A 68,148-nucleotide genomic window follows, 5' to 3' on the forward strand; every position below is an offset into this window, starting at 1 on the left:
TCTCTTGTGCCCACACCAAATCCTTTAATGGCCGACTACTACTACACCAACAACCCATTTCTCGAGCCGAAGAAATTTATATCTTTTAATGTTGTGATTTCTTGGATATTAATAAGAGTTACAATCTTACATTTACTGTGACAAATTAATGGAACTATTTTTTAGGAAAAGTACGCAACCTATTCTTTAGGGGTCGTTTGGTATATCTCAGGATATCCAGAATTCTAATGAGATTAGCTATCCCACCTTCTTTGTAGAATAACTAATCTCACCATTTTAAGGTAAAATTTATCCCGAGATTAGCTAATACTTATATTAAACATCGAATTAATACAATTCTAAATTTTATTTCAGGATTATTATCCATATCTCATGCTCCCTCCGGTCTACAATAAGTGACCATTTTACCTTTTTTATTTTGGTACAAAATAAGTGTCTATTTACATAATCAAGAAGGAATTAATATTATTTTTTCAAAATTTGCCCTTATTTACATATTCCAATGTGTCAAGTTAATAATTAATTAAGGTTAATTTAGTGGATACATCTTTATTTTTTTCTCTAGGAGTTTGTATTCCTTTATGGGTGTGCCAAAGATAAAATGGACACTTATTGTGGACAGGATTATACAACAACTATAACACACGACACACGACACACACACTCTCTCTATATATATATATTATTAATTGAAAATAATGAAAAAATACCCTTTAAAAGTTCATATAAAAATGTGTAATATTTTAGTTCTAAAATGTTTTGACAGTGTGTCAACTAAATTTTTTAATATTATTCTTTCATATTTTTAGGAAATGGAAGATTTTTATGTTTGGGCTGTTATCATTCACCATTTTTGTTTCTTTTTATCTGGGTGTCACGTTGACAATAGTGGATTGCTCTAGTGGTAAGCACCCTCCACTTCCAATCAAGAGGTTGTGAGTTCGAGTCACCCAAGAGCAAGGTGGAGAGTTCTTGGAGGGAGCCGAGGGTCTATCAGAAATAGCCTCTCTACCCCATAGTAGGGGTAAAGTCTGCGTACAAACTACCCTCCCCAGATCCCACTAGTAAAATTATACTGGGTTGTTGTTGTTGTTTATCTGCATGTCACTCTGTGTGTGTGTTTAAATACTTTGTGGTATAAAATTTGATGGGTATGTGGAAGAGGAAGGTGAGATATATAGAAGCCTTTGTATATTACAATTGCTTAGCTTAATTTCAACCAAAAACTTAAATATTCTTAGCTTAAAACTAAAAAAATTTCATAGTTTAAAGAAAATGAGAGATTCTTGGTCTTTGAGCTGCTACCATTGACCATATCTCGTTTTGGAAATGTTGTTTTTTTGGTGAAATAGGCAGCCCCTTGTTGTTCTGGATCCTATCAAATGAATTATTGGGACTTATTATCAAGTCCTTGTTTAGAGTTTCAATGAACTTGAACAAGTGATTTTTCTTTCTTTTTCTATATATATATATATATATATATATATATATATATATATATATATATATATATATTAGTCTTTTTAACATATTGAGTGAAAGGTACTAGGTTAGCAATATACCAACATTTTATTTTACTCAAATGCCCTTACTTTTGTTTTTCGACACATTAAAATTAAGGACTATTTTGTCATTTCATAAAAAATACACAGACCCATACATAATGTAGGTTCTGAAAGGAATAGATAATATAACTTTTCTCAGCATGTGTATCACGTGAATATTACTCGTCAATAAGACATTAACTACTCCATTATTCAAATCCTACCTACCATGCACATAGTAACTCTAATAATTTATCTGTATATATAATTGGTTCAAATCTTTCATTGTATGACACAAACCATTCATTGAAAAATGGTAACCATGAAAATGCTCCTTACTTTACTGGTGGCTGCAATTTTATTTTGTAGCCACCAACAAGTGGCCACGGCGAGAGAAGTGGCCGTGGCCGTTGACGGGAATGAGTTACAGCTCTGGCCATGGAAAATTCCATGTTATTTGCCGTGGCCGTTTCCGTTTCCACGTCCATATCCATGCCCTCCTCCACGGCCACGGCCACGGCCATGTCCTCCTCCACCTCCACCACCATGCCCACCCCCACCCGCCCCGAGTTCGAGCTGCTCTGCTAGTGACCAAGCAAAGGTGAAGAAGTGCATGTTCAATACAACTTCAATTGATGAATGCTGCCCAACATTCAAGAGCATACTTGGAACTAGTTGCCCTTGCTATAAATATGCAGAGAATTTGGACAATCAAGTCTTGATCACTCTTGAAGCTTATTGTGATGTTGATAGCCCTTGCAAGGGTTTGCAAGTAAGTTTATTTGTAGTTTAAAATTTTGACACACTCACTAAGAAGGTTATTTAACAGTATCAATATTGAAGTGTATTTGATTAAATTACCCTTATGTCTCCCATAAAACGAGTAATTAATGATCGTATATGTCTTCTTAAGACTTCTTAGCACATTAAGAGTGTAATTCGGATCTTTTTAGTTTTCTGTAAAACATTCATAAATTGGAAGCTTTTGCATTTGAAACAGATCATTGTTTCTTTTCTTTTTCAAATTATTTTTCTATATACAGTGCCTAATGCTGCATTATGTTAATTTATTTCAGGTGATTAAGCTCTCCAAGGAGGAGGAGTAAAAATAAAGAGACTTGATGTTTAATTCCAGATCTTATATTAGATGATTTGCTGTTAATCTTTCTGTTGAAAAGTCTTTAAACTATGGTTTAGTCTACCATGTTTTTAAGACATTGTAATTTCTAGGGGTAAACTTGTAGTGTTGTGTTTCGAGCAATAACTTGGCATATCTGTCAAATTCTTAGTACTAATAACTGTTATTGTACTCATTTTGTAGCCCGATATTCTCTACTTTTCTGTATTATCTTCTTTTCTTTTTTAAATTTCTCTTTCTTATTTCAAGATAAAATTAACGACAATTTGTTAGAATAAGAAAGTAAGGTTACCACGGTGACGGAATGAAAAAGGTTACCACGGTGACGGAATGAAAAAAACATAATGAAATCTGCAATGATTATCGTATAACCTCTTTTTACTTTCTAAATTATAAATATTTTTTATCTTGATATATATTTGTTCGCCAAATCTTATTTAGTTTCATCCAAACTTGATTTTGTTTGAATCTTCAAGGAAAAAAAGAGGAAAAATGTGATGGAATAATTAAATAATTAGTTGTGATTTCTCCAACCTTAACCGTTCGAGCTTTGAAAATAAAGTAATGTCGAATAGAAAGTGTTTCTCCCTTATTTAAATTACTTAGCGAATTCAAATTAACAATGATTTGCGAATACAATATTCATAAAGGAAAGAAAAGGAAGAAGATTTAACCTAAATAGCAAACCCACCTAATTTCTTAAACTTAAAATAGACATATATTATCTATGTTCCAGTGAATCTATTTCCTTTTTTGGTCCGTTTCAAAAAGAATGACCCTTTCTAAATTTGGAAACAATTTTACAACTTACAATTCTACCATTCTACCTAGGGGTGTTCAAAACCGAACCGAAACCGAAAACCGAAAACCGAACCGAAGCTTAATGGCTTATTGGTATCGGGTTAACGGTTTAACGGACGGGGAACGGATTAAATTTTTTTTATTAACGGCTTATCGGTTTGGGGGCGGATTATTCAATTTTCTTAACGGATAATCCGTTAACCCGTTAAGAATATATATATATATATTAAATATCAAAAACCCTTCCACTTCTTCCAGCTATTAGCTTAGCTTATTCTCCCACCCTACAACAAGATTGGTTAAGCTGCTGTCTATGGTTCACCTCTGCTTTTGTTTTCTTAAACTAATGCATGTGGTCTATGTTTAATAGAAGAACAACAATGCTGTGCCACAACTTTTATCCCACAATATTGACGATAGTACTGTCTTGAATTATGTTCTGGGGAAAGAGCATATCTGCGTTTTCTGTAAATTGTTTACTGCTTATAATCCATCCCTATTTCTATACATAACTGTCTTTTGCTCGGTGTTGTTTGTATGGTTAATGATATAGCGTGAAATGCTTGGTTGAGAGTTTAAGTTAGAAATTTGAAGTTGTTGTTTGAACTTTGAAGCTGCAGAAATTCAAGCACTGTTAGGCGTTAGCTGCAGGCCAAACATTTATGTGTAGTCTGCTCATTTATGGATTAATTATTTTGAAATATGTATTCTGGACTCATGTAATGTAGTCTGCTTTGGGGTTTAATGGTAGGCATTAACAAACATGTATGTCTGGACTCATATGTAGTCTGCTTTGGGATGTAATGTAGCCTACAATGTGTTCTGCTTTTTTCGCTCTACAACACACGACACACTACATCATTTTTATGTAGGCGTTAACAGACATGTATGTCTGGACTCAATGTGTAATTTCCTATTCTGAATTTGTATGCTAGGCAGTCAACACACAATTAATGCACACAATATAGATTGAATTAGGCCGATAAGCCGCCTGATAATCGCCCGATAAGAGCTAAACAGATACCAATCCGCCCGATATCTTATCGGGTAGCTAGCGGATTAATACATTTAAAAGCCGATAACCGTTAAACCAAACCGTTAAGAGTAATTAACCGCCCAATTCGCCCGATAAGCTGCCCTAATTCTACCCTTAATGAGAAGCTTTTATAACCACACAAATACTCTGGGCCCTTTTTTGAATTGTTTAGGACCACAAATTCCAAAAGTCTTTATTTTTTTTTTATTAAACTTTGTGCCTAGTCAAACAGGTTCACATAAATTGGAACGGAGGGAGTATAATATATGTATAATTATGTATAATCTATGTATACTAATTAGAAAAAATAAATATTAAATCTGACCGGTTATTTGTGTAATAATCCCGGAAAAGTTTGCACTAAATAATAATGCCCGAAACGACGTCGTCAAGTCAATGACTGCAGCGACTGGAATATAAAAGATTATCATGAGTTGATTGGCTGAAGTGATTAATTCACAGTTGTATGATTGGTCATATAATGTCACCTTTTTTTTTTCTTGCTAATTATATAATGTCACATAGATATGAGCGATTCACAAATTTTGAAATTATTGTTGAATGATTGTAAATTTTTATATCGGATACATAAATATCGGATTTACTTTTACATGCAATAGATCTGTTTTTTACGCATAAAAAGATAAAAAAAAATCATTTTCTGAAATTAAGAATTGTAAAAGAATATGATGTACATATAATATGATATTTTCTTCTGTTATATTGGCATAATAACTTGACCTCTTGTTTTAAATAATATTGGTACTATAAATTGTGTTTTACAACATGTCTATATGTTGTATATCCGTTTATGACTAATTAGTAGGCAGAATAGCCTCGTAGACATATTGTACTTGTTCGCGTTTGTCATCTTTATTCTTGTACTCAATAAAGTTTCATCCAGGCACTTATAATTGTTTAAAGTTAGTTTATGAACCTCTCTAACGTTGCATGTCTCTCAATCGCATGATACCAGAAACCAGGTAGTTAAAAATATACTACAACAACAACAACAATTCAGTATAATTTCACTAATGGGATTTGTTGAGGGTAGTGTGTACGCAGATATTACCCCTACCCTGGGGTAGAGAGGCAGTTTCCGATAGACTCTCGGCTCCCTCCCGACAAGAACTCCCCACCTTGCTCTTGGGGTGACTCGAACTCACAACCTCTTGGTTAGAAGTGAAGGGTGCTCACCACTAGAGCAACATACTCTTGTCTTAGTTAAAAATATACTAGTACATCATTTATCAAAGAGTTTGAACAATTATTTTTTGGATTATCAAATATTTGAACAATAAAAATAGATAACGAATGTCTGACAAATTGGTCAGGTCATGTAGGTCAGAGACCCTGAGTTATTTAATCGTGAAAATTAAACAATTTTATAAGGATTAGACGCTTACACTTGATTTGAATGATTAATAAACTAAAATAAAAAAGGTGAAAGTAATTTTAGTATAAGCATTTAAATTTTATCGAATCTAAATCGATAAAATAATTTAGATTACATTTTAAATTCAAGATATTTTAGTCCAAACAAAATTTATTGGGCTAATATAATTGGATTAATTACATAATTCAATATACACTACTAAAAATCTGCTAAAAACCGACCAACTATTTCCGACCAACGTTGGTCGGTCAAAAAAAGCGACCAAAAACCGTTCAGGTTGGACGGAAACTGGGGAAAAAAAATATTTATATTTTTTTAAAACTAAATACCGACCAACGTTGGTCGGTAAATTGGTCAACGAATTGACCAAGCTGGTCAGACAAGAAAATTTTGGATTACCGACCAACGTTGGTCAATAATCTGGATCCAATTTTTTAAATTTTAATAATTATTTTATTATTTAAAATATTTTATAATATTTAAGAATTTATATTTAAAATTACCGACCAACGTTGGTCGGTTAATGTAGGGAAAGCATTTACCGACCAACTTTGGTCGGTAATTGTTATTTTCTGCAAAATAACCGACCAAAGTTGGTCGGTTATTACGTCAATATTGATCAAACTTTCGAATTACTTTTATATTTACTATCTAAGTAATATAAATGTAATTCGTTAACACTTTTGTAATACAAATAATTAATACACTAACATATACTATATATAACATACTATTTGTAAATTGATTCATCGACTTATAACTTACTTAGATGCATCGATGAATATTAAAAACAAAACGTTTGACCTATATCGACTAATAGTAAAAACAAAACGTCTCGACTTATATCGATTAATCTAGCTATGCCATGTATTATTAGTGATGAATGAATGAAAAATAAAAGAATTAATACTAAACATCTGTGACACACACACACACACACACACACACACACACACACATATATATATATATATATATATATATATATATATATATATATATATATACATCTTTGACATATATATATGGATCACAAATTAAATAAACGAAAGAAGCTATTAGTATTAAGTAAACGAGTTAAATTAATAGGTCAAACATGGTCAAACTTTAACAAGCTATATATATACACACTAACATATACTATAACAAGCTATATATATAGTTAAAGTATTACAGTGAAGTGTGTTTGTGTGTGTATATATATATATAAGAACACGAAGCGCTAGGACCACAGGGTCGGGTTCTTTTAGGGATAGACTTGGGAAGATACTAATTAGTATATATACTTTATCATCAAATATATCTATTTGTAAATTGATTCATCGACTTATAACTTACTTAGATGTATTGATGAATATTAATCGATGATTCATCAAAACGTCTCGACCTATATATCGATTAATCTATGTCATGCATTATTAGTGATGAACGAATGAAAAAAGAAGTTATTAGCATCAATTACAATATAGTGTATGTGTGTGTGTGAGAAATTACTCACATACTTAATTATAACTTAGAAAATTTACTTAGATAGATGCTATTATAATTTATTAAAATTAAATAGTTAATATAATTATTTATAAAGATTATGCTTATAGTTTATAATTATTTATAATAATTGCATAGTTAAATAAAATAAATGCTTGTAGTTTATAATATATTTTTTATAGTTTATAATATTTTAAGGAAAAAAAACACAAAAAAAAAAAGAATTTAAATTTTTTTTTATAAAAAAACCGACTAACGGTCAGCACTTAATGTACCGACCAAAATTACTGACCAACTTTGGTCGGTAATTCTAAAATCAGAGAAGTGAAAAACGGGAAAACCCCCATTTCTCTGAAATTTTTCCCTCTTCACTCTAAACCTTCCCCTCTCTCCTTCTCCCAGCCCTCCCACTCGCCATCCAGTCCTCACCCGCGTCGTCGCCGTCGCCGCTGCCACTGCCGCCCCTCTCCTTCTCCATCTCCTAAAAATTCTAGGTTTGAATTACAACCCATTTATTTATTATTTCTAGGTTTTGTTAATTAGTTATGAATTAGTTTCAATTGATTAGTGTTTCAATTATTTGAACATTGCATTTTATTGAGGATTAGGGTTTAGGTCTTGTTTTAATTAGTTTTATTAACTAATTAGTTTTGTTAATTAGTTAATTAGTTATGAATTAGTTTAGTTTAGGGTATGGGTTGAATTTCTTTAGTTTAGTTAGTTTATGTTTAAACTCGTAGGATATGAATTGAAATTTTAGTTTTTAGGATTTGTTCTTGTGAATTGAACTTTTAGGATATGAATTGAACTTTTAAGATATGAATTGGACCTTTTGGATATGAATTGAACTTTTAGGATATAAATTGGTGTAATTAGGAAAAAATAATTATCTTGAATTAACTAAAAAAGATATAATTAATTTATAATTGTAGAATAAATTAATTTGTTGTTGTGAATCGAACTTTTAGGGTATGGGTTGAATTTCTTTAGTTTAGTTAGTTTATGTTTAAACTCGTAGGATATGAATTGAAATTTTAGTTTTTAGGATTTGTTCTTGTGAATTGAACTTTTAGGATATGAATTGAACTTTTAAGATATGAATTGGACCTTTTGGATATGAATTGAACTTTTAGGATATAAATTGGTGTAATTAGGAAAAAATAATTATCTTGAATTAACTAAAAAGATATAATTAATTTATAATTGTAGAATAAATTAATTTGTTGTTGTGAATCGAACTTTTAGGGTATGGGTTGAATTTCTTTAGTTTAGTTAGTTTATGTTTAAACTCGTAGGATATGAATTGAAAATTTAGTTTTTAGGATTTGTTCTTGTGAATTGAACTTTTAGGATATGAATTGAACTTTTAAGATATGAATTGGACCTTTTGGATATGAATTGAACTTTTAGGATATAAATTGGTGTAATTAGAAAAAAATAATTATCTTTAATTAACTAAAAAAGATATAATTAATTTATAATTATAGAATAAATTAATTTATTGTTGTGAATCGAACTTTTAGGGTATGGGTTGAATTTCTTTAGTTTAGTTAGTTTATGTTTAAACTCGTAGGATATGAATTAAAATTTTAGTTTTTAGGATTTGTTCTTGTGAATTGAACATTTAGGATATGAATTGAACTTTTAAGATATGAATTGGACCTTTTGGATATGAATTGAACTTTTAGGATATAAATTGGTGTAATTAGGGAAAAATAATTATCTTGAATTAACTAAAAAGGATATAATTAATTTATAATTGTAGAATAAATTAATTTGCTTTTGTGAATCGAACTTTTAGGGTATGGGTTGAATTTCTTTAGTTTAGTTAGTTTATGTTTAAACTCGTAGGATATGAATTGAAATTTTAGTTTTTAGGATTTGTTCTTGTGAATTGAACTTTTAGGATATGAATTGAACTTTTAAGATATGAATTGGACCTTTTGGATATGTATTTAACTTTTAGGATATAAATTGGTGTAATTAGGAAAAAATAATTATCTTGAATTAACTAAAAAAGATATAATTAATTTATAATTGTAGAATAAATTATTTTTTGTTGTGAATCGAACTTTTAGGGTATGGGTTGAATTTCTTTAGTTTAGTTAGTTTATGTTTAAACTCGTAGGATATGAATTGAAATTTTAGTTTTTAGGATTTATTCTTGTGAATTGAACTTTTAGGATATGAATTGAACTTTTAAGATATGAATTGGACCTTTTGGATATGAATTGAACTTTTAGGATATAAATTGGTGTAATTAGGAAAAAATAATTATCTTGAATTAACTAAAAAAGATATAATTAATTTATAATTGTAGAATAAATTAATTTGTTGTTGTGAATCGAACTTTTAGGGTATGGGTTGAATTTCTTTAGTTTAGTTAGTTTATGTTTAAACTCGTAGGATATGAATTGAAATTTTAGTTTTTAGGATTTGTTCTTGTGAATTGAACTTTTAGGATATGAATTGAACTTTTAAGATATGAATTGGACCTTTTGGATATGAATTAAACTTTTAGAATATAAATTGGTGTAATTAGGAAAAAATAATTATCTTGAATTAACTAAAAAAGATATAATTAATTTATAATTGTAGAATAAATTAATTTTTTGTTGTGAATCGAACTTTTAGGGTATGGGTTGAATTTCTTTAATTTAGTTAGTTTATATTTAAACTCGTAGGATATGAATTGAAATTTTAGTTTTTAGGATTTGTTCTTGTGAATTGAACTTTTAGGATATGAATTGAACTTTTAAGATATGAATTGGACCTTTTGGATATGAATTGAACTTTTAGGATATAAATTGATGTAATTAGGAAAAAATAATTATCTTGAATTAACTAAAAAAGATATAATTAATTTATAATTGTAGAATAAATTAATTTATTCTTGTTTTATTTGTATAGATGGAACATCGTACTTGGATGTACAATAGAAATTATCCTAATCGGCGGGGATTGCGGGAGGATTTTGTAGAAGGGGTTGATGACTTTATTAGACATGCAATGTCACTTCCACCATACCAAAGTGAAGGAGTAATTAGGTGCCCTTGTGTCAGGTGCGATTGTATGAAGTTTAAAAAATCGGAGGAAGTTAAGCTTCATCTTTATAGGAAGGGGTTTATAGAGAATTACTTTGTGTGGACTAATCATGGAGAGATCGATGGTAGCCGTGGGATATTTCATAACATGGTTGTTGGTGAAAGTAGTAGGTCGGTGGAGAATACAAATCTTGATTCTAGAATTCAGGATATGGTTGCGGATGCTTTTGGGGGTGAGCCCAATAAAAATATTGAACAAACTCCTAATGATGACGCAAAACATTTTTATGAACAGTTAGAGGAAGCTAGTCGTCCACTACGTGAAGGAAGTCCGCACTCTGAGCTGTCTGTTGCAGTTAGATTACTAAGTATCAAATCTAATTGGAATATTTCTCAAGCAGCCATGGACTCTTTCATTGACCTTATGAGTGAACTAGTTGACCCTAATATCAACTTACCTGGTGATTTCTATAAGGCGAAGAGATTGGTTTCTAAGTTAGGACTTTCGTCAATGAGAATTGATTGTTGTGAAGATGGTTGCATGTTATATTATAAAGATGATGCAACTTTAGACAGTTGTAAATTTTGCGAAAAGCCTCGTTTCAAGAGGCTTTCCAGCGGGAATATGGTCGCTGTCAAGGCAATGCATTATTTACCTCTTATACCTAGGTTAAAGAGGTTATATGCGTCGATGAGTTCTGCTCCTCATATGAGATGGCACTTTGAAAATAGAAGACCACATGGTGTTATGTGTCATCCTTCAGATGGAGAAGCTTGGAAGCACTTTGATAGGACATATCCAGATTTTGCTAGTGAACCAAGGAACATTCGGTTAGGTCTGTGTGCCGATGGCTTCACGCCTTTTTCTATATCTGCGACACCATATTCATGTTGGCCTGTCTTTCTTACACCTTATAATCTACCACCTGAGTTGTGTATGACTAGTCCATATATATTCTTAAATTGTATTATCCCCGGTCCACGTAATCCGAAAAGTTTGATTGATGTATATTTGCAACCTTTGATTGATGAGCTAAAACAATTGTGGTATGATGGTGTTGAAACATATGACATATCAACCAAGCAGAATTTTAATATGCGTGCTAATTTAATGTGGATAATCACCAATGCCATCAGAAAGCTTTATGATGGCCCTTATGCGACTTGGACTGATTGCCCATTCTCACTGAAGGAGCAAATTTTCAATCAATTTAAGGTATAAATGTTCTTTTAAACAGTTTAATAATTTATATTTATGATGTTTCCATCTAATATTTAACTTTTGAAATACAGAGCAAGTGTGTATGGGAAGACCGCTATAGCGCGGAAGTGGCTACAAATTTTCATCATAAAGCTCGCAAGAGATTGGCGGATGCTTTCTCGGATGCTAGAAAGAAGAATAAGAGGCCTGGCTGGTTACTTAAGAATTTGTGGAATGATTTGCAAAGGCAATGGCTTACCGTAGAGTTCTTAGAGAGGAGCTAAAAAGGAAAGAAAGCTCGCGCATCCGAGAAGGGAGACTCCTTGCATACTGGAGGTGCGATCAACCTAGGGACAATAAAAAGAAGATTGGTACGTAATTTAAATTATTTTACTTTTCTAAGTATATCTATTCTGTTTATTAACTAAATTAATTTATTTTCAGGAAAAGAAGTATGGGCGTCCAATGAGTCATAATGAGCTATTCAAGGAGACACATATTGTGAAGAAGAAAAAAGAGGGGGATCAAGATAGGTGGGTCGAGGACCGGGCCTCGACTGCATATGTAAGCTTTCAATTTTATTTAAGTATTATAATTTACTTTTATAAAAAACTTGAAATACTAATTTAATTTAAAATAATATAGGGTCGCTACCAAAGTAACGTAGAGGAATTCATCCGTAGTCATCCAGCTGGTGAATCGGGTGAGCCAACCCAACCTTCGGACGAGGATGCTGAAAGAATATGGTTGGAGTCTGTTGGCGGTCCAAAATGGGGAAGGTATACGGGCTTCCTACTAAAAACTTCCATCGCTATAAGTGTGGAATGCGAGGAATAGGGACTTCCTCGCAAGGCGAGCAACTTAATAGGGAGAGCCTCTCCGCTATGCGGGAGACAGTGACAAAGCTCACATCAGAGCTAGAAGCGGCCAAGGAAAGAGAAAGGCTTAGAGATGCTCAATTCCTTGGCATGCAAGCTCAGATCAGAACTCTCCTATCTAGTGGAGCTTTTCCGTTGCCCCGATCTCGTGAGTCATCTCCAGAGGGTCGACCTCCACGTGATCGTTCCTCCCGCCCTGCTCGTGATCGTTCCTCCCGTCCTCCCCGTGATCGTGCTTCCCGTCCTCCACAAGACCATTCTCTATATCGTCTTGTAAATGAAAGTTTATCAGACGGTGATGATGATGTTGTAGAAAATACCCCTTGACTTTTATATACTTTGAACTAGACAAATAGAACCAGTTTTGAACTAGTTGTAATTAGTTTTAACTTGGTTTTAGATTTTTATGTTCAATTGAACTTTAATTTGTTAGTTTTAAAGTATTTATTGAATGTTTTGGTTATTGTTGTTGTGTTGTTGTTGTTGTTGTTGTTGTTGTTGTTGTTGTTGTTGTTGTTGTTGTTGTTGTGTTGTTGTTGTTGTTGTTGTATTTTTGTTGTTGTTGTTGTTGTTGTTGTTGTTGTTGTTGTTGTTGTTGTTGTTGTTGTTGTATTGTTGTTGTTGTTGTTGTGTTGTTGTATTGGTATGCTGGCAGGTGGTGTAGCTGCCAAAACAGGCATTTTATACCAAAATTAAACCCAGAAAAACCGATCAAAGTTGGTCGGTTTTTAATAAAAAAAATAAATTATTCCAAAATACCGACCAAAGTTGGTCGGTTAATGAACATTGAATTCCCAGAATTCAACACTATCGTCCAACTTTGGTCGGTATTTTTCTTGCATTGTTGAGATTACCGACCATAGTTGGTCGGTAATGTTTAATTTTAATTATTTTTAAAAAATATATATTTTCAATTACCGACCAAAGTTGGTCGGTTTTTTTAAATTTTAATAATTAATAAAAAAATATAATTTAGTTAAACCGACCAACTTTGGTCGGTAAAATTAAATTAATAAAATATGTTTCCGACCAAAGTTGGTCGGTAAGTAATTAAACTTGTCAGATGGTCGTTCCGACCAACTTTGGTCGGTAAGCCATTCCGACCATCAAAACACCGTCCACACCGTAATGGTCGCATTTTGGTCGGTAATTTGCCATAATTGACCAACGTTGATCGGTATTTTTGGTCGGTTTTTAGCGAAATTCTAGTAGTAATATATGGGTTAAATAAATAGTTCCAAATTTATTGGGCTAACCCATTTAATTGGGTAACAAATGATGAGCCCATTTCTTTAGGCCCAAGATATCATCTTCCTAGAGGCCCAGTTTGATGCCACACGTGAAATGGCGTGGCATGCCAAGTCAAGCGGAAGAGCCAATAGGATCGTGCCATGTGTCAAAATGACAAGGCATGCCAAGTCAAATTAAAGGGCCAGTGAAACTATGCCACGTGTGCAAGTGACTTGTTTTGGCCAATCAAATGCGGCCTTGTCATACTTCACTTTGATTGGTCGGAAAGAGTTTGTTCTTATCATAACTCTTCCCTCCCACGACTATAAATAGGCTTCATAACTCAGAGAAGACACCAGACGTTATAACAAGAAGCAAGAAAGAGCTCGTGGATCAAATGCTGCAAATTCCTCCACAAGTTTCAAGCTTCAAGCAATCAAGCTCAAACTCAAGAACGAAGAACAAATCAAGATTCAAGGATTACGAGTTCAAATCAAAGTTCGTGCTAGTTGAATTCAAGATCATCATTCGTGACAACAAATATAGGTTCAAGATCAAGCTCAAAGGCCCTTGAATTTATTTACTATTGAAAAGAAGAATCAGAGGATTCATAAAGATTGTACACTCAAATTATTTGAAATCAAATACTACGATTGTTGCAATATTTTTTGTCTCGATTATTTTTCTTGATGCAAATTTATTGTCTATAAATTCTGGCACGCCCAGTGGGACAATCTCTATCACTCATCTCAACTTTTCTATCACCAAAGTTCAAGAACATCGAAATAGCTTCACAGAAAATTAACTCCAAATCAACTTCCAGTGAGGTTGCTAATTCCATGTTCTATGTTGATGTGGAAAGCATCCTCTATGTTACCTTTGAAAGTTTTGGGCCAGTTACAAGGAGCAAAGCAAGCTCTTTAGGACAACAAGTACTCCAAGTGTCATTCACGTCAACCCCTGTTTTCGGATCTTCATCTTCAAAAGGAGCAAGACCCTCTACAAGCACGATCCAAAAAGGGAACGATGTCGCCAAAAGGATCGAAAAGGTTCTTGCCCAACTTAGTTTATCTAAGTCTGAGAAACCTTTCATGCAAGCTTATGATGATAACTTGAGCGCTGGATCTACTTTAGTCTCCATTAATGCGACCTCCAAGCTCTATCCCAATAATGATCTATTTCATTTTTCATCCTCTACGGACATCATGCAAGCAATGGTTATTGAAGTTTCTACCGTAAAAGAACAACTCGCAAATTTAACGAAAGCAGTTGAAGGCTTGTCAAAGCGCGTGCAAGATCAAGATGCTAAACTTTCTAATTTAATAAATAAGTTGGATAGCATAGTAGAAGGAGAATACATACAAACACCTTTAAATCTTCAAAGGTTACAAGAGAAATGGGACACCTCCGAAAAGCAAGCAACGACAACCAAGGAGATTCAAGTTCCCGCTGAAGGTCTGATTCCCATTGAGAAATTAAAAGACTTCATCATGGAGACCATCAAAGATAAGCCCGAGTCGTCCAAATTATCTCTCACATATGCAAAGTCGTACACACAAAGAATTGATAACTTGAAGATGCATGTTGGTTATCAACCTCCTAAGTTGCAACAATTCGACGGCAAAGGAAACAACATATAGCACACTTTGTTGAAACTTTCAACAATACTGGAATGTATGGCGATTATCTTGTCAAACAGTTTATGCGATCTCTCAAAGGTAATGCATTCGATTGGTACACAAATCTCGAATCTGGTTCCATCGATAGTTGGGAGCAGTTGGAGAAAGAGTTTCTCAATCATTTCTATAGCACAAGATGCATCGTAAGCATGATCGAACTTACAAACTCTCATCAACGAAAGGATGAGCCAGATATTGACTTTATCAACCGCTGGAGGAGCTTAAGCCTCAATTGCAAAGATCACCTTAACGAAACTTCTAGCATCGAAATATGCATTCAAGGCATAGGTTGGGGTCTTCGCTATATCTTACAAGGCATAAAGCCCAAAACATTTGAAGAACTATCAACTCGTGCTCATGATATGGAACTAAGTATGGCGATAAGTGGAAACCAAGAGCTACCTATCTTTGAGCCTTACGATGAAGAGGAATGACGAAAAAGTGCAAGTTTTTGTAAAAAAAAGGGGGGGGGGGGGGGGGGGGGGTTCAAAATTCCCAGCGTAGTATAGATCCATATAAATGATTTATATGTGCTCTATATGCTATTATCTCGAGATACTTCAAGTCTAGTCTCGAAGATTTGATGACTTTATACCCGACAAGCCCTGAAGCAGGGGGCATTTGTAAGCATTTAAATTTTATCGAATCTAAATCGATAAAATAATTTGGATTATATTTTAAATTCAAGATATTTTAGTCCAAATAAAATTTAAGAATTTGTAGACAATAAATTTGTGTCAAGAAAAATAATCGAGACTGAAAATATTGCAACAATCGTAGTATTTGATTTCAAATAATTTGAGTGTACAATCTCTATGAATCCTCTGATTCTTCTTTTCAATAGTAAATAAATTCAAGGGCCTTTGAACTTGATCTTGAACCTATATTTGTTGTCACGAACGATGATCTTGAATTCAACTAGAACGAACTTTGATTTGAACTTGTACTCCTTGAATCTTGATTTGTTCTTCATTCTTGAGCTTGAGCTTGATTGTTTGAACTTGATTTGTTCTTCGTTCTTGAGCTTGAACTTGATTTGTTCTTCGTTCTTGAGCTTGAACTTGAACTTGATTGCTTGAAGCTTGAAACTTGTGGAGGAATTTGGAGCGTTTGATCCACGAGCTCTTTCTTGCTTCTTGTTATAACTTTTGGTGTTTTCTCTGAGTTATAAAGACCCATATTTATAGTCGTGGGAGGGAAGAGTTATGACAAGAACAAACTCTTTCCGACCAATCAAAGTGAAGTGTGACAAGGTCGCATTTGATTGGCCAGAACATGTCACTTGCACACGTGGCGCAGTTTAACTGGCCCTTTAATTTGACTTGGCATGCCTTTTGACACATGGCACGATCCTATTGGCTCTTCCGCTTGACTTGGCATGCCACGCCATTTCCCGTGTGGCACCAAACTGGGCCTCTAGAAAGATGATATCTTGGGCCTAAAGAAATAGGCTCATCATTTGTAGCCCAATTAAATGGGTTAGCCCAATGAATTTGGATTTATTTATTTAATCCATATATATTGAATTATGTAATTAATCCAATTATATTAGCCCAATAAATTTTGTTTGGACTAAAATATCTTGAATTTAAAATATAATCCAAATTATTTTATCGATTTAGATTCGATAAAATTTAAATGCTTACGGTTAGTTACCAACTACTTTTACTATGACTAATTTAATGATGTGAGCCCAAGAAATTTATAGAACATCATTTTAATGTTTGTACGTTTAATCTAATGGAAACTGTTTTTTAAGGAAGCATAACCTAATTATAATATTCTTTTAGGTAGAGTTTCCCCAATTAGAAAGAGCAAAATCTTGTATAACATCAAATGAATGAGTACTACAAAAATATCACAAATAGATTTAAAACCTTGAAAATTCAAGAAAATAGGAGGTATGGTCTAGCTTTTTTATCCAGTCAATTTTTATTTTTGAATTATCCAATAATACTTATCACTTGGCCATTTTGAAAAGACTTGATTGTTTAACTTCTTTTGCATGTGATACACGTGATACATCATATACTTAAAATATCAAATCCTACCTACCATAGCAACTCTAATAATTTATCTATATATATAGATGAATCATATATATCATCACCTACTTAATTGTAGCACAAAACTATTCAGTGAAAAAATGACAACCATGAAAACTATGCTCATGTTAATGGTGGCTGTAATTTTATTTTGCAGCCACCAATTGGCCGTGGCCAGAGAAATGGCCGTAGCCAATGACAAGACCGAGTTACAGCTCTGGCCATGGGACATTCCATGTTATTTACCATGGCCATTCCCGTGGCCACGACCATATCCATGTCCTCCTCCACGGCCACGACCATGTCCGCCTCCACCTCCACCACCATGCTCGCCTCCACCACCACCACCAAGCCCGCCCCCGCCCACACCCACACCGAGTTCGAGCTGCTCGGCTAGTGACAAAGCAAAGATTGACACGTGCATGGTCAACACAACTAAAATTGCTCCATGCTGCCCAACATTCAAGAGCATACTTGGTACTAGTTGCCCTTGCTATGAATATGCAGAGGATGTGTACGAACTTGAATTGATGGCTCTTCAATATACTACTTGTCCTATTAATAGCCCTTGCAAGGGTGTGCAAGTAAGTTGGCATAACTTCCTTCGGTCATTTTTATCTGACGTTTAAAAAGAATAGAAAAATCAATTTAAATAGACCCCCCCCCCCCCCCCCAACCCTTTAAACTAAAAGTTACTGACAGATGTAGAATATATGTATAATTCATATAGAATATGTATATAATCGCGTATAATTAGTATATAATCTATATATACTGGGTAGAAAAAGTAAACAGTAAATCCGTCCGGTTATAAAGGGATCTTTACATAAATAGCTGAGCAAATTTACTGTTTACTTTTTCTAGCAAGTATAACTAGATTATACACATATTACACATGAATTATGAATATATTATATATTCGCTGACTATATTTTATTTAAGCGATTGGATTGACGTATATTTAGATTAATTCATGTTTTCTATTATAGTAGCAAGTTTTAAATTCTACATGTATAAAATTTGAAAATTCTTTCGGTTGAAGTGTATCTTATAATATCTCTTTTTGAACTTTTAATTACTTGGACAAAAAGTAGTTCGACACTCACAAAACATAAAACAATAAAAACTACTTTTTCTAATTGGTGAAGTTTTTCTTTCTTTTCTGAATACTGTAGTGCCTAATGCTGCATTATGTTAATAATTTCAGGTGATTAAGCTGTCCAAGGAGGAGGAGTAAAAATAAAGACGCAATGCTTAATTCCAAATCTTGTATTATATTTTCTCTATGTACAATGTTGTGTTTCAGCAATAATTTGGCACATCTGTCAAAATTGTAATTCTATATTATAGTACTCATTTCGTGCTCCAATTTCCTCTACTTTTCAGTATTTTATTCTTCTCTCTTATTATTTCAAGATAAAATGAAAGTTTGTTGAAATAAGAAAGATTGTAATTTTTTTAATCAAGAAGTGTGGTGGACTGATTGTGTGACTCCTTCACCCTTTCGAGCCTTAAAAATAAAGAACTTTACACCATACAAATTTAATTTAATCGAATAAATGAATTTCAAATATAAAATACAAGATATTTTTCTTCATAAATTGAAATTTGTAGTGGTAATAGCAAAGAAAATTATATTCAAAGGGACTTGAAACATGCTACAGAAAGATCATATTAGTGTCTAATAATATGCAAAATACATCAAAGAATTATCAAAGGAAGTAAGGAAAGCAGTAACATTATAAAAGGAAAGCAGTAACATTATTCACCCGGGGTTCGGGGAAAGGCCGCATCCCTAGTAGTGTTATTTCATAACAAAGAAGTAACATTGTGATTTCAGGAAATGAAGTACCATCACTGTAGGTGGCTAATAGCATATTTCGCCAAGTTTCTCCGATCCTAGAAGCACTTTTTCTTCAAAAAAGTATTTTTTCCCAAAGTTGAAGTGTTTGGCCAAGCTTTTGGAAGGAAAAAAAATGCTTTTGAAGAGAAGCAGAAGCAATTTTGGAGAATCAGAAAAAAATAAATTCTATCCAAAAACACTTTTTTGAAAAGTACTTTTGAGAAAAATACACTTAGAAGCAGTTTTTAATTGGCCAAATACTAATTGCTGCTAAGAAGTGTTTTTCAAATTAATTAGCCAAATAGAAACTGCTTCTCACCAAAAATACTTTTGAGAAAAATACTTTTGAGGAAAAGCACTTCTCAAAATAAGCTGATTTTTCCATCTTGGCCAAACAGGCTATAAAAATACTAGCAAACAAGAAATAGAAAGAGTTGAAAAGCAAGTCGACAAAAAGTCATTAATTTTGTTTATTCACATGATTTACAATTAACCACCCAAACTTTCTCCTTTTTTTTAAAGAAGAAATGGATAACGGACAACCTGGTGCACTAAGTTCAGGCTATGCATGGGATCCCGGAAGGACCAGACCACATTGGATCTTATGTACACAGTTTTACCTTACATTTTTTGAGAACAACAACAATAACAAACCTAGTGAATTCTCACCAGCAGGGTCTGGGAGGGTAAGATGTACGTAGCCTTATCCTTACCTGGGAAGGCAGAGAAGTTGTTTCCAATAGACCCCCGACTAGCATTTCTTTAGAAGAAACAGATAAATAAAGGAAAAAGATTTTACAACCAAAATGTTATTATACAAATCAAAGCATCATTTTTTCACAGCAAATTGAGTATTCTTTTGTCCTTAGTTTTCACCTCTAGCTGCAGAAAATTATAGCATAAAGTTCTTTTGCTGTCCATGTAATTTCGACAAGGGTTTCTAGAGGAGCAGCAATATCCTCTGCTATCATCATCAGTAAGACCCTACATTCTAGGGGCAAAACCTTAGAATTAAATAGCCAAATAAAAATAGATAGAAATCAAATAATCAACAAATGTGAGGTTGAAACCATTTTTAGGAATCACATATTCTCTTATCTACTAACAAGTAAAATCTGAGAGCATTATCCCCACACTTGCAGTGCTTATCCTTTTTTTTTTGTTCATGTATACCAACCCCCTTGAGGAAAGTGATGACATAGATGTTCTCTTCTAAGTTCCGACGGGTAAATTGCACATTCAGTCACTGAACCTTATCCACTATAACAGTAAAGTCACAAAATTATTTTTTGTCATATTACAGTAACTAAACTTTACCACTATAAAAGCAATGTCACAAAACTTTGTTTTGTTTGAAATGGAAGTCTCAATACTATTTCAGAAGGTTAGGGGTAAGGTCTGCGTACACACTCTCTTCCGACCCCACCTGCGGGATTTCACTGGGTATGTTGTTGTTGTTGTTACTTATAGCAATAAAATGCCAGAAAAATTACTTGCTATAATAGTAAAATCACCTTGATAGGTAAGTTTTGTCTTTAGAATGGATAAAATTTAGTAACTTTACCGCTATAATGAGTAAAGTTCAGTTACTTTAATGTGATAAAAGATAGTTCTATGACATTAGAGTTAAAGTTTAGTGACATTAGAGTACTTTAGTGGATAAAGTTTAGTGACATTAGAGTTAAACAACAACAACAAACCCAGTGTAATCCCATAAAGTGGGGTCTGGGGAGAGTAGAGTGTACGCAGATCTTACCCCTGCCTTACGAAAGTAGAGAGGCTGTTTCCAATAGACCCCCGGCTCAAGAGAAAAAAAACTAAAAAAGAAGCAGAAACAACAAGTAGTAACCATAGGAAGCAAAGGTGATAGTGACATTAGAGTTAGAGAGCAAAAACTGTCACTTGGAATACTTGGTAAAAACCTCCTGTATATGGTTTCTCAGTAGTCTACAAACTCCAATTTCAGTCTCTTTAACTACTAAACTATCTAGAAACTGAAAAATGTATAACCAAAACAACATTTTGCTGCTATTTAAAGGTCTTAACAGAAGCTAAAGGACTAACCTGAAACTTTGCTGAAATTGAGGAGAGACACTGAAGCTAAAACCTTATGTTCAACCAAATCACCATGTTGTAAGCATTCTATCAGCTGAGTGATAATAGCCAAAAAGGCAGATAGTTCAAACTCCGATACGGTCAGTGAAGCTAGTGCTGAGCTTAACCATGCAACTGTGGTTAGACAAATCCTGACCAATTCTGAGTTTCCAGAACCTAACCACTTTGAAAGAGACTCTACAAATGACTTCTTTCCACTACCAATGAGTAATGCGGATGCATTTACCAACCACTTTTCCCTGGCCTCTTCTTCTTCATCCTCCATCTGACAATTTTGTTCAGTACACTTTACAATCACGGGAAAACAATATTTTTTGCTTCACCATATAAAGTTCACAATGCTCAGAGAATGAGGAGAATGTAAATGAATCACTTTACGGGGCAATTATAAATACCATAAAAGGATGGTACAAAGATAGGGTATAGAAATTTTTGGCTGGTCCTAAGTTCAATTAGTCCGAAGTGGTATTGTTGTAACTACTGGTGTAAGTCCATTTAATTTTGTATTTCGATGAAAATATTTCTTAGATGAATTCAGTCAGAGAAAAAGAAGAAAACTTACCGTCATAACAGTTGCATCAACCAGTGCATTATTCTCTTCCTCATCAGGATATTCCACGTCAAAACCTTCAAGAAATCCAGCTTGCTTTAAGATCCAATCTTCTGTCATAATCTTCCCCGAGAAAGAAAAATGCCCTCCCAAAATAAGGAGTGCTTTGCAACATATTTCTCTGCTCCTTTCATCCGATAAGCTGCTTTCTAAGGCCATAGTTATAGCATCAACAGCACCATCTCTGTATATGTTGGCCATTTCTGTGTCTGCCTATAAGAATCAAATACAAAATTAGTTTCTAGACTCGAAATAACATTGACCTTAAAAATTATGCATGTCTTTTAAACAAGTGACAATAACTACAACGACAATTCCTCAATCACAGACTAGATGGGATTGGCTATTGTGAATATTGATTCATATACAAAGATTCTGCTTTATTCGAACACATTTCTTTTCATTCCAGTGCTGGTTATAATTTATTTTTTAAGGAAAAATTAGAAGTCTTCTAAAACTAGAACTTCTCCAAATCTCAGACTTCTCCCCGTCCGAGCCTAATCAATCTTTAATAACAAGAAGTCATGATCTCAACTACTTGCCTATATACATCATTAAATTCCATTGTGTTATGGTTTTGGCTAAGTCCAAATTTATTTTGAGATATTGTAGGTCTTTCGAAACATAACCTAGCAACCCGATTAGTATTAACATGCAGTTTAGGGGGGAATATCCAATAAAGAAAAACATTCCAAATTGCTGGATGTCTAGAAGAGCAGAGCCTAATCTGCTGACTGAGCTTGACATGCAATCTACGAGCTCAAGCGGAAAAAAAACTGCGGTTCAGCAAAGAAACAAGAATCGGAAATGACATATGTATATAAGAGAATTGAGAAACAAGAGAAGGTGTTTCACTAAGTGCCTTTGATATTCACTTAATAAATTATCCAAGATCAAAACTCCTGCAGTAACAAGCTCAGAGAAACTGAATTGGACATAAGCAGTATCGTAGAAGAGTATGACAACATTCATGAACTTTGTTTAGAGAGATCTTTAAATTTGAACCTACTAGAAGATCAAAGTGCAAGAGCAGCACAGCAACCATGGATCTCTGTTCACATGGACAATCCTGGAGATATGTCAGCAAATCTTGCATTGCTTTGACTATGTTATCTTTGTGAATGCATTTTATGAAGAACTTTGCATCTTTTCTCCTGAAATATGGGAGCGCGGCACAGAGTTAACTAAAGCAATGCATTATCAATTTATCATTACCCACTAAGACTGCATCTTAATCCAGCAAATATAGAGTATTTCAGACATCTTAAATGCAAAACAAGTTTCATTTAAATATATGTTTTGGAACAATCTAATCTCTTCAGAGATTCTTGTAGGAAAATGTTTGAAAAACCAAGTACCTGTTAAGGCAAATGAGTTCAGTCAGGAGTGAAAAGGCATTTCTTCTCAATTCCAACTCTTCATTCTGAAGAAGATTGAGCAGACACATCTTGTCAACATTTCTGGCAACTACATTTCTACATTTATTGTCAACTTCAATGCAAGAGCAAAGAATTCCGGAAACACATATCTTCTCCCTTGCCTTTCCATAATTAAATCTCTGGATCAGAAACTGTAAGCTTCCGAGGGATATAAGCTGCTCTAGAGTTTCTCTTCTTTCATCCTGATGTAAAACAATAAGAAGTTGTTGCAATACGGAAACAACTATTTCATTCTTTAACCAACGGTGTTTCCCTGAATTGCCTGCTTCTTTAGAGAAATAGGTCAGAAGACGCCTCCAATGTTCGGACTTCCAATTGGTGATAACATGCTTCAAAAAGAAGTTAGCACGGGGTACACTTTGGCATTCTAACAATCTTTGCGTTACTGGACATGCTCTATTTCCTTTAGAAAACCAGCTTGTAATAGATGCTCTCTCAAAGGTTTGGCCAGTCTCAAGGGTAGCTGGATCTTCAAAAAGAAGTCCAGTCAAAGGGCAGATAAATTCCTGTGGTATGTTTGCGGAGGATCTTCCAACATAATCTTCATAATCGACTCCTAAATATTTTCAAAGCATCATCATAAGCAATTAATCAATTACGAATGTAAAGGGAACACTCTCAAAGATGATTTTCACCTACCTTGAGCAGGAAGCAGTACCTCAGTTGGCTGCATTTTCAAAGTAAAATGGTGAGATTATAATGAAAAAGTAAAAAGTATAGCTCCTCTTTTAATAATTGAGGAGAGCAAAGAGTTCAGAATGTTACCGTGCAATCAAGAGCCAAAGCAACTTCCGAGAATAGAAGAAGAGGAGGAGCAGCATGGATGATAGAATCCTCAGTCTCCTTTTGCTCAAAAGCTGTTTTCGCTATCCTGTTGAATATGAACTCGGTCAGATTTGCAGGTGCAAATGATTCTGGCATGTTCGACTTCAACGGAGTTGTTTCCTTTAGATCAGAGTTTCCAAATATTTCCATGAAAATTTTTTCTTCTGGAGAATTCATTCCGAAAACCCCCTCTGCATCCCGAGCTCTTGATGCACCATACTACACAAAAGAACGCCACAGAGTGTAACTTGTATTATGTAATATAAAATCTGAAAGGGGAAATAATATTGTTCGGCAAGCATAGATCCTAACTCACTATATCTAGAAATGCACAGAAAATTACTAAGCTGATCTGACAGCTTTCACATTTACTTTCCTAATCATAGACACTATTTAACAAGAACAAAATTGAACTGCATATCTTAATTTGGTAAGACCAACGACAAAAGAAAAGGCATGCATGCTTACATTTATATATCTTATCATCCATTTCAAGTTTATAGAACTGTCATTGAGAATTGGAAAGAGATAAAATCATGAGCTACATCCACACCTAAATGAAGCATTTAAAAATAGCATCAAAGACTGAAGGAACAACTATTTACAAGTGACTGAAACTGCTTCAAAAGTATAGCTTTACAAAGAAGATTTAGAAGAAACCAAGTTTATGTTGGATTACAGGAGCAAAGAAGTCTACATCATTATTTCAAAAACAAACATCCCAAAAATTACAACCATAACCTAAAAATTGTATCGTGTCAAATGGACCATAGAGTAATTTATTCGCTTCAAATCTCACCGGCCAAATGTGGGAAGGAACTTAGCCAGGATTTAACCAACAAAATGTACACATATTTTCACATTTTTGTCTAATCACGATCTATGTTTCTTTTGAAGTTATGTATTCAACACTTACTGAATCAACTATAGCACCGGGCTTAACATCATGATCTATGCACTTAATCACTTCAGCAGAGTATTTCAATGCTACCAGGTTTTCGGCAGCAAAACTAGAAGACCTCCTCACACTAACTTCGTAGCTTTCTTCCCGGTGCTCCTCTGATTCATTTTCTAGTTTATGTGAATGACGGAACACTTCATCATACAACCTTTTGCTGACCACTGGCTGAGGTGAGAAACCACCAACAGTACTACTTAAGTGGGAAGAGTTACTAAAGGAACCTTCATACTGAACAGATACAGAAGGAATTTCAATAGAAGGAAGTAACGGAATCTCAGCCCCTTCAGTTAGCCATTCCTTGTAGTAAAGTGCAAACTGATAAGTACCGTTGTCCAGATTTTCATTGTACATTTTTTCAAGAAACTTCAGCTTCCTTGACTTATTATGTAGACCACCAAGAAAATTAGCTTCTGAATCAAACCAGGCCTTCAAATTTGAAAAATGACGAAGAAATATGTGATCCCACAAATCAGGCAACAAATTAGTCCTTGCCTGAAAAGGTGAATCACAGAACACTTGCAGTAGGTGCTTTGCAGCTATACGATCCTTCTTCTGTATCTTATATGTGACACCGAGATACAGATGAGCACAAGCTGCCAATTTAGAATTGGGAATACCAGAAGTAAATCCATCTCGTAAATCGTTCGAATTCAAGCCTGTAATTACACTAAGCTGAAGTGAGGCTTTCTTAAGTTCTTTTTCGTTCGCACAATCCTCTGCAGCTCTTTCTACTGTTTCAATAGCTTGTTCAAGAGTGGCTAGGACCTTGCTTTCAGTATTGAGGCCTTCTTCTAGTCCAACAAAGTTTAGGGAAGCGAAACTATTGTGACGAAGTGATGTCCTAAAATCCTCATCTACGAGAAAACGTTTTATGTATCCACTCAAGATAGAGATTACAGCCTGAACAGCAACTTCATCAAGAGCAGGAATAACTGCAGCGTGCTCAATGCCAGCTTTTTTTAGGCTTCTAATTGCATCATAACTTTTGTTGGTTAGCGAACTTCTAGTTGATCTGCTGTAGGAGGTCTCAGGCTGTTCAATACGTTTCTGATAATCATCTCTAAAGCTTCGATGTCCTGAAAGAAGTTTACCAGAATTATTGAGACATTTTGTTGTTGCTTTTGTATCTTTTCCGAAGGATTGTCGCTTTCCTTCTTCTTCCTCACTTCTGCTAGAAGGCCTGCCTTCACCACTCCCATTTCTGTAAGTTTGATTTGAGCATATATGATTGTATCTCGAACCATTTCGCTCTCCAACCTCAACTATCTCATTGCTTTGAGAAGCATCAGCAGCTAGCAATTCATCAAAAGAACTAATGCTTATTCTCTTAACATCCGATGATAGATCACGCGAGCCCATTCTGTGCTTAGTTTCCTTCTTTTGCCTCCTGTCTGCAAAATTGACTCTTGGGGTCTTATCTTTCAAGTCATGCCACGGGATAGCAGATTTTGTCCTCTCGGTTTTTCTTGTGCTTGATGAAGACACAGGTTTATGAGGTTCTTGAAGTGGGTAAATAGGTCCACGTCTTGCCTTTGTTCCGGATGAAGCTCTAGGCACTGTTTTTGACATCTTCCTATCGAATCCTTCCTTAGCGAGGAGGTCCTCGAGTGACATGGCCATCTTCACTCAGATTAGAATATCAAACCACCTAAATGAGAGCAAACAAAAGAGATAGTTCAATTCCAATTAATGTGATGATTCTACCACAGGAAATCCTTAATATAAAAACTCAAGTTTCAAATACCTTATTGTGTTGCTTTAAATATAGTCATTTCCTCAACAGATGTCTGCAATCACACAAATAAAACAAATATAGAAAACATCAAAACTCTGAATTGCACAGGTCACGTACTTCACACCAAAAGAACATCTCTAGATACTTAAACCGCATTTCATCAGAAGGGGAAAAGAACGAAACTAGTATTGAACGCCTTAGTATCTGCTCCAGCAAAAGAGATCAAAACAAGGCAAAACTAAATAAATTAAATAAATAAACCTGTTAACATTAGAACTTTACAATTATCAACTTTATTCTTCTTCTAATCAAAACTCAGTTCTAAAGTTACTCTAACTAAACATGAACAAGTCATACACAAGAATTCGGAAAAGTATTAAAATGTCAATTCCATATCTCTTCTAACCAACAACAACAACAACCCAGTGGAATCCCACAAGTGGGGTCTGGGGAGGTTAGTGTGTACGCAGACCTTACCCCTACCTATGAAGGTAGATAGGTTGTTTCCGAATATAACTTCTAACCAAAACCCAATATTCCAAAGTCAATACTCCAACTTTGCAACATACCCTCCAAGAACAAAAAGGGCATAATCAAGAAACATATATATGAGCAAACCTTAAAAGTACAAGTGTGAAAAAGGAAGTACCTTTCAGCTTGTATTATCTTCCATCAAAAGACCCCATAAACCAAACAAGAAAAACACATAAAACCCACCAAGACCCAGTGATTTCCTTTTAATTTTCTTGGTTGGAAATTTGGATTAGGAAAACTATAAAAATGTCAATTCCATCTTTCTAACCAAAACCAAACATTCCAAAGTGTATCTTAACTATGCAACATACCCTACAACAACAACAACTACTACTACGTCTCGATTGTATGAATCCTCCCTGACAATGTTTCTCCATTTAAGCTATGTTATAAACTATGAAACTTACCCTAAAACAACAACTACGTCTCGACTACATGAATTCTCACTGACCATGTTTCTCCATGTAAGCTCATGTTATAAACTATGCAACTTACCCTACAACAACTACTACGTCTCGACTATATGAATCCTTACTGACCATGTTTCCCCGTTTAAGCTCATGTTATAAACTATGCAAAATACCCTCCAAGCAAAAAATAGGAAACAATCAAGAAACACAAATTATGAGCAAAAGGAAGTACCTTTCAGCTTGTATTATGTTCCATTACGAGACCCCATAAACCAAACAATAAAAACACATAAAACCCACCAAAACCAGTGAATTTCCTTTGATATTTCTTGATTGGAAATTTGGATTGAGTAAAACAAACAAAAGGGGTATAAAATCTTCCCAGAAAAACTGAGATGCTTATGAAAGGGAAACTCAAAGGCCATTGAGTGGATAAACAAATGAATGAAAACAGAGGAAACAACAAAAACAGAGGAAATTGCTCAAAGGTTACACTAGGCAGCAATGGAGAGAAAGGAGAGGAAAAAGACAAAGAAAAACTGACAAAATTAGAAAATGCGCCAAGTACACTGGGAATTTCTAGTAACAACAGTCACTTTCAGTGTACAAGGTACAACTATGTTGGCTCTTAGTACAAGACCCATGATGCATATGTTTATCTGGCTGAAGCTTTCAACTGCCGTCCCCTCCGTCGCTTAAAACAAATAATAGTAATTTCTTTTACTAAGAAATAAAAATAAATACATTTGCAGACCCAAATTACATAGGCGAATATTTTTTGGGATTAATGGACCGAATAAATTATAATTAGACTCCTTATTTTTTGGCAAATTTGGTCCAATCTATTAAATGCTATTGAAACTAACCTAATATTTAAATTATTATCAAATTAGTCTTTTTTAAAATCGCATAAGTATTACGAGATAAAATAAGAGTATAAACACCTAAAATTAATAAATAAAATCATTAAGCACAATATAAATCTAATTAGAATACGTATCAATAATTTTGATAATAACAATAGAAACTCAAAACTTTATGAATTTAAGTGAGAATGAAGATTGAAGGTTCAGCAAGTGGGGGGTTTTTGTGGGTAAACTTTACGTTTCAAATTAGTGTTTCGAAGTTATATTATTAACCTTGTTTTGTTGATCTTCTCCTAATGTTAGGTCGCCTTCTTTTTCCCTTTTTTTTTTTTTTTTTTTTGCTTGGGATTTTTCATATTTGTTTAGTTTCCTAATCTTCGCTTTTTCTTAATCTCTATACTTTTTCTTCCGGTCAAACACATCGCGATACAAAGTTTTATGTAGCGCTAGTTATCTGTTTTGTCGTTCAACTTCTTTTATAATGAAGGAGAGAGGGGGCGTAAATCGCACTAGGCAAGCCCAGACGATGAGCTCTCACTGAGTAGGTTGCTGGTGAGTGGAATCGAGCTCATGTCTCTCATGTGGGAAAGCGTTTACCCAACCAACTCAATAAACCCTTACCGGCAACCATATAGTTATATATAAAAGATTTCAAAATTAACAATGTTTTAAATTTGGTAGAGATAAGATTGAGTGAAATAATACGATAAAATTTTCTTTTATTAAATTAAATAATATATTTACCTTTTCGTCAATTCTATTTTTCTTCCTATATGTATAGTCTTTTTTCATGTTTCTCGCGAATTTACTTTCTAGTATGAACTCAGATTCTCTAAATTAGCTATTCATTTTTGTCACACTTAATTGATCCATAAACAAGAAAGCAAGTTCTTTTGCGTCTCATCTTTTTAACTAAGAAATATCTGAGTCAAGTGTCGCAAGGTATAAAACTCAATGAATAATGGGCTTACCCTTTTACCATTTTTACTTAATATCATATTTTTGTATATGGAATACTTCAATACCATGACATGCGCATAACTCACGTATCATGTGTTGCGTTCCCACTGCTAGATCAAAGTCATGTAGGTGTCTTATTATTATATGGATTTTATGCAAGAAGTTTAAGGGTCTTTTAATATATTTTGGTGTTAAACCACTAATTCTATTGAATTTCACGAACATGATGTTCAACTAACTTCATTCACATTTGGTATTTGAATGACATATTCACTACATGTAATATTCTTTGTCATTATTGTCATATCTTAATTGAAACTCAATAAAATTTGTCTGAGAATCTCACGGGAGGCTAATAGAGCCTTGATTTAGGCCCTCAAAATTTTGAGGTATGAGAAATGTTAATAGTGAATTTTACGAGATTACTTTATTTCAGACAACTAGTTTCCCGGCACGTGCGTTGCATGTATATGCCGAATCATGTAGTACATAATTATATAAAATAAATCAATATTATCCAATAAGGATTTGAAAAAAAAAAAATTACACATTAAAGATAAGTGCTATAATTGTTGATGATCGATGTGGCTCGTTATATGATAATGATTTGTTTCTCGAGGCCAAGATAATTTAATATCGTCTGTACCTATAAAGACGAACGACCAAAATCTTAATTAGATTTATGTGATTTTCAGCAAAATCACCCCATAAAGTAACAATTGATTATCCTACCTAATTTTTTTTAAAATAATAATAGTAATATGGATTATAGTAATTTATTTATATTGTATATCAAATGAATATTTTTCATAAACTTGTGTAATTTTAACTAACCTTTCATTTGTATATATTATAACTCTTGCTCAGTCTTTCTCCAATAAAAGGTTTCAATATTACTAATATGTAAATTACATATGAAAAGTATAGAATAAAATTAGTAATAAATATCAAGTGATGATGTAAAAAAATAACGGAAAATGTCCAAATATGCCCTTGTACTATACGAAATTGAGAACATTTGTCTTTCGTTAATACTTTAGCTCAAATATGCCCTTACCGTTACATAGTTGGTCCATATATGCCTTTAGACTTATACATTTGGCCCCATATATGCCCTTTTTGAAATGGAATCTACTCAAACTAATTAGCTCTTTCGTTAATTGTATTAAAGTGTATTACAAACACTATTTCCTTTTTATTAGTACTTTTTTTTTCTTTACCTTTCTCTTTTCTTTCTTCTTTTTTCTTTTCTTCTCTTTTTTTTTCCCTTTTCTTCTCTTTTTTTTTCCCTTTTCTTTCTCCCTTATCCGATTTCCTCCATTACTGATGTGTTCTCCATTTTCGTCACCAATTTTACTTGACAAAACTCATTAATTCCAATTACTAAAAAAATTCTCCCATAAGAATATTTTTATAGATCATATGTTTGTCAATTTTTTAATTTTTACTGAACATATATTTAGTTCTAACAAATTTAATAAAGTAAGATTGAAATAATATTTATGTAATAAAAAACCCAAAAAATCCAACAAAACCGAACAATGCAAACCAAATAATTGGTTTGATTTGGTTTTGATAAAAACCGAACCAACCCGTTCCATGTACACCCCTAATTTACAGTTAATAAAAAAAATAGAAAATGTCCAGCTGAAAAAAGATGAAAAAAGACTAGCAACTCAAATTTATAACACTACAACTTGAACTCTAGGCTTTTAATCATTAAATTATCTTTCTGGAAACAATTTAAATATTTTGATCTTTTGAGTATTGTTAAAGGATGAGATATTTTTATTATTTTAAAGTTTAAACCATAATTTTTGGAATAATTTAATTTCGTTTATTTAGAGGGCCAGTGAAATTGGAACTTGATTACCTTATGGGAGAATTTTTTTAGTAATTGGAATTTATGAGTTTTGTCAAGTGAAATTGGTGACGAAATTGGAGAAGACATCAGTAATGGAGGAAACAGATAAGAGAGAAAGAAAAAGGAAAAAAAGAGAAGAAAAGAAAAAAAAAAAAAAGAAAAGAGAAAGGTAAAGAAAAAAATACTAATAAAAAGAAAATAGTGTTTGTAATACACTTTAATACAATTAACGAAAGAGCTAATTAGTTTGGGTGAATTCCGTTTCGAAAATGACATATATGGGTCAACTGTGTAACTCTAAGGGCATATATGGACCAACTATGTGACGGTAAGGGCATATTTGAGTTAAAGTATTGTGACTTGATCCGTCCCGTGAAACTGTAAAGTTGAATAACTTGTTGTTAGCTATATGTTCTCTATGTATTGAAGAAATTTGATTGTAAATCATGCTTAGGCTATGTGATAGTATTGTTGGGATCCGCAGAGGTCGCGTACTTATTGAATTATTTGCTAATTGCTGTCTTGTACTCAGTCATGATTTTACTTGCATATCATACCTCAGTGTTTCTTGATTTTGTTGATACACTATGTTATCTTTGTTTGGGATGATCTTTGTGATTTCTGAGAGCCCGAGAGACCAGAGAGGTTGATGACTGAGTGAGGCCGAGGGCCTGTTGGTGAGGTATGGATACTGTAACACGTGAGTTGTCCGTGCAGCACATGAGTTGTTCGTGTAACACGTGAGTTATCCGTGCGGATTATAGAGCTTGGGTTGTAGGATTCCCTCCAGTGTCTGTACACCCCCAGTGAGCGCGGGTACCCATTGAGTGTGAGTGCTGAGGGCTGAGAGCCGAGTGGTTGAGCTGTTGTGACGAGTTGAGTGATTGTTGCCCTGAGAGGCTGTACTTGCTTTTCATTTGTTGTTGCACTTAGTTGCTATCTGTCATTATTGTGTAATTTTCTGAAAGATTTTATATCCGAATTACATGAACTTGAATTGTATAAAACTGTTTTGACTTAAACTGCCGGATTTGTAAGCATGTCTACTCTCTGTTGGAATTACTGAAAATGAACTGTAATTGTGTAGCTTGTCACTATCTTCAGTTCCTTATTTATTATTGTTACTTGCTGAGTTGGTTATACTCATACTATACCCTGCACTTCGTGTGCAGATCCAGGTGTTCCCAGGCATAACGGGTGTTGATTCTTTCGCACATTTTATTTTTTGGAGATTCTGAGGTAGCTGCCGTATTTCGCAGACCTTGCCTCTCCTTCCCTATCTCCTTATTTACTATATTTGGTCTTAGACTCTTATGGACCGTATTTTTCAAACTTGTATTTATATTAGATGTTCATGTACTCAGTGACACCAGGTTTTGGGAGTGTTTGTATCTGAAATTGCGAGGCCTTTTATTAAACTCAAATTATTATGTTTTTTTTAAAATTTAAGGAAATGTGGTTTTATTAAGGTTGTCGGCTTGCCTAGTATCGAGATAGGCGCCATCACGACATGTGAGATTTTAGGTCGTGACAAGTTGGTATAAGATCCTAGGTTGCATAGATCTCATGAGTCATGAGCAGGTTGAGTAGAGTCTTGCGGATCGGTACAGAGACGTCTGTACTTATCTTTGAGAGGCTGCAGAACCCTTAGGAAAATTTCACTTTCTTGTATTCTGTCGTGCGAATTTGTTGATTCCGGAAATTAAATTTCTGTTATTCTATTCTCTCACAGATGGTGAGAACTCGCACTACCGGATCAGACGGTCAGCCACCAGTGCCACTAGTTAGGGCCGCGAGGTCGGGGTCGTGGTAGAGGCCTGGGCCGAGTTAGGGGTCGAGGTATAGCTCGTGCAGCAGTTGGAGCAGCACCTGTAGTACCACCAGTTGCTCCAGCTCAGGAGCAGATTCTAGATATAGCTGAGCCAACAGGACCAGCTCAGGCACCAGTTGTGCCCATTGAGATTCCAGGCCTTCAGGAGACTTTGGACCAGATATTGACAATTTGCACTGGTCTTGCTCAGGTGGTTTCGGCTCAGGCCGTACTTGCCACTTCTCAGGCCGGGAGAGGTACTCATACCCCTGTTGCCCGTACTCCAGACCAGGCAGTACAAGGACTTTATATACCGAGGGCACTACCAGCCCAGCCGGTTGCAACTGCTCAGGCCTCGGTAGTTCCTGTTATGGCTCATGATGAGCAGAGGAGACTTGAGAGATTTGAGAGGCTTCGACCTCCACCATTTAGCGGTGCTGAGTCAGAGGATGCTCAAGGTATTCTGGATAAGTGTCAACGGATGCTTTAGACAGCGGATATTCTGGAGACCAGTGGGGTCTCGTTCACTACTTTTCAGTTTTCTGGGGCTGCCTTCAGATGGTGGGAGGCTTACAAGAGGCGTAGGCCGGTCGGCGCAGCACCCCTTACCTGGCAGCAGTTCTCCGGTCTATTCCTGGAGAAGTTCGTACCTTAGTCCTGTAGAGAGGAGCTGCGCAGACAGTTCGAGCAGCTTTGTCAGGGTGATATGTCCGTGACACAGTATGAGATGAAATTTTTAGAGTTGGCCCGTCATGCTATCTGGTTGATTCCCACAGACAGGGAGAGGATCAGGAGGTTCATAGATGGCCTCACTTTTCAGCTGCAATTACTCATGACTAGAGATAATGTCTGGTGCTACTTTCTACGAGGTTGTCGATATTGCTCGTTAGATTGAGATGGTTCACAACCAGGAGCGGGTTGAGAGGGAGGATAAGAGGCCTCGTGGTTCAGGTGATTTCAACAATGTTCCTTCAGGGGGTCAGTTTTACTGCGGTAGGGGTCGTTCTTTCAGACACGCTCAGGCGACTCGTCCAGCTCATCATGGAGCATCAGCTAGCCACAATGAGCTACTCAGTTATTTGATCATTCAGTGCATCATTCAGTGGCTCATCGTGGTGCATCAGCACTCCTATATTATTTGACCCTGGTTTCACTTATTCATATGTATCATTGTATTTTGCTCATTATCTGGATATTCCCTATGAGTCCTTAGTTTCACCTATCTGTGTATCTACACCGGTGGGGTGATATTAGTACTATGTACCATATGTATCGGTCGTGTGTGGTAACTATTGGGTAACTGGAGACTAAAGTTGATCTCTTATTACTCGGTATGGTTGATTTTGATGTAATCCTGGGTATGGATTGGTTGTCTCCATGTCATGCTATTTTGGACTGTCACGCAAAAATTGTGACGTTGACGATGCCGGGGTTGACAAAGGTTGAATGGAGAGGTTCTCTAGATTTTGTTCCTAGCAGGGTAATTTCTTATTTGAAGGCCCAACGTATGGTTAGAAAGGGATGTTTGTCATATTTGGCTTTTTATGCGAGACGTTGATGCAGATACTCCTATTATTGATTCAGTACCGGTCGTGCGAGACTTTCCGGATGTATTTCTTGCAGACCTACCGGGTATGCCACCTGACAAGGATATTGATTTCGGTATTGACTTGGTGTAGGGCACTCAACCCATTTCTATTCCTCCGTATCGTATAGCACCAGCTGAGTTAAAATAATTGAAAGAGAAACTTCAGGAACTCCTTGAAAAGAGGTTTATTAGGCCTAGTGTGTCACCTTGGGGTGCACCGATTCTGTTTGTGAAAAAGAAAGATGGTATTATGCGGATGAGCATCGATTATAGGCAGTTGAACAAAGTTACAATCAAGAATAAATATCCATTTCCGCGTATTGATGACTTATTTGACCAGCTTCAGGGAGAGAGGGTGTTCTCCAAAATTGATTTGAGATCTGGGTATCACTAGTTGAAAATTTGAAATTCGGATATTCTAAATACGACATTCAAAACTCGTTATGGCCACTATGAATTTCTTGTGATGTCTTTTGGGCTAACCAATGCCCCAGCAGCATTTATGCATTTGATGAATAATGTATTCCATCCATATCTTGATTTATTTATCGTAGTATTTATTGATGCTATCTTGGTGTACTCACGTAGCTAGGAGGAGCATGCACAATACTTGGGTATTGTATTACAGAGGATGAGAGAGGAGAGACTTTATGCCAAATTCTCTAAGTGTGAGTTCTGACTTAATTCGGTGGCATTCTTGGGACATATAGTGTCCAGTGAAGGAATTAAGGTGGATCCGAAGAAAATAGAGGTAGTTCAGAGTTGGCCTAGACCATCTTCAATTATTGAGATTCGGAGTTTTCTCGGCTTGGCTGGTTATTATCGTCGCTTCATGGAGGGTTTCTCGTCTATTGCATCGCCTATGACTAAATTGACCCTGAAAGGTGCTCCGTTCAGGTGGTCGGATGAGTGTGAAGAGAGCTTTTAGAAACTCAAGACAGCTTTGACTACAGCTCCAGTATTGGTGTTGCCTACAGGTTCAGAGTCTTATACTGTGTATTATGACGCATCATGTATTGGTCTCGGCGCAGTGCTTATGCAAGACGGTAGGGTGATTGCCTATGCATCCAGACAGTTAAAGGTACATGAGAAGAATTACCCGGTCCATGATCTTGAGTTAGCAGCTATTGTTCATGCCTTGAAACTTTGGCGGCATTACTTGTACGGTGTCCAGTGTGAGGTATATATCGATCATTAGAGTCTACAACATTTGTTTAACCAGAAGGATCTTAATTTGCGGCAGCGAAGGTGGTTGGAGTTGCTTAAGGATTATGACATTACCATTCTCTATCATCCCGGAAAGGCCAATGTAGTGGCCGATGCCTTGAGTCGTAAGGCAGAGAGTTTGGGCAGCTTAGCATACTTACCGGTAACAGAGAGGCCTTTAGCCTTGGATGTTCAGGCCTTGGCCAACCAGTTTGTTAGATTGGATGTTTCCGAGCCGAATCAAGTTTTGGCTTGTGTGGTTTCTCGATCTTCTTTATATGATTGCATCAGAGAGCGCCAGTATGATGATCCACATATGTTTATCTTTAAGGACACGGTTCAGCACAGTGATGCCAAGGAAGTCACTCTTGGAGATGACGGTGTATTAGGGATGCAGGGCAGGCTGTATGTGCCTAATGTAGATGGTTTGTGTGAGTTGATTCTCCAGGAAGCTCACAGTTCGCGATGCTCCATTCATCCAGGTGCCGCGAAGATGTATCAGGATTTGAGGCAGCACTATTGGTAGAGGCGAATGAAGAAAGATATAGTTGGGTTTGTAGCTCGGTGTTTAAATTGTCAACATGTAAAATACGAGCATCAGAGACCGGGAGGATTACTTTAGAGACTTGAAATTCCAGAGTGGAAATGGGAGCGTATTACCATGGACTTCGTAGTTGGGCTTCCACGGACTTTGAGGAAGTTTGATGCGATTTGGGTGATTATAGATCGGTTGACTAAGTCTGTGCATTTTATTCCAGTTGGTACCAATTATTCTTCGGAGCGGTTGGATGAGATTTATATCCGTGAGATTGTTCGCCTACACAGTGTGCCAGTGTCCATCATTTCAGATCGGGGCACGCAGTTTACATCACAGTTTTGGAGAGCAGTGCAACAAGAATTGGGCACACAGGTTCAGTTGAGTACAACATTTCACCCTCAGACGGACGGACAGTCCGAGCGCACTATTCAGATATTGGAAGATATGCTACGTGCTTGTGCCATTGATTTTGGGGGTTCTTGGGATCAATTTCTGCCACTCGCGGAGTTTGCTTACAATAACAGCTACCAGTCGAGTATTCAGATAGCTCCGTATGAGGCTTTGTATGGGAGACGGTGCCGATCTCCGGTGGGTTAGTTTAAGCCGGGTGAGGCTAGGCTATTGGGTACTGACATGGTTCAGGATGCTTTAAAGAAGGTCAAAGTGATTCAGGAATGGCTTCGCACGACACAATCTAGACAGAAGAGTTATGCCGACAGGAAGGTTCGTGATGTCGTTTACATGGTTGGGGAGGTTCGGGAAGAAGGGCAAGTTGAGCCCTCGGTATATTGGGCCTTTTGAGATACTTAAGAAGATTGGAGAGATGGCTTATGAACTTGCTTTGCCACCTAGTGTATCAGGCGTTCATCCAGTGTTCCATGTATCCATGCTCCGAAAGTATGTCGGGGATCCGTTTCATATTCTGGATTTCAGTACAGTACAACTGGACGGTAATTTGACTTATGATGTGGAGCCAGTGACTATTTTAGACCGATAGGTTTAAAAGCTTAGGTCAAAGAATATATCATCAGTGAAGGTACAGTGGAGAGGCCAGCCAGTCGGAGAATCTACTTGGGAGATTGAACAGGATATGCGGAGCAAATATCCACACATATTTGAGACTCCAGGTATGATTCTAAACCCGTTCGAGGACGAACGTTTGTTTAAGAGGGGGAGAAAACCCGTTTTTAGTATTATAACGTTGTTCCTCCATTTACTACTCAATTTATGCTTTACAACTATTTTATGACTTACTAGGTTAGTTGGTTCGGGTCCGGAAGGAATTCGGAGTGAAACAAGACACTTATTCTCATAATTGACAATTTAAGTTAGAAAAGTGGATCGGATGTGGACTTATATGTAAACGACCTCGGATTTAAATTTTGATGATTTTAATAGCTCCGTATGGTGATTTTGTACTTAGGAGTGTATCCGGAAAATTATTTAGAAGCCCGTAGCTAAATTAGGCTTGAAATGGCTAAAATAAAAAGTTAAGTTTGGAAGTTTGACCGAGGAGTTGACTTTTTGATATCGGGGCCGGAATCCGATTCTGAAAATTGGAATACCTCCATTATGTCATTTATGACTTGTGTGCAAAATTTGAGGTTAATCGGACTTGATTTGATAGGTTTCGACATTGAAGGTAGAAGTTGGAAATTGTTAGTTTTTTATTAGGCTTGAATTGGGTGTATGATTCATGGTTTTAGTATTGTTTGAGGTGATTTGAGGGTTCGACTAAGTTCGTATGATGTTTTAGGATTTGTTGGTGCATTTGGTTGAGATCCCGGGGGCCTCGAGTGAGTTTTGAGGTGAGTTTTGAGCGAGTCCGGGCATTTCAACACTCTAATGTTGTTCTGGAACTTTAGAGGAAAAGTACGGACGGCAGAGAACAAGTGCGGACTGCATAATTTTGTGTGCAGCCGCACTCCAGAGGAAAAGTACAGACCGCACAATTTTGTGTGCGGCCGCACATCAAGGGTTCTGCAGGTTCGTTGGTCCGACTTCGGAGGCTTTAGTGCTATTATTGGTAAATGGGCCAAAAGAGTGTCATGAAATAACTAGAATGAAACTTAAGGGAACACTCGTCGTAGGACGACCCAACATGTAATACAAACTTATACATATGACATATGGTATAAGGCCAAAATGATCACTCGTATACTGAATATAGGGCGTCAAGTCCATATAATATATCACGTACATCTTTTAATCCACAACGAATTTGGAGATGATTCAAAAATGAAAATTGTAGCCCTTTGAAAGTTATGGGCATTTTGCTGAAACCTGGTAGTGCAGAGTGTTGAAGTGCGGCCGCAGAATTTGGAGTGCGACCGCAGAACCTGGAATGTGCGGACCGCGCAAACATTGTGCGGTCAGCACAATGAGGGGTCAGATTGTGTATTATAAAACCGAGGGTTTGGGTATTATTTCACATTTAGACTTTGGGAGCTCGGCTTGTGACGATTTTCCGTGGAATTTTTAAAAAATTCATTGGGGCAAGTGATTCTAACTCAGATTTGGTTAACATACATGAATATATCATTGTTTTCATCATCCAATTAGTATTTTGAGATGGAAATTTAGGAAAAATTATAGAAATTTCATAAAATGAATTTTTGGGATTTGAATGTCGATTCAAAGTCGGATTTGAGTGAAACTAGTATGGTTGGACTCGTAATTGAATGGATTGTCAGATTTTGTGAGTTCCGTCGGATTTCGAGACTTTCAGATTTTGTTGGAAAATTAGTATTTTCTTATAGAATTAATTCCAATAAATGTGATTGACTGGATCAACTTATTTGTGGCTAGATTCGAGGCGTTTGGAGGCCAATTCACGAGGTAAAGGCATAGCGAACTAAAGAATTACACGGTTTGAGGTAAGTAACAATTATAAATCTGGTCCTGAGGGTATGAAATCCCGGATTTTGTATCATGTGATTATTTTGGAGGTAACGTACATGCTAGATGACGGGCGTGTGGGCGTGCACCGAGGGGATTGTGACTTGATCCGCCCCGTGAAACTGTAAAGTTGAATTACTTGTTGTTAGCTATATGCTCTCTATGTATTGAAAAAATTTGATTGTAAATCATGCTTAGGCTATGTGATAGTACTGTTGGGACCCGCAGAGGTCGCGTACTTGTTGAATTATTTGCTAATTCCTGTCTTGTACTCAATCATGATTTTACTTGCGTATCATACCTATGTTTTTCTTAATTTTGTTGATACACTATGTTATCTTTGTTTGAGCTGATCTTTTTGATTTCTGAGAGCCCGAGAGACCAGAGAGGTTGATGACTGAGTGAGGCCGAGGGCCTATTGGTGAGGTGTGGATACTATATGTTACACCCCATGTTTTCGTACGTAAAAGTACGCCATAAGTAAATTAATGAAAACTCGGAAATGAGATATTATATCCCGCATTTTTGTACGTTAAAGTTTTGTCGTAAGTTAATCGACGTAAGCTCGGGAATGAAATTAACCTGAGGTTATAAGCATTTGTGCTATTTATAACAGGCGATAAGTAAATTTGTGAAGGTGAGAGAATAAGCGAATAACAGAAAGTGAGTTTCGTCGAAGTTTGTCAATTTGGGATAGAATACGATTCGAGCTAAAATACCCGGTATTTGTAGACTAGTGCCATACAAGGTACCATATGACCATGATAGTAAGGTATATAAAGAGTGTTAAAAGTGATTAGTATTTTTAGTAATTTGGGATAATTTTTTAATTATGTGGATAATTGGTTAATTAGTGATTTGAGTGGGAAGTTAACAAATTAATTAGAAGTTTGTGGATAATTATTTAAGTGAGATTTTGGATAATCATTAGGGGACAACACATCCACGTGGGACTATAGGAATTTGGCAACAAATTGCCAACTATTCATGTGCTAAGTAGGTGCTGACTGATTTTGGTCATTCTTTTCATTATTATAAACAGTTGTGCCTCAAAATTGCAAGCTTAAAGGAGGTCGAAGTCGAGGAGTTGAGACAGGAAATGAGATAGACAAAAAAAACAATATCAACTTGATTTGAAGAAGATCATGGGTGAAGAAGATAGTAGGACTACTTTAATAATTAAAAACCATCCCAAACAAGTACACTTCAAAGATGCTACTCACACCAATTGACGAGACTCATAAGAATACATATGATTTCCTCCACTTGCCTATCAATTTCAAGAACAAATGTAGCATTGGTTATGCCTTCATCAACATGATATTTGGTAAATAATTTCGTTTCTTGGATACTAAGTTCTATGATTGAGGCAAATGCAGAAAACGACATAGATGTTATACACACATCGGTTTCCTCCGGATAATAGCAAATTGGAGATTTCCTTGTAGTGAAGTAACGTGGAAGAAGACTAGTTGGCATATAAGATTGGGGCATGGAGGAAATTGTTCATGGATACAAGTAGAAAGTTGGCCTTAAAGGTATGTTAAGGCTATCCCTTCTTTCTTTTTGGCATGATCTATACGATACAAACGAAACGAGTAAACGCACAAATTTCATAAATGACTCTATTCATAGAAGTACTAGGGGTGTATATATTCTTGATTCCCCATGTGAATTATTATTATATTTTCTGTTCATGGGTCTCAGAAAAATACGTATTTGATAACGTTTATCCGAAAGGCATATTGATCTTATGACACACCGAGAAATCTTATTAACGCACTTCTTATGCACTTCATGCATTTATACATGTACATTGACTCATGACCAGAAGGCGTTATATACGCATATATTATATGTATATGGGATATGGGAAAAGGTTACAACGTTATATACGCACCACCACCTGATCAGCTGGTACACGTTGATGATTTGCCCACAGTGGCCGAGATGATATGATGGGATGCCCTCAGAGGCTTGATGATGTTATATACACATATACCTATGCATGGTATGACATTTATACGCATTTGCATGGCATTGTAAATATTGTTGATTCACAGAGTTATTCAGACTTACATGTTGAGTCTTTTACTCCATGTTTCTTATGTATACTATTTACTATTTTTCATTCCTTACATACTCAGTACATTATTTGTACTGACGTCCCTTTTACCTAGGGATGCTGCGTTTCATGCCCGCAGGTCCCGATAGACAGGTCGAGAGTCCTCCAAGTAGGCTATCAGTTCAGCGGAAGATATTGGTGCGCTCTATTTGCTCCGGAGTTGCCTATTTGGTCTGCATGCATTAGACACGTATGGATTGGTATGTCGGGGCCCTGCCCCGGCTTTATGATGTTTATGTACTCTTAGAGGCTTGTAGACTTATGTCATGTACGTGAAAGATTGTATGGCCTTGTCGCCCTATGTTCAGTATACAAGTGATCATTTTGGCCTTATACCATATGTCATATGTATAAGTTTGTATTACATGTTGGGTCGTCCTACGACGAGTGTTCCCTCAAGTTTCATTCTAGTTAATTCATGACAATCTTTTGGCCCATTTACCAATGATAGCACGATAAGAAATATATGTTACGTTGGTACTCGGTTGAGTAGGGTGTCGGGTGCCCGTCGTGGCCCATTGGTTTGGGTCGTGACAAAGTGGTATCAGAGCAGTTCTGTCCTAGAGAGTCTACAAGCCGTGTCTAGTAGAGTCTTGTTTATGGGTGTGTTGTGCACCACACTTATAAGCAGGAGGCTACAAGGAATTTAGGACTGTCACTCTTTCTTCTTATTCTAGATCGTGTGCTAGAGCTCAGTTGTAAGAACTCAATTTTCTAAACTCTATCTTATTCATAATACGATGATGCCTACATCCAGAAAGATGGTTGATAAGAGATATAGCTGTGGAAGAGTTGAGTCAGAGGAACTCAATTTTTGCATCATGCTTATGATGGATAAATATGAGGTATTCAACAGATCATGTGCGTACTAAGATGTGTAAACTTTTTGATAAGGATCCCTAAGGCAAGAATGTCTATTCACTCTTACGGTAAAAAGGAATAAGAGAATCAGAAGGTAGACACAAGTTTCAGAAAGTAAAAGAATCAAGATGAAAAAGGGTACGAGCTACCCAGCTAATGAAGATTATCGCAGAGGAATATAAGCCTTTTGAGTTACCTTCAACAATAACAGGGGTATGTACAATTGGCCACACCCATCTCATTTATGACCTATATGGGCTAACAGAAGTATTATAAGAGAAGGCAGGATATCAGGATCTAGCTAGGGTTAGGGTAACCCAAAATGGTGGATGGATTATTAGGGTTAGCTGACATTTCCGAAGGATATTGCAAATGTACTAATAGATCTCCTTGTGAGACACCCATAGGGTGCACTCTAAAATAATACAGCTAGATATGAATACTACAAAGATAGGCATTAGAAGCCTTGATGGGATAAATATTACCTTAGTGTAGCTCCCATTACTAGTGGAGAAAGAGTGTTAGGCAACCCAAAGAGACAATGGATGGAGCAAGGGGAGCTAAAAGCAAAAGAATGTCTTGTTCGAATTTTCAGAATAAAGTGATAGATATAGATGTTAGCGGGAAATAATAAGAGAATCAATGAAGCAGTATGAGTAAGATATGATACATGGATGACAACGGTAGATCAAAAAGATGACAGTATTACAGAGTCTATAGTCAAGTGAAGGAAAAGACGAGAGGTGACAGGCCTTGAGACAACAAAAGAGTACAGGCCATAAAGTCATATCCTCATTTCGAGAAATAGGTTCGTGACTCCAACGTGATTACCAAAAGGAAATAAAATTAGACCCAGAGTAATAAGAAATCATCATGTACTAATGAACAAGATAAACTAAACATGAACTAGGGACTGAGTAATAGTCGGCATCATGAGAATTTCAGAGATTGCGTCCCGGCGGTAATAGAATAGACGACAGAAGAATACCCTTTAAAGGTCATTCAGGAAGACGCTTCCCTAAAGCAAGCAAGGTGAGCAAAGTTAAGCTTAAGGGACGGTATGTGCCAGTTACACTAAGTGTCACCCTCGTGAGTAAGGAAATTTGTTATCCTTGGTACAGAAGGATTACTGCGAGACGAGTAAGGATCATCGATGATGTGAAAACAAAAATGCCAAAGATGAAGAGGTAAAACATCTATACATAGATCATCGTAGAACTAAATCTTAGTACTTCCCTAAAGGGGGGAATATGGAGTGATGTGGCATTAAGTCAGAATTAAGTGGTTCTAGTAACTATGGAATGGTAAAGGAAGAAGGCGATAAAAATGAAAAAGAGATGAGATTTCACTTATTCAAAGCCTACATATATGCTACGATTCCAGAACATTATGCAAACACGACGTCAAGGGAAGGAAGTAAGGGTCCCTGTCCGAGATGTTATTGACAGAAAAGGAACCAGTGCGAGACATAAGTTAAGACAAAGGAAATAACCCAAGAAAGATTACGCGGAATATTGATATGAGATTGGGCCAATGAGTAGTTAGTAGTTGATTCAGGAAGAGAATAGTTATGGCTAAACAAGTGGATACAGACAAATCAACAGATCGTGCAAGATAAACATAGTAAAACCCAATATAGTAAATTCAGCCTCGCAGTTATGACATTGTAATAATTAAGATATATATTCAGATAGGAGTTGGGGTAGTCAAAGGTACTAAATGAGTGTTACGTAAATAAAAGAGAGTGCCACTGGGAAGACAATCAAAATATCAGTTCAGAAGCAACCCCACAAGCACAAGGGCGTGGAGGTAAGTAACTACAGATAATTATAGGCAAGGAAAGACATCAATAGGTCCGTCGAGTATACAATGTAATAAGCTTGCAGCTTTTCAAGAGTCAGAGGGTCCTCCCTAAGTACTTCAGTGAAAGAATAGATGAGGAAATAAGGAAGAAGGCTTCAACCTAAACATGCTAACTTGAAGGAGAAATGGTCATGTAAAAACAATCTCACTACAAAATTGCATGCACTCTATAAGAAAGTGGCACCTATCGTAGCTAATGAGCGGAAAATGAAACCAAAGGTAATATTCGAGACCATGTGAGTTGCACAAAAATTCTGGCATACGTGGGAACTAAGATATGCTAAGTATGCACACAACAAGGGAGCAGAAAGACCAGGAAAAGTAATTGCTTACATTTAAGAAAACTGAGAAGGAACGAAAAGAATTATTCGATTAGTGATCCAGAGTGAGTTACATTATGAATGCACTTTAGATTTCAGAGTATTATCCATGCAACATATATGTTGACAATCTTACAGCTGTAGAAGACTCTGGTATAAGTTAAAAGAAAGAATTGAGCCCAGGTCATGGACAAAGGATTGAATTGTTAGATGATGGTATCACGGATATTCCAGAGCAACTATGAAAGACTATAATAACTAATACCAGGAGCCACAGATCGGAAGATAGCTTAAGCCTACACAAAGGCTGATCAGAAGGAAGAGGAAAGTAAAGAGTTACATCAACAACGTAAATCAGGAGTCTGATTATTGGACCCAGAAAATTATAGAAATCGTGATTGAGGACATTGCAGAATCACTCTTAATATCAGAGGTACAAGAGAGATAGTACAATAGCCATATTCTATAACGGATCTATGATAAATCCAGTCAGAAGAGTACCAGCCTCATAAGAAGTCAACATGAAGCTCTCACCGGATTGTGTATGCACCAGAGGTGCAAGTATTATAATAGAGCTTCAAATTGTGGATGTGAATTATACCTGTGTTAAAACGAGGTCATGAAAGAGATAGAAGACGTGATGCAAGATTTTAAGGTAAGTAAGGTAAAGGTGAACAACGTATGAGATATTCAAATGTAGAAGGTTGTGAATAATCCATACTATAGATAGAAGGTTCGAAGCGTTGAGATTCAATATCCAGGAATGGTAGCGGCGTCGTTAGTGGCATATCTCCCAACCTATGGTTTCTAAGTATCGAGAGGTCTAATTAAGAGAGTAAAAAAGAGTTAGAGACGATGTGATATCTCGCTTGATATTCCAGGATGACATAAGAAACTCTATGGTGCAAGCAAGTTGAAGGAAGGTTGCGAGTAGTATAAATAGATACGTATAGGTCGCAAGCTAAAGTATAGTAAAGCAATAAGGTTTTATGACAGGAATAAGGATAAGAAAGGGCGAGTGAGGAGGTGACGAGAATGGATAAGTCCTCAGGATTAAGCCCATGAAAACAAGAGAGCTGATGATTTCTCTAAGTTATAGAAAGCTCAGTATAGCCTGAATGAGCTCAAAGAAGTCTAAGACTAATGGCATTTAGAAGAGATGGAATGCCGCCCTGATAGTACAATGAGGGTGTAATTGTGATAGATAAAGGATGATGTTTGGGCCTTCAATTGAGTAATGATTTGAAGGGGATTTCATGAATTGTATGGGATTAAAATACCCACGTAAGTGAATCACATTGGGATGCTATAAAATACGGTCATTGAAGTACAATATCGTCGCTAAGTGGATCAGAAAAATCACTTCAAATATTCCTCGATGCACGTAAGCCCTAGTGGCAAGGTATTACGTAAAACGTTTCAAGTTATCAGTGGTATATTGTAGATCAATATTGAGGTGAATCAACAATAGATGGACAAAAGTTACAAAGTATAAGATGAGATTAGGCCGTCATTCTTAAACAGTAATGAGGAAGCATGAAAGGACTTAGATTCATACATATGGGATAAGCAACGAAAGTAACCTGGAGTTCAGCAGCAGTCCTTAGTAACGATAAATCGAAGTAAGAGTTATGGTATAGCACCTACCTAGATGTAGTAAAATCATACGAATGGATAACCGGGTCTAGGAAATAAGATATAACAATATTTGTAAGTTCAACAAAGTATCGAGCGAAGAACTTCATTGTACTTATAAATGCCTAAAGAGACATATTTTCAAGCTCTGTATATGCTTACAAAGTGACGCCTAGAGATTGGCTAAAAGCTGGAGGAAAAAGGAGAGAAGAGTCGCATAGGCACACTTACAAAATCAGATTCGTACACGCTGCATGATAAAAGATAGCAACAGTTACAAGATTAGAATGATTCTGACCACGAGTCATGGTGTGAGAAAGAGGCCTAAAGAGGGGAATGCCCTGGCGTTTGGGATTCATTCACAGAACATTTGCCTAGATGGCAAGAGAAGTACTAAAGTATTCGCAAGAGCTATGTGTTATGAGAATGATAAGTGCATCAGTCAATATTCGAGGACGAATGTTCCAAAGGGGGGAATGATGTTGCACCCCATATTTTCGTACGTGAAAGTATGCCATAAGTAAATTAATGAAAGCTCGAAAATGAGATGTTACATACCGCATTTTTGTATGTTAAAGTTTCGTCGTAAGTTAATCGATGTAAGCTCGGGAATGAGATTATCTTGAGGTTATAAGCATTTATACTATTTATAACAAGCGATAAGTAAATTCATGAAGGTGAGAGGATAGGCGAATCGCAGAAAGTGAATTTCGTCGAAGTTTGTCAATTTGGGATAGAATATGGTCCGAGCTAAAATACACAGTATTTATAGACTAGTGCCATACAAGGTACCACATGACCATGATAGTAAGGTATATAAAGTGTGTTAAAAGTGATTAGTATTTTAGTAATTTGGGATGATTTTTTAATTATGTAGATAATTGATTAATTAGTGATTTGAGTGGGAAGTTAACAAATTAATTAGAAGTTTGCGGATAATTATTTAACTGAGATTTTGGATAATCATTCGGGTACAACACATCCACGTAGGACTATAGGAATTTGGCAACAAATTGCCAACTATTCATGTGCTAAGTAGGTGCTGACTGATTTTGGTCACTCTTTTCATTATTCTAAACAGTTGTGCCTCAAAATTTCAAGCTTAAAGGAGGTCGAAGTCGAGGAGTTGAGACTGGAAATGAGATAGACAAAAAAAAATAATATCAGCTTGATTTGAAGAAGATTATGAGTGGAGAAGATAGTAGGACTACTTTAATAATTAAAAACATCCCAAACAAGTACACTTCAAAGATGTTACTCACAACAATTGACGAGATTCATAAGAATACATATGATTTCCTCTACTTGCCTATCGATTTCAAGAACAAATGTAGAGTTGGTTATGCCTTCATCAACATGATATTTGGCAAAGAATTTCATTTCTTGGATACTAAGTTCTATGATTGAGGCAAATGCAGAAAACGACATAGATATTATACACACATCGATTTCCTCCGGATAATAGCAAATTGGAGATTTCCTTGTAGTGAAGTAATGTGGAAGAAGACTAGTTGGCATATAAGATTGAGGCGTGGAGGAAATTGTTCATGGATACAAGTAGAAAGTTGGCCTTAAAGATATGTTAAGGTTATCCCTTCTTTCTTTTTGGCATGATCCATACGATACAAACGAAACGAGTAAATGCACAAATTTCATAAATGACTCTATTCATAGAAGTACTAGGGGTGTCTATATTCTTGATTCCCCATGTGAATTATTATTATATCTTCTGTTCATGGGTCTCAGAAAAATACGTATTTGATAACTTTTATCCGAAAGGCATATTGATCTTATGACCTACCGAGAAATCTTATTAACGCACTTCTTATACACTTCATGCATTTATACATGTACATTGACCCATGACCATATGACGTTATATATGCATATATTATATATATATGGAATATAGGAAAAAGTTATGACGTTATATACGCACCACCACCTGATCAGCTGGTACACGTTCATGATTTGCCCATAGTGGCCGAGATGATATGATGGGATGCCCTCAGAGGCTTGATGATGTTATGTACGTATATACCTATGCATGGTATGACATTTATACGCATATGCATGGCATTGTAAATATTGTTGATTCACAGAGTTATTCAGACTTACATGTTGAGTCTTTTACTTTATGTTTCTCATGTCTATTATTTACCAATTTGCATTCCTTACATTCTCGGTACATTATTTGTACTGACGTCCCTTTTGCCTGGGGATGCTGCGTTTCATGCCCGCAGGTCCCAATAGACAGGTCGAGAGTCCTCCAAGTAGGCTATCAGCTCAGCGGAAGATGTTGGTGCGCTCCATTTACTCCGGAGTTGCCTATTTGGTCTGCATGCATTGGACACGTATGGATTGGTATGTCGGGGCCCTGCCCCAGCTTATGATGTTTATGTACTCTTAGAGGCTTGTACATATATGTTACATTGGTACTCGGTTGAGTAAGGTGCCGGGTGCCCGTCATGGCCCATCGGTTTGGGTCGTGATACTATAGCACGTGAGTTGTCCGTGCAGCACATGAGTTGTCCGTACAACATGTGAGTTATCCGTGTAGCACATGAGTTGTCCGTGCGGATTATAGCGCTTGGGTTGTAGGAGCCCCTCCAGAATCTGTATACCCCAGTGAGCGCGGGTACCCATGAGTATGAGTGTTGAGGGCTAAGAGCCGAGTGATTGAGCTGTTGTGACAAGTTGAGTGACTGTTGCCCTGAGAGGCTGTACTTGCTTTTCATTTGTTGTTGCTCTTAGTTGCTATCTGTCATTGTTGTGAAATTCTCTAAAAGGCTTTATATCCGGATTACATGAACTTGAACTGTATAAAACTGATTTGACTTAAACTGCCGGATTTGTAAGCATGTCTACTCTCTGCTGGAATTACTGAAAATGAACTGTAACTGTGTAGCTCGTCACTATCTTTAGTTCCTTATTTATTATTGTTACTTGCTGAGTTGGTTGTACTCATACTACACCTTGCACTTCGTGTGCAGATCCAGGTGTTCCCGGGCATAGCGGGTGTTGATTCTTTTGCACAGTTATTTTTCGGAGATTCTGAGGTAGTTGCTGTGTTTCGCAGACCTTGCCTCTCCTTCCCTATCTCCTTATTTATTGTATTTGGTCTTAGACTCTTATGGACCGTATTTTCTAAACTTGTATTCATATTAGATGCTCATGTACTTAGTGACACCAGGTTTTGGGAGTGTTTGTATATAAAATTGTGAGGTTTTTTATTAAACTCAAATTATTATGTTTTTTTTTAAACTTTAAGGAAATATAGTTTTATTAAGGTTGTTGGCTTGCCTAGTATCGAGATAGGCGCCATCACGACATATGAGATTTTGGGTCGTGACAAAAGTGGCATTGGATATTGGGGTATGTATCATAAGAGATGTTTTTATGTATATGACTTGCTACGTAGTCGAAAGCACAAAAAAACTATTCAAAAGGTGGCAGAGGCATATGCTATGTTGATCCTCCTGTTTCTAGTTAGCATTGAATTTTATAACCAAAGAAGTGACATTGTAGTACAAAATGGTCTGCACATGGGAAAAAATTTGACTGATCCATTTGAGATTGAACTGATTACAAATCTGGCAACACAACAAAATTCGTAAGAATAGTTACTTTCTTTTACTTTATTTTCCTCATTCATATTAATATTTTTCACTACTAATTGATTTTTAAATTCTATTCATTTATTTTTTTCAGAGATTGTGGAGTATATGTTGCATGCTTTTGCTGAGTACATTATTGAAGGTCTTCCAATTCCTGTTATCAATTTTGATGTGGATGGTCTTCGAGATAGGTTTGGTATACTGTTGTGGCACTATGGGAGGAAAAAGCAGTTGCATGGCGAATCAAGTGAATATGAGGCTCCAGTAGCAACAAAAAAGACTCTTGGAAAGAAGCGCAAGAAGTAGTATAGGTCTATTTTTTCTTTTAGTTAATCGTAGCATGAAAACTTTGCAGGATTTTATTAGTTTTTGGTGAAGTATGGTATTTTGCATTATTAGATTGTAAAAATGCTAGCTTTTAAAAGTGTGTTCCAGGAATACAATTGTAATAGTACAATATGTTGCTATAACTGTTTTAATATTGGAATCTATCTTCAGTTTGTTTTATTAGTCTTTTCTTAGGCTTCTTCAATAAAGTTGTTGGTTTATTAGGAGTGCCTTTCGGAGACAAATTTTTTTTAGCACTTGAAGTCAAGCCATAAGGGTAGAACATGGTTGTTATAGCAGCATTGTTAGTTTCTACTCCTATTGCCATTTGTAGTAGGAGGAGCATTGTTAGTTCGCTGTAATACACCACCAGAAGTTGTTTTTGGAGGTGTAATTTTATGAGAGTTACGACGCTCTATGTTGCTATTTGGTTGAAGAACAGGGCGAGCATTGATTTGAATGAGAAGAAATATTGTTAGAAAGTGAACCTGTTTTGAATTTGTATTGAGAGTAGTTTTTAGTTGTAGTTGAATCTAAGAAATTATGTGCAAATTTTGCATTGCTGCACCAGTTGTATTCTGCAAAGATTTTGATTTAGGTATATTAGTGCAGTAGAACTATATACCAATCAGGTAAACAGATATACCACTTGGGTATCACGTTGTATTTAAGCACCTTTTTTTCTGCAGCAACTAGATGTTAAGTGTGCCCATTTTATTAAGGAAGTATATACAAATGTTGCATTCTTTTTATTTGAGTTAGAATCACCCGTTTTATTTTTTCGTGCACCACTTGTATTTCTACACATATTTTGGTTTAGCCATATTAATGTATACAAATATACCATTCGGGTATCACATTGTATTTGAGTACCTTTTTGTTATACTTCAATATTGACATGAGTTGCAAAGTGTGCCCATTTTATTAAGGAAGTATATACAAATGTTACATTCTTTTGGTTCACCACTTGTAGTTATACATATATTTTGATTTAACCATATTAGTGCAATACAACTATATACCAATAAGGTATTCAAATATATCATTTGGGTATCACATTGTATTTGAGTACCTGATGATGTACAATAACTACATGTAAATGGCTTCCAATTTGTTATACTTCAATACTGACATGAGCTGCAAATCGTGCCCCTTTTGTTAACGATGTATGTACAAATGTTGCATTTGGGGCACCACTTCTATTTTTGCACATATTTTGATACCAATAAGTTATATAGACATACCAGTAAGGTATACATATATACCACTTGGGTATCACATTATATTTTAGCACCTTTTTTTCCTGCAACAACTAGATGTAAATGCATCCCACTTTTATATACTAAAATAGAAAATAAACAGATTCTTATTGAAAACACAAGTAGCCATATAAAAATTTTGCCAAAAAGTAATTTGGCAAAGAATCACCATACCAAATATATGTCTAGTGCAAGACATGCATTTTATTTCTTTGCAATTCAAATAATATGATTCTACAATATATGAGTTCTATAAAAACATTAAAGCATTATATCAATCTCTCTTTGGAATATTTCGGCACGTTCTCCGATGGTGTCCTTTTTTCACGCATAGTGCACATGTAACTGCATTTCCTTTCCAACCTCCTATGCCTTTGTTCTTTTTAGGTCTTCCTGGTTTGATTTTTCCTTTTGGTGGCAGTACCACCTCCGAAGAGACATGTTCTGGAATTTGCCACGTTGTTTCATCAGACAAAGGGTTTACTGGTATCTCATATGTTTTCAGCAAGTAGTCTATGCTATAGTAACCCGAGCAATACTTGTATGAATCCATATGAAATTTTTGTATAACTTCTATTGCATGTGGACATAGAATATCGTCTAGCTAAAACCTTCCACAAGTGCAGTTTTTTCATGTAGGCGCACAACATTTCTTGTTTGGCCATCAATTACCAAATGTAAGAATTGAGTTGATGGCAACACCTAATATAATTTTAATTAAGAAAAGTCATTATCTGTATGAAGTAATACTATTTTTTTAATAACAATATGCAGTTGTTTAGTGAAATCTCTAGGGTGCAGAAGTAAAACTATAGTACATGCAGTGTTTTTAATAATAATATACAGTCTCTGAAAATGCATATCGTCATCATCTATGATAAGATAGTATTATCTGCCAATATTTTTTTCATACTTTACACCGATCTTTATAAATGATTCCACGGCATCCTTCTGATTGGTGTAATTCCATTTCTGAATCAATGTTGTCATAAAGTCAAGCAAATTCACAACTGGGAGGTCTCTTGCGTGCTTGTTTGCTGCATTTACTGATTCTGCAATATTCAATGTCATGGTCATGGTTCTATTTGCCTTGGAATGCGCCCGGGACCATTTGTCATATCCAATATCCATCAGGTATGTTTTCACTCTACTATCAATAGCTTCTAACCCTGTGTAATGACCCAACATGTCATTTTGACTTTTAAAACCCCGTTCCTCTAAATAAAACTCCCCGTATGTGCTTTTATTAATTTATGACTTGCGAGAATGGTTTGTTCGATATTTGAAAGTGTTCGGGTTGAAATCGGAACACTTGGTTCCTTAGATTGGCTTTAAAGGCCCAAGTTTGACTTCGGTCAACATTTTGAGAAAACGACCACGGAATCGAGATTTGATAGTTCCAATAGGTTCGTATGATGATTTTGGACTTGGGCGTATGTTCGAATCAGGGTTTTGGAAAAGCCGGGAGCGTTTCGGCGCTTAATTGTAAAAATTAACTATTTGCAGGTTTAATGTTCTTTAAATTTGGTTTGGAGTAAGTTTTGGAGTAATTGAGGTCCGTTTGGAATTCCGAGCCTGAGAATAGCTCTGTATTGTGATTTAAGACTTGCACATAAAATTTGGTGTTATTTCGAGTAGTTTAAGTATGTTTTGGCGCGTTCAGAGTAAGTTTGAAAATTTTAAAAATTCTAAGTTGAATAAATTTGGTTTGAGGTATGATTCTTAGTTTTGATATTTTTTTTACACGTTATGAGGCTTCGAGCAAGTCCGTTTGATGATTTCAAACTTGTTGGTATGTTCGGGCGGGGCCCCGAGGGCCTCGGGGGTTAATCGGACGAGGCTCAGACCAAGTTGGAAATTACGAGCCAAAGCTGAAGCTCCCAGTTGCTGTCAGAATCGCACATGCGCTTGTCCAGCCGCAGGTGCGAGCTTGCAGGTGCAAGAGATGAGTCGCAGAAGCGGCTTGAGCCGCAGGAGTGGCAGACTTGGCACAGAAGCGGGACCACAGAAGCGGGTCATCGCCCTCAGAAACGAGCCTGACCAGTCTTGGGTTCTTCCGCAGAAGAGAACCGTGGTTCACAGAAGCGACGTCGCAAATGCGGCCCTGGCATCGCAGATGCGGAAATACTGTCTGGGCAGAATCTTAAAAAGGGACGAGGCTCGGTCATTTTTAGCACGTATTTCCTCCATTTTTGGGTGATTTTGGAGCTTTTTGAGAGGGGATTTCAACTAGCAACTTGAAGGTAAGTTAATTCTACACACTTTGAGTTAAATACATAGATTATGGGTAGATTATAACCTGTAAATCATAGAAATCAAGGGTTAGAGGAAAAGCCTAGATTTGTATAAAACTGTGATTTTAACCACAAAAATGGTTATGGAATTGGATGGAAATTGTATATTTGAGTTCTTGAGGTTATGGGTAACGATTTCCTCCAAATATTTTCGGAATCCGGACACGTGGGCCCGGGGTGAATTTTAGAAATTTATCATTTTTGGATAGGGTAATTTATTTAATAGTCTAATTTCAATTTTTTGAGCATGTATTAATTATTTTATATAACTTTTGGATAGTTTTGGATTTTTCGGCACCGAATTGAGATTGTTCACGATATTTTGATCGGGAAGTGGGCTTTGATACAAGGTAAGTCTCTTGCCTAACCTTGTAAGAGGGAATTTACCCCATAGGTGATTCATATTAATAATTATTGCTAATTGTGCGGGCTACGTACGCACGAGGTGACGAGAGTCCGTGCGTAGCTACTAATTATGTTAATGTCCGGGTAGTTTAAGACTCAAATCATGAATTACTTGTTATAATTGCTCCTTTTATTTAATTAAATTACTGGAATTATATTGCAAAGGTTTGAGGAAATAGTAAAAGGTCGAAACTTCATATACTTGAAATTTTGTGAAAATTATTGAATTGTTAATAGAGATTAAACATCTTACGTGTTAATATTATAATAACTCCTCATTCCGTTCATAAGAAAATGTCCTCCTTTCTTGCGGAGCGGGCCGAATGCCTCGGTAGTATAGATGCATCTATGGATCGCATCGTACGTCCCTCGGTAGTGTACACGACACTCTAGATCGGGCCATACGACCTCGGCAGAAATCGTACCTAATAATAATAATTACACGATACGTTGATATTTTAATTGCAGCTTGTAACGCTAATTTATAAATTGGAAATGATTGAAATTGAATGAATTAATGGTTTCTGCTTGTTAATAAAATTATTGTTGTTCACCTAAAAATCATGTTTAATTAGTTATATTCTATTATGATATTATTGACCCTTAGTGAGTGTCAAAGTCGATCTCTCGTCACTACTTCTTCGAGATTAGGCTTGATACTTACTGGGAACACGTTGTTTACGTACTCATGCTACGCTTGCTGCACTTTTTGTGCAGGACCTGAGACAAGTACTATCGGAGGACCTATCGGAGCGCACCCACGTTATCCAGAGGCTTAGTGGTGAGCTGTCTTTCTGAGTCGTTCTGCAGCAACTAGTGCCTCTTCTTGTATTTGTATTCTGTCTATTTTGTTTCAGATAGTATTTAGAATTTTATATAATCTACTAGATGCTCATATACTCGTGACACCAGGTCTTGGCACACACTAGTAGAATTTTTGGATTTAATTATTTTACTTGGGTTTTAATTTATCTTATTTCTCACATTGTCTTAAATTTTGCAAGTACTCCGAGTTTTATTACTCGGATAATTTTTAAAGAAATGAATATATGTTTAAATCATTAGTTGGCTTGCCTAGCTGGGATGTTGGGCGCCATCACGACCTATAAGTAAATTTGGGTCGTGACAACTTGGTATCAGAGCACGATGTTCACGTAGGTCTCATGAGTTATGAGCAGGCCTAATAGAGTCCTGCGGATCGGTACAGAGACGTCTGTACTTATCTTCAAGAGGCTATAGGGTGTTAGGAAAACTAGCTTTCTTCATCTCCCATCGTGCTAATAATGAAGTAATAAATATCTTTCTCTTGTTCTCTCACAGATGGCGAGAACGCGCTCTAATGAGGTTCCATACCAGGGGAAAGCTACTACCCCTGTTGTTAGAGGCCTAGGCTGAGGCCGAGGGAGGGCTCCAGCCCGTGGTAGGGGACGAGGACGTCCCAGGGTTGTTCCAGTTATGCCACCAGTGGGCCCAATAGAGGATCCTATTATTGAGGAATAGGGCGAGGTGCCCGTAGCAGAGCCAGCTCTGGTGGATTTCACGTCTGTACCTAGATTCCAGGAGGTCATGGGTCGTATGCTGCGGTTCATGGACACTATGACTCAGGACGGTTTATTTTCGGCAGACCCAGCCACATCTCAGGCGGGCGGGGGAGCACAGACCCCTACCGCACAGGCTCATGGGTAGGCAACTGTTGTATATCTGACCCAGGGTGCACTACCCGTGGGTGGAGTCCATCCAATGACATTAGCTACACCTGAGACCAGACCAGCTGTGGCCTCTGAGCCGCAGAAGCTATTGGACAGATGGACTAGACTACATCCTTCTGCTTTTGGGGGAGAGAGACATGAGGATCCCCAGGATTTCATTGATCGGTACAGGGACAGACTGCACAACATGAGCATATTGGAGTCTCATGGGGTAGACTTTGCTACTTTTTAGCTGGAGGGAAAAGCCCGTAGATGGTGAAAGTCGTATCTTCTTGGTAGACCAACAGATTCTCCTCCCATGACTTGGGACAAGTTCACCCGTATTTTCCTGGACAGGTATATTCCACCCTTTCAGAGGGAAGAGTTGCGGTTTTAGTTTGAGCAGCTCCAGCAGGGCCAGATGTTAGTGACCGATTATAAGGCGAGGTTCTCTGAGTTATCTTGCCATGCACTTATGATACTCCCTATTGAGGCGGAGAGAGTACGGAGGTTTGTTGCGGGTTTACATACTGGAATTCAGGCCACTATGGCCCGAGAGGTTGAGATGAGGACTTCTTATGAGTTGGTTGTAGAGATAGCCCGAAGGATTGAAGGTGTGCGTCAGCGTAGCCGATAGCAGGTTATGAGGGATAAGCGGTTTAGATATTCTGGAGAGTTCAGAGGTACTCCGTCTGGGGTAGAGGTCAGTTCATGAGAGGGCAGTCCAGCATGCCCCCATATCCAGTACCACCGCCTCCTTGGGGTGCCCTAGTGCGACTTTATTTCAGTGCTATCCCAGAGAGTTCTTATCGCCCATCAGTTATTCAGGGTTTTTTCAGTGGGTATTCAGGTCCCCAGGGTCAGACTTCTAGTCAGCAGCCCATCGCACCGAAAAGTTGTTACTAGTGCGGGATTGTTACACCTCATATTTTCGTACGTAAAAGTACGCCATAAGTAAATTGATATAAGCTCGGAAATGAGATGTTACATCCGTATGTTAAAATTTCGTCGTAAGTTAAGCGACATAAGTTCAGGAATGAGATTATTTTGAGATTATAAGCAGTATGCTATTTCAAATAAGTGATGAGTAAATTCATAAAGATGAGAGGGTAAGCAAATAGAAGAAAATGAATTTCGTCGAAGTTTGACATTTTGAGATAAAATACGACCTGAGCTAAAAGTACTCGGTATTTATGGACTAGTACCATACAAGGTACCACATAGCCATGATAGTAAGGTGTACAAGGTATGTTAAAAGTGAGTAGTATTTTAAGTAAGTTGAGATAATTCTTAATTATTGGGTAATGAAATATTACCTAATTAATTAGGGAATTATTGGATAAAGATTAAATTTCTCAACGTGGCAGCCCACCCTTCAAACTAAGTGACTCATAAACCAAATTGAAAGGTGTAAACGAATCTGTACACGTGTTCGCATGCACCGAAAGATTAAAATTCAGAAATTCTTGGCTGGACACTAATTTTATTAGTGAATTGGTGATAGGTCAAGTGGTAATCATTTTTTAATTTAGGTGCACTAAACATGTTTGCCATTACTGATACTCCATATATTATATTCCCAGTTGTTATGTTTTTGCTAATTCACTTTGCTCTTTAGCGTGCCAATACAAGAACGTGAAAATGGTTAGAAGGATTAGACATCTCTTTCATGGATTAAAATAAACATGATGGAGCACTTGGTAGGCATTTGGTTTATGTTACTGTTGTGAGTGAATTTGGTGTGCTCTCATTCTTGGAAAGCCTATTATAAACGTTCACCCTTCATTTGGTATAGAGAAGGAGTTAACAAACGTTCAGCACCCTTAGATAAGGATAATTCTTTGGGAATTCATGCCTTGAGGATACTTCTTTTGAATATGATCCAAGTTTGAATGTTCATCTACGACCTTCTCAAGTTCTTATGAGCAATTAAGGTATGTTAAGGCTATCCCTTCTTTTCTTTTGGCATGATCTATACGAAACGAGCAAATGCACAATTTCCATAAATGACTTTCTTCATAGAAATATTAGGGGTGTCTATATTCTTGATTCCCCATGTGAATTATTATTATATCTTCTGTTCATACGTCTCAGAAAAATACGTATTTGATAAAATTTATCCGACATGTATATTATTTTTATGACATTCCGAGAAAATCTTATTAACGTATTTCTTAAGGCATATTATTTTTATGACATTCCGAGAAAATATTATTAACGTATTTCTTATGCATTTCATGCATTTATACATATACATTAACCCATGACAAGATGGCGTTATATACGCATATATATGTATATATATGTATATGGGATATGGAAAAAGGTTACGGCGTTATATATGCACCACCACCTGATCAGCTGGTATACGTTGATGATTTGTCCACAGTGGCCAAAATGATATGATGGGATGCCCTCAGTGGCTTGATGATGTTATGAACACATATACCTATGCATGGTATGACATTTATACGCATATGCATGACATTCTAAAAATTGAAATGATTCACAGATCTATGCAGCCGTACATGTCGAGTCTTTTACTCCATGTTTCTCTCATGTCTATTATTTACTGATTTGCATTCCTTATGTACTCGGTACATTATTTGTACTAACGTCACTTTTGCCTGGGGACATTGCGTTTCATGCCCGGAGGTCCCGATAGACAGTTTATGAGCCCTCCAAGTAAGCTATCAGCTCAGCGAAAGGTGTTGGTGCGCTCCATTTGCTTCGGAATTGCGTGTTTGGTCAGTATGATTTAGATGTGTATTGTTTGGTATGGCAGGGCCCTGTCCCAATATTCATGACAATTATGTATTCTTAGAGGCTTGTAGACAGATGTCATGTACGTAAAAGATTGTATGGCCTTGTCGGCCTATGTTCAGTGTACGAGTGATTATTTTGGTCTTAGAGGCCCATAGGCCTTATGTATAAGTTGGTATTACATTTTGTATTCCACCTATCTCACGGCAGCCTCTCTGGCTCAGTTATCTATGATGGTACAATACGAAAATATACGTTATGTTGGTACTCAATTGAGTAAGGTACTGGGTGCCCATCGCGGCTCATCGGTTTGGGTCGTGACAGTGATCCTAGTCACATGCGGAGATTCTGCCCCAGGCTTCGGGGTAGACCAGTGCAACAGGGTCAGCAACCTATGATTACCGCACCAGTTGCTCCACTAGCCGTCCGACAACCCAGAGGTGGAGGGTAGGTGGGTAGGGGGCGTCGTAGAGGTGGAGGCCAGTCATGTAGAGGCCAGCCAGTTGACGCTCCATCTCGGTTCAATGCTTTTCCGGCCAGACCAGACGCAGAGGCCCCAGATGCAATGATTATAGGTATTATTTCTGTTTGGGGAAAAGATGCCTCCGTATTATTTGATCCAGGATCTACGTATTCATATGTGTCCTCTCTATTTGCTCATTTCTTAGGAGTTTCTTGAGAGTCCTTGAGTACTCCTGTTTATGTGTCCACTCCTATCCTATGGGCGATTCTGTTGTTATGAATCAGATCTATCGGTCCTGTGTTATTACATTATGTGGTTATGATACTAGAGCAGATCTTTTGCTGCTTGATATCACCAACTTCGAGATTATCCTGGGCATGGACTGGCTATCCCCATATCATGTCGTCCTAAATTGCCATGCTAAGACTGTTACTTTGGCAATGTCAGAATTTTCTAGGTTGGAGTGGAAGGGTTCGTTTGTCAGCACATCTAATCATGTTATATCCTTTCTAAAAGCTCGACATATGGTCAAGAAGGGTTGTTTGGCTTATCTAGCCTATGTTCGGGATACTACTGCAGAGACTCTGACTATTGATTTAGTGCCTGTGGTTCGGGATTTCTCCGATATATTTCCTTCAGATCTTCCAGGCATACCACCAGATCGTGATATTAATTTTTGTATTGACTTGGCTCAAGATACCCAGCCTATATCTGTCCCACTGTATCGCATGGCTCCGAAATAATTAAAGGAATTGAAAGAACAACTTGAGGAGTTATTAGCAAAAGGGTTCGTCAGACCAAGTGTATCGCCTTGGGGTGCATCGGTGTTATTTGTGAAGAAAAAGGATGGAACTATGCGAATGTGCATTGACTATCGCCAACTGAACAAAGTCACCATTAAATACAAGTACCCGTTGCCGCGTATTGATAATCTATTTGACTAGTTGCAGGGTGCTAGGGTATTTTCTAAGATCGAATTGAGGTCGGGGCACCATCAGTTGAGGATTCGAGATTCGGATGTTCCGAAGACTGCTTTTCGGACTAGAAATGGTCATTATAAATTTGTGGTGATGTCTTTTAGTTTGACTAACGCCCCGACGGCGTTTATGGATTTGATGAACATGGTATTCAGGCCATATATCGATTCATTTGTCATTGTCTTCATTGATGATATTTTGATTTACTCACGCAGTAAGGAAGAGCACGAGCAACATATGAGAGTGGTGCTTTAGACACTACAGGAACAAAAGCTTTATGCTAAGTTCTCTAAATGTGAGTTTTGGTTAGATTCTGTAGCATTTTTGGGGCATATTGTATCAGGCGAGGGCATTAAAGTTGATCCCAAAAAGATTGAGGCAGTTCAGAATTGGCATCGTACCACTTCGGTGACTGAGATCAGGAGTTTTCTAGGATTAGCAGGTTATTATCGTCAGTTCGTAGAGGGCTTTTCATCTATTGCAACACCTTTGACCAAATTAACCCAGAAGGGTGCTCCGTTCCGATGGTCTGATGATTGTGAGGTGAGCTTTTAGAAGCTCAAGACAGCATTGACTACAACACCAGTGTTAGTATTACCTTCCGATTCAGGGATGTATACAGTGTGTTGTGACGCTTCACGCGTTGGTTTGGGTTGTGTATTAATGCAAGATGGGCGAGTTATTGCATATGCCTCACGTCAGCAGAAACCCTACTAGAAAAATTTCCTGGTACATGATTTGGAGTTAGCCGCAATTGTTCACGCTCTTAAGATTTGGAGGTATTATCTTTATGGGGTGTCTTGTGAAGTTTACACTGATCATCGCAGTTTGCAGCATTTGTTCAAGCAGAGGGACCTAAATTTGAGACATCGCATATGGATTGAGTTACTAAAAGATTATGATATTACTATCATGTATCATCCGGGCAAAGCAAATGTAGTTGCAGACTCCTTGAGTAGAAAGGCGGAGAGTATGGGTAGTTTGGCTTTCATTTCAGCAGAGGAGAGGCCATTAGCTTTGGATATTCAGTCCTTGGCTAACAGACTTGTGAGGATGGATATTTTAGAGCCCAGCCGAGTTCTTGCATGTGTTGTGGCCCAATATTCATTATTTGAGCAGATCAAGGCTCGCCAGTATGATGATCCACACTTAATGGTTTTTCGAGAAACAGTACTGCGGGGTTGTGCCAAGAAAATTACTATTGGCGCGGACGGTGTTCTGCGACTCCAGGATCGTCTATGTGTTCCTAATGTGGATGGACTGAGGAAAAGGATTCTAGAGGAGGCACACAGTTCTCGGTATTCTATCCATCCAGGTGCTACGAAGATGTATCGTGACTTGAGGCAGCATTATTGGTGGTGGAGGATGAAAAAGGACATAGTCGAATATGTAGCTAGGTGTCTAAATTTCCAGCAAGTTAAAAATGAGCACCAGAGGCCAGGTGGCCTACTTCAGTAGATGAATATACCGGAGTAGAAATGGGAGCGCATTACTATGGACTTTGTAGTTGGGTTGTCGTAGACCTTGCGGAAGTTTGATGCAGTTTGGGTCATTGTCGACAGGTTGACCAAGTCGACACACTTTATTCCGGTTGTGACTATGTATACTTCAGAGAGGTTGGCCCAGATTTATATTCAGGAGGTAGTTCGGTTGCACGGTGTGCCAATTTTCATCATATCAGATAGAGGCCCTCAGTTTACTTCACATTTTTGGAGATCAGTATCGAGTAAATTGGGGACCCACGTAGAGCTCAGCATAGCCTTTCATCCGCAGACCGACGGGAAGTCGGAGCGGACAGTTCAAATTTTGGAGGATATGCTCAGGGCATGTGTGATTGACTGTGGAGGTCAGTAGGATCGTTTCTTGCCTTTGGCCGAGTTTGCTTATAATAACAGTTACCAATCCAGCATCGAGATGGCTCCATTTGAGGATTTGGTCGAACCCCCTCTTTTAAGCAACTACTCGACTTCTGTTTCTCATACTTGGCCCTCTAGAAATTTAAGCACCGCAAGACACCTCTCACATGGACCTTCCTCATCCTCCGCTGCCCAGACGTTGCCTTAAATCAAAATCTATCTCTGTAGCACTTGAACCAATAGATCGTTACCAACTTTAAACATATCCGAAGATCATCTTTCTCGAGCCATCACACCAGGAACACCGCTTCGATCCTGAACCACTGCATACTGCGATCTCTAACAGCCATTTCCCTGGCATCATTTCACAATACCCTGCCCTAAAGGTGAATTAAAGAAGACCATAACACCAACGAACTTAACACATTCCATCAAGGACGACGTCACCATATCACAGATGAAAATTCCACCGCGCTCGAAAATACCAAGTCTCGTTACCCCATCGACCCAAACCTGATCGCTCGTAGTCTGATTGCCTGTCCTGCGACGGAAATAAAATACTGAATCTCTGAATCATGCACTGAGTAAAACCTCAATTCAAGTCATTCACTGCCTCGACGCATAGACAAATATCCTACCATCACACGAACATTGTGTGATAGCAACGCACAAATCATCATAACAATCAATGTCAAATCTCAAATCTTAGGTAATACTGATACTGAGCTGAAACGACAGAGCGGCCTTCCGCAAGGCGACGACAGTAGCCCAATCAAATACGCAGGGAGAAACATCCTGCATCACATCTGTAGTACCACTAAACTTCCTCGATTCCCAATTTATAACAAGTGCTTCACGTCGCATAAGATTGAATAGGAAGAAAACGAAGGCATAAGCCTCAAAGGAATCGAATCGCACGATGAGGAATCAAGAAGGGAAGTGCTCCTATCAGCCTTGTAGCCTCTCGACGTCTCCGTACCGAGCCGCAAGACTCTACTAAACTTGCTCATGACTCGTGAGACCTAAGTGAACCTAGTGCTCTGATACCATATTATCACGACCCAAAATCCATTAAAGGTTGTGATGGCGCCGGACACCACTGTTAGGCAAGCCAAAAATAAATACTAAATTTGGTTCTTATTTTAATATTTTTGAAATCATATTTCCTTCAATTAAATAGTAAAAGATGGAATTACAGAGTAAATAATAATATTTTCAACAATTTCAATACAGGACAACCCATAATAATCCCAAAAGCCGGTGTCACAAGTGCATGAGCCTCAACTAAGAATGTAAAATAAAATACAACATATGTCTAGAATAAAAATTTGGACAGGAGAAAATATAAATACTCTGAAGGAGACTCTACTGGTTGCGGATCATAGTATAGAATGCAGCTCACATAAATCCCCGCAATAACCGCGCCTCTGCGCCCACAAGGCCACTAGACATATGTGTACTTGCACAAAAATGTGCAGCAAGTATAGTATGAGTACGTAAATCAACGCGTACCCAGTAAGTATCCCGCCTAACCTCGAAGAAGTAGTGATGAGGGGGTCGACTTCGACACTTACTATGGGCTATAAATAAAATATCAATTATATAACTAAGCATGGATTACGTAGAACGGCTGTAAGCTCAATATCATGAAATAAGTAAATAATTTTTTTGTTAATAAGAAATTTCCAAATTTATATTTCATCGTTTATCATTTTGTATCTCAGGCCAATGAAGCAATATCAATTATCATAAATTCCAAAGCAACCAATTCAATCATGCGCAAATCATGCCGAGGTCTTACGACCCGATCCAACATAATATTTAAACTGTACACTGCCGAAGGTCGAACGACACGAACCATAGATGTATCTATTTGCTACCGAGGTGTTCGACGCGCTCCACAAAAGAGAAAAATACATTAAACAACCAATTCAAGATTTATTAAGGGACAAATATTCCAAGAATTTCAAATTCTCATTTAACGGTCAAGTAAATGAAGTTTAACCTTTTTACAATTCCTTTATCGAGTTTCTAAATGTTTTAAACAATAATTAACAAGTAGGGCGCGAACATCGCAAGTACAATATAATATGGGTCCTAAACTACCCGGACATAAGCATAATAGTAGCTACGCACAGACTCTCGTCACCTCGTGCGTATATAGCCCCCACAAATAGAAACACATAGTGATTTGATTCACCTATGGAGTTAATTCCATCTTACAAGGTTAAAAAGGAGACTTACCTTGTTCAAATCCCGCTTCCCGATCACAACGTCGCGTAAAAATCCCAATTCGGTGCCAAAAAATACGAAACTATCCAAATATTATATAAATAATTAATACATGTTCAAAAATTCGAAATTAGACTATTAAATAAATTACCCTATCTAAAAATGGTAAATTCCTAAAATTCATCCTGGGCCCATGTGCCCGGATTCCGGAACTTTTCGGAGAAAAACGTTACCTATAATACCAAGAACTCAAATATATAATTTTCATCCAATTCCATAACCATTTTCATGGTTAAAATCTCATTTTTGACAAAACCTAGGTTTTTCATCTAAACCCTTGATTTTTAAGATTTACAGGTTATAATCTACCAATAATCTATGCATTTAACTCAAAGTGTGTAGAATTAACTTACCTTCAAGTTGCTAGTTGAGATCCTCTCTCAAAAAGCTCCAAAATCTCCCAAAAATAGAGGACATACGGGCTAAAAATGACCGAGCCTCGTTCCATTTAAACCATTCTGCCCAGCAGAATTTTCACACCTGTGGAGGGCTAACCGCACCTGCGAAAAAAGCCTCGCAGGTGAGAGTTTCCCTCGCCTGGCCAAGCTCCGCATCTGTGGCCTCAGGACTGCTTTCGCGAGTCCGTATCTGCGACTTGGGCCATCACATCTGCGTCCACTCCCGCTTCTGCGCGCCAAGCTTCGCACATGCGCGCTCGCAGGTGCGCCCAAAATTCCGCTTCTGTGACGTGTGCCAGCCTCCCCTTTATTCGCTTCTGCGGCTTGGGACTCGCTTCTGCGAGCTCGCACTTGCAGCTACCTATGCGCAGGTGCGGTTGCAGCAGAAGCCTAGTGCAACAACTGCTCTTCAAAAATCCAACCTCGGTTCGAGCCTTGTCCAGTTAACACCCAAGGCCCCCGGGGCCCCGCCCGAACATACCAACAAGTTTGAAATCATAAAATGGACTCACCCAAACCCTCGAAACGTGTAAAACAACATCAAAACTAAGAATCATACCTCAAACCAAATTGATTCAACTTAGAATTTTCAAATTCTTCAAACTTACTCCGAACGCGCCAAAATGTACTTAAACTACTCGGAATGATACCAAATTTTGCGTGCAAGTATTAAATCACCATACGGAGCTATTCCCAGGCTCGTAATGCCAAACGGACCTCAATTACACAAAAAACTACTCCAAACCAAATTTAAAAAACCTTAAACCTTTAAATAGTTGATTTTTACTATTAAGCGCTGAAACGCTCCCGGGTTGTCCAAAATCTGATTTGAACATATTCCCAAGTCCAAAATTATCATACGAACCTATTGGAACTTTCAAATCCCGATTTCGAGGTCGTTTATCTAAAAATCACACTTTAGTCAATTCTTCCAACTTAAAGCTTCCGAAATGAGAATTTTCTTTCTAAACCAACTCCGGATTTCCCGAAATTCAATTCCGACCACACGTACAAGTCATAATACTTGAAGTGAAATTACTCAAGGCCTCAAACCGCCAAACGGCGTGTTGGAGCTCAAAATGACTGGTCGGATTATTACAAGTTGTTTGGCCCATTTGGGGGCAGTGCAATTGAGATTTGTGCAGAGTGGATGACTCTCGAGAATGGTTCTAATGGATTCAAGAATTATATGTAGCATTTGTTCGGATTGGTATATGTCTAGGATTTGATATTTGCATTGGATGTTGTCGAGACTTGTGGCATTTTTATATCATTATGGATTATGTATTTCAGTATCAAGAAGGTGAAGAAAATAGTTTTAGGTTCACATAAGGTCTCTTTAGAGTGGATGTCTTGGTTGTGGTACTTTGGGGTGATTAAGAGGGAAGTCAGCGGCTTATGGCCCTTAGGGCATTATGGTTTTATACTAGGGTCTATTGTGTGGTGAGATTTGGTTGAGGATCGTGGTATTATGGGAGGAGAACTATCAATTTGAAGGTAATTCGGAAAGAACTCGGAGAGTTAGGACAACTTGGTAGTAGGTTGGATCAGCACAGTAATGGATATAATCGGTTCTTTGGGTACTTATGATGTGGCTAGTCTCTACATGTGTTTCGTGGAAATGCTCTTGGGTTTTGGCGACCTGTGTGGCTGGGTTGAGTTTGAGAGATTCAGTTCAGATAGTTTGGTTATGTGCAAATGAACTTCGAAGAGTTCTCAATGGTTTCTACCATGGTTTGAGGAGTATATTTTCTACTGACGTGAGGAGCATGTGGTGTATAGTGATTTTCTCCTGGATGAAATCAAATGGAAGGTCCTTGGCTAATTGAGTATGTAGTTGCTTGTGACTCGAAGTGGACTATGAAGTTGTCGTATTTTTCATATGATGGCATGGTATATGCGGTGTGTTGTGTGGGATTGAGATTTACATGAGCGAGATCACAATTCAGTTTTGAAGGGAAGGTCATAAAATTCTTAGGCAGCATGGATGGTTTCATATGACTAGGTAAATGATATTACTATTTGGTATGGCTTGATGAGAGTATACATTTCAGAAGGGGCAATGTGTTTTGATTTATGGATACTTCACTGGTACTGTGGCACTCTCCTGGTTGATCCACAGCTGATATTTAAATCTTGCTATGTGGAACGGAACAATTTTAGAAGTATTCCTCGTAGGGTAACCGTGTGTGAGAGATGTGTTAGACATTCGGCGGTGGAGTTGGGATCAGATATGGTGATTCGTGTGTTTTATGGATTTGGAGGCTGAGAGTTCTCAGGAGCATATTGTTTCATGGTTGTGGACTGTGAGGTTATGGCCGAAGCTATCCAGATGATAGTATGTGTTATGATTCAGTCATTATGAACTTTTGGAAGGTTATTTATCTATTTGTGGGTGACCATAGTTGATTTGGGGGTCCATTGGTAGGCCCAATTAGGATGCGTATTCTACATCGAACCAGATTAGTTGGCTCCATACTGCTATTGCTGGGGGATGTGCCATTCGATTGATGTTGAGCTTATTCGTGTTCTGATATGTTCTGTGAGTTATTCTTCTATGCTATGATGGGTTGTGATTCGTTGGTTGTATGCACACATGGTGCAGTTCTATTGGGGCCTTATAGCGGAATTTGCGCGAGATGGGTATTTGGGTGATGCATGATTGATTGCGCATTAGTTATGTTCTTTCGGGTTTGTGTGGCATTGTTTCATTTGCTTCTCTGTGGTTATGGTCACGCACCTTGGATACTTGATGTCGAATTGTGCGTGGTTATTGATTTTGAGCATGGCGGCTCGAGGTATCTCATATGGGCCAGTGTTTGGATGGGGTCGCGCATTGCAGCAGAGTTATGTTGAGAGATGATACTTTGTGTTAGATTCATGTGTTATGATTCTACGGTGTGTGATGGGTTCTTAGCATTGCATTGTGGTGGTACCCCTTGAGCTTGCAGGACGGTTCTCTTATTTGAGTACATTGGGATTATTGCTTATTGGTGCATGGATTGCACGGTTTGTGGCTCTGGGTAGTATTGGTGTTGCGTGTCAGTAGAGTAGTTGGCATTTCATAAGATAAAGTCGTCGGATCGAGGACGAACATATGTTTAAGTGGGGGAGAATGTAACGACCCAACCGGTCGTTTTGAGAATTTGCACTTCGCTCGATAGTTTACGGGCATGAGTAGTTCCGTATGATGTATTATGATTTATGTGAATCTTCGGTTTTGATTTTCAGGTTATTCGGAATCGAATTGGAAGAATGGATTTCATTGTTGAAGCTTTAAATTAGAAGAGTTGACCAAGTTTGACTTTTTGTGAATTTGAACC

General features: G+C 37.0%; 4 protein-coding genes across 7 annotated transcripts; 2 read left to right on the forward strand and 2 right to left on the reverse strand.

Moving 5' to 3' along the window:
- The first annotated feature begins 1,723 nt into the window (after positions 1–1,723).
- On the forward strand, positions 1,724–2,857 carry LOC104092119 (uncharacterized). The gene is made up of 2 exons (XM_009597631.3): positions 1,724–2,316; positions 2,621–2,857. The coding sequence occupies exons 1-2, from the start codon at positions 1,858–1,860 to the stop codon at positions 2,648–2,650; spliced, it is 489 nt and encodes a 162-aa protein (XP_009595926.2). The 5' UTR covers positions 1,724–1,857; the 3' UTR covers positions 2,651–2,857.
- A 14,696-nt stretch (positions 2,858–17,553) lies between these two features.
- Positions 17,554–18,849, forward strand: LOC104117121 (uncharacterized). Its single transcript, XM_009628121.4, has 2 exons — positions 17,554–18,064; positions 18,688–18,849. Exons 1-2 carry the CDS (start codon positions 17,582–17,584, stop codon positions 18,715–18,717), a joined length of 513 nt encoding a protein of 170 aa, XP_009626416.1. The 5' UTR covers positions 17,554–17,581; the 3' UTR covers positions 18,718–18,849.
- A 1,248-nt stretch (positions 18,850–20,097) lies between these two features.
- On the reverse strand, positions 20,098–28,773 carry LOC104117105 (putative E3 ubiquitin-protein ligase LIN-1). 4 transcript variants are annotated; one of them, XM_009628093.4, is made up of 10 exons: positions 28,185–28,759; positions 27,018–27,060; positions 25,229–26,921; positions 24,253–24,531; positions 24,127–24,154; positions 23,407–24,043; positions 23,058–23,202; positions 22,001–22,261; positions 21,388–21,703; positions 20,098–20,314 (listed from the first exon to the last, which is right to left on the reverse strand). In XM_009628093.4, the coding sequence occupies exons 3-10, from the start codon at positions 26,891–26,893 to the stop codon at positions 20,202–20,204; spliced, it is 3,444 nt and encodes a 1,147-aa protein (XP_009626388.1). In that variant the 5' UTR covers positions 26,894–26,921; positions 27,018–27,060; positions 28,185–28,759; the 3' UTR covers positions 20,098–20,201. The 4 variants fall into 4 exon arrangements, with proteins under 4 accessions (XP_009626388.1, XP_009626396.1, XP_070044662.1 ...); XM_009628101.4 differs by having other exon boundaries at positions 22,001–22,257; positions 23,054–23,202; positions 28,185–28,696; XM_070188561.1 differs by lacking the exon at positions 28,185–28,759 and adding an exon at positions 27,658–28,156 and having other exon boundaries at positions 22,001–22,257; positions 23,054–23,202.
- A 23,190-nt stretch (positions 28,774–51,963) lies between these two features.
- Positions 51,964–52,877, reverse strand: LOC138902122 (uncharacterized). Its single transcript, XM_070189936.1, has 2 exons — positions 52,603–52,877; positions 51,964–52,207 (listed from the first exon to the last, which is right to left on the reverse strand). Exons 1-2 carry the CDS (start codon positions 52,875–52,877, stop codon positions 51,964–51,966), a joined length of 519 nt encoding a protein of 172 aa, XP_070046037.1.
- Between the last annotated feature and the right edge of the window lie 15,271 nt (positions 52,878–68,148).

The sequence above is a fragment of the Nicotiana tomentosiformis genome, chromosome 11 (genome assembly GCF_000390325.3).
Source record: "Nicotiana tomentosiformis chromosome 11, ASM39032v3, whole genome shotgun sequence".
In the NCBI taxonomy this organism is placed as follows: domain Eukaryota; kingdom Viridiplantae; phylum Streptophyta; class Magnoliopsida; order Solanales; family Solanaceae; genus Nicotiana; species Nicotiana tomentosiformis.

Excerpts from the sequence above, each read along its gene's own strand:
- LOC104092119 (XM_009597631.3), top strand. The coding sequence starts at position 1,858 with ATGGTAACCATGAAAATGCTCCTTACTTTACTGGTGGCTGCAATTTTA. Across the intron at positions 2,317-2,620 it reads GCCCTTGCAAGGGTTTGCAA|GTGATTAAGCTCTCCAAGGA; the intron begins GTAAGTTTATTT and ends AATTTATTTCAG.
- LOC104117121 (XM_009628121.4), top strand. The coding sequence starts at position 17,582 with ATGACAACCATGAAAACTATGCTCATGTTAATGGTGGCTGTAATTTTA. Across the intron at positions 18,065-18,687 it reads GCCCTTGCAAGGGTGTGCAA|GTGATTAAGCTGTCCAAGGA; the intron begins GTAAGTTGGCAT and ends TAATAATTTCAG.
- LOC104117105 (XM_009628093.4), bottom strand. The coding sequence starts at position 26,893 with ATGGCCATGTCACTCGAGGACCTCCTCGCTAAGGAAGGATTCGATAGG. Across the intron at positions 23,203-23,406 it reads GAACTCATTTGCCTTAACAG|GAGAAAAGATGCAAAGTTCT; the intron begins GTACTTGGTTTT and ends CCCATATTTCAG. Across the intron at positions 20,315-21,387 it reads CAATTTCAGCAAAGTTTCAG|AATGTAGGGTCTTACTGATG; the intron begins GTTAGTCCTTTA and ends TTTTGCCCCTAG.
- LOC138902122 (XM_070189936.1), bottom strand. The coding sequence starts at position 52,877 with ATGTTGGGTCATTACACAGGGTTAGAAGCTATTGATAGTAGAGTGAAA. Across the intron at positions 52,208-52,602 it reads TTTATAAAGATCGGTGTAAA|CATAGACTACTTGCTGAAAA; the intron begins GTATGAAAAAAA and ends GGGTTACTATAG.